This window comes from Apteryx rowi, unplaced genomic scaffold (assembly GCF_003343035.1).
Source record: "Apteryx rowi isolate R43461 unplaced genomic scaffold, aptRow1 scaffold_257, whole genome shotgun sequence".
Classification (NCBI taxonomy): Eukaryota; Metazoa; Chordata; class Aves; order Apterygiformes; family Apterygidae; genus Apteryx; species Apteryx rowi.
Window position 1 is genome coordinate 751818 of NW_020448941.1, and position 61126 is coordinate 812943.

The 61126-nt window shown below is 42.8% G+C and overlaps 2 protein-coding genes across 9 annotated transcripts in view; one reads left to right on the plus strand and one right to left on the minus strand.

Annotated features, from left to right (window-relative positions):
• Window positions 1–12824, plus strand: part of CASK (calcium/calmodulin dependent serine protein kinase) — a 237354-nt gene extending 224530 nt beyond the window's left edge. For all 6 annotated transcript variants that reach the window (XM_026067255.1, XM_026067256.1, XM_026067257.1 and 3 more), the window contains 5 exons: window positions 642–722; window positions 813–893; window positions 3187–3389; window positions 5823–5906; window positions 12053–12824. In XM_026067255.1, coding sequence (XP_025923040.1) covers window positions 642–722; window positions 813–893; window positions 3187–3389; window positions 5823–5906; window positions 12053–12229 — 626 coding nt within the window. In that variant the 3' untranslated portion in view covers window positions 12230–12824. The remainder of the gene's footprint in view (window positions 1–641; window positions 723–812; window positions 894–3186; window positions 3390–5822; window positions 5907–12052) is intronic.
• Window positions 12825–30283: 17459 nt separating this feature from the next.
• Window positions 30284–36581, minus strand: NYX (nyctalopin). Of its 3 annotated transcripts, none has more exons than XM_026067278.1 (2): window positions 36353–36581; window positions 30284–32857 (listed from the first exon to the last, which is right to left on the minus strand). In XM_026067278.1, the coding sequence occupies exons 1-2, from the start codon at window positions 36445–36447 to the stop codon at window positions 31459–31461; spliced, it is 1494 nt and encodes a 497-aa protein (XP_025923063.1). In that variant the 5' UTR covers window positions 36448–36581; the 3' UTR covers window positions 30284–31458. The 3 variants fall into 3 exon arrangements, 2 of the variants coding, with proteins under 2 accessions (XP_025923063.1, XP_025923065.1); XM_026067280.1 differs by having other exon boundaries at window positions 30284–32855; window positions 36326–36425; XR_003253748.1 differs by lacking the exon at window positions 30284–32857 and adding an exon at window positions 35788–35832 and having other exon boundaries at window positions 36326–36403.
• Window positions 36582–61126: the final 24545 nt, after the last annotated feature.

A 61126-nucleotide genomic window follows, 5' to 3' on the forward strand; every position in this document is an offset into this window, starting at 1 on the left:
TTATTTCTGAAATAATACTTATTTTTACAACAGTGGAGATTCTTTTATGTAATGTCAGCACTTTTCATTAAAACTTTTCATTCTGTCACAAGTTTTAAAAGCATGTGAATTTAACTAGCGCTTGTGTTTAAAGAGAACTCTAATTACAATTAATGTGGTAGTTGTTTTGAAGAAGAAATTTCGCAAAGAATTAGCCCTCTTCTTTATTCTTTCTCATAAATCTTATTCAAACACAGTTATGAAAGTATGCCCTACCTTTGTGTAAATAGATGTTCTCATATTGTATTCATGTTGGTCACTGTCTACAGATTTTTTTTTTTTTTTAGTATTGCTATCCCTTAGGAATGCAAACATGTGAATGGCATGCCTTTTTAGCTGATTTTTGTGGTCTGCTGAATACTGCATGAAAGGACATGCAAACTTTTCTGAGCATTTCAATTGCTTTGTTACTGCTTTTTAACAGTTTTTAAATGAACATTTTTGTTAAAATTGCTTAATAAAGTGGTTTCATTTTCCTTACTATATTACTTTGTATTGTAAATCTAACACTTGTGAATTTGTTAAATTTTAGCACAGTTAATTATCTCCCTTAATATGCCTTTTTCTCTTATCCCTGCGGGGGKTTTTTTTGTGTGTTTTAGTGTTCGATCAATTAGATCTCGTCACATATGAAGAAGTAGTAAAACTGCCAGCATTCAAAAGGAAAACACTAGTCTTACTAGGTAATTTTGARTTATTATTCTGAACATAACAGCTAGTTTTGAACCTCTTCTGGTGGCAAATTTATAATTCATTTTTGTGTTGTGGATTAGGTGCACATGGCGTTGGAAGAAGACACATAAAAAACACGCTCATCACAAAACACCCAGACAGATTTGCATACCCTATTCCTCGTAAGTAGCAATATTAAATGTAGTACAAAATTGTATGTAGCATCTTTGACAGCATACCCATTGTAGTATTACATATGGTCAGTTGTACTGAGATGAAGCTTATGTTAAGGAGGAGTGAAATGTGTTAGTGCTGGATATATTTCTTTTTTTCTTTTTTCAGAAGGAAGGGTAGTAAATAACACCACTTTTACGTTGAATATTTCGTAGTATTCACAAAGCTTCCTATTAAGCGTATTTCTCTCTTTTCCAAATGTCTGCTAATTTAGAATGAAGACTGAAACATTTTTTACGCATTTTCATCTTGCAAGTGCTAATTTTACTCTTACAGTTTAGTTAAAACAGGAACAGCTGTTAACTGAGGTTAAAAAGTGTGCATGGTTCCCATGAAAAGAAATATAAACTGAATTTAGAGGAAATCTTTATTAAGTGTACCATGCCTAAATGTTTTAAATCACTTTTCACAGCCCAGCCTTGAGGACTAGTAATATATTARAATAACTCCATGTTTCCAGACATGACAATAAGGAAAAAATGCAATTAACTTTGCTGCTTACAAGTGGGTTGTTAACAGGAGCACTGGAATGATTGCCCTTCGTGACGGTCTCTGCCAGTACCACTGTAGGAATTGCATATCCTAGTAAATGATCTGTTAGATGTGTACCCGTTTTCCTAAAACTAAGTATTCTGAAATGAGAGCATCTACCAGCTAAATCTGTCCACTCTATTTCAGGCTGTCTTCAGAAACACCATACATTGCTCAGAAATGACATTGATGGCCATTGCACATTAATTTAAATATTTTTATACCTTGTTAGTGCTTTACTTTAAAATTGCAGATGAGTGTTTTTTTCTAAGGATTTTGTGGCTGCTAAAAAGTATTGCTTTTAAGAATGTATCTGTAAACCTGTTTGGAGGAGGGAGAAGGGTTAGTCAGCTGCTGGTTTAAGCTCCCTGGACTCACTAAGGGGTCAGATGCCCCATGGCAAGCACAAGGAAAACAGAAAGAGCTAGTCCTTTTGGAAGCGGTAGCCATTAAATCACCTTAGCTGTAATGTGAAACTGCATTATATGCCACTCTACTGACTATATCTAGATACTAAAATCCTGAATTAGGCACTTAACAGTGTGGTGCCAAAAGTGTATGATGTACACTGCACCTATGTTATCCTGTATAGACAAGATTATATGGGGGTTAGGAACCCAGCTAATCTGTCCTCTATTACAAAGACCTAAAGGAAGAGTAATACATGTTTTACAATGTGTCTTTCACCCAAGCCTTCTCAGGTTGTGCTGCTGGAGGGGAAGCTATATGGGGTGAACCAGTTCTTTTGTCTTCAGACCCCTATTAAATGGACTCACCTATTCCTGCATTAGGTTCCTGCTCTGTGGAAGTACTTAAATTGCTTCTCCAATTACATAAGAAGACTAAAAAGACTTTACTGCAAATCCAGATGCAATTCAGGTGTTAAACATCAGTGTTAAATTTAGACACCTGTTTTAGACACCACCTGATCTCCAGTCCCACTCCAGAAGAGCGGTGGTCTCCTTTAAGTCCTGTGTCATATCTGCCAGACCTGTGTGGATGTATTAGGTATTTGAGGGCATTTAAAATAGCACTTTGAACTGATGTTTAGGGACCCAAAATACTCTCTTAGGTTAGATATCTAAAATAGATAATACAAATATCTTGCAGGTATTTTAAGTGTTAAGGGAATCTGACCTCTCTTTCACATGAGTCCAGGTAATTGAATTTATTCTCTCCAACTCTCAGGAATGGATTTTGACTGCATTTTCTGCATTCTTTCACAAGACCATGGAAGAAGAAGGCAGTGTTTGAGATAAGCTTTAGTTGAGTGTGGAATTTGGAGGCATGCTTAATGAAGAGAATATCTAGCTGCTGAAAACTTGTTCTTAAAGGTCATGTGCACACCTGACAGTAGTTAATTAAAAGGGTTAGTAGGCCATACAGCCTGTACCAGGTAGATCTGCAAAATAAATATATTCAGAAAGTAAATTATTGCTAAGTAACTTTCTAGTAAGTAATTTTTATACCTTGTTTGTGCTTTACTCTAAAATTGCAGGTGAGGTTTTATTTATGACACTTACAACGTTTTTACAACATATTTTTTACAACATTTGCATTCACAAGGGGAAAACCTCATAAGAATATAAATAAAGAAAACTAGACAAATGTTTTGACAAAAGAACAACATTTGAGGGAGATATAGCAGAAKGACCAACCAAAATGCCATATTTAAGCTTAATATTGCTTTTGTATTCTTTGAAATTTCAGACACAACCCGACCTCCAAAGAAAGATGAAGAGAATGGGAAAAATTACTACTTYGTATCACATGACCAAATGATGCAGGATATATCCAACAATGAATATTTGGAATATGGCAGCCATGAGGATGCAATGTATGGGACAAAACTGGAAACAATACGGAAGATCCATGAGCAGGGACTAATTGCAATACTTGATGTAGAACCTCAGGTAATTTATATAAAAATGGGACTCATCACAAATCCTTGAACCTTGTTTTATTGAGATACATCTAATTTTTTTCATAGATTGTATGCTATATAAGTCATGCATATAGCAATATGGGACAAAAGTCCCTGGAACACCGAGGTATCAATTTGTGAAGTAGACTTCTGCTAGTCATCGGGTTAGAAGAACATACAGCAGAAAAAGTTCATAGTTTAGCTTGGTAGAGGACTGCTATTACTTGAAAATCAACTTACTGTGTAAATTTTTAATGTATGAATCTTTTCTCCAGTGAAATGACTCAAAACAGCTGACTGTCAATGGCTGCCAACAGTAAGATTTTAGTATGTTGAAAATTTTCTCTTTTGATTCTGTATTATAGGGTAACCTCATTCTCTAACTGCCTCCTGGCTCCATATCAGAAAGTCTGTGGGGTCAATCACTGATGCTGATGCTGTTTGCAGAATGACCAGATCAGTCTGGTTACTTTATAGTCCTTAGTGTGTTACGGTATTATAGCTTTCTGAAAGAGGGAGGGAAGGGAAATCAGGAATTCAAGAAACATCAATAGTTTGTTCATTCATAATATAAAATCTTCAGTGGAATACTCTGATACATTTTCTTTGAAACACACATGTAGTCATGACTTTCAGTTCACAGGGATGTATTTATGTGTTTTCTAACTGAAATAAAAATATGAACAAATGCGATGCTTGTATTATTATAGCAGATTAAAGAAAATGGGAGGAAAGACAGACTGAAATAATTTGAAAGGTGATTGAGAGAAAAAGCAATTTAATTCATAAGAAAACTCTCTTTCCTGGAGTAACTGTTCTGTCTTGCCAACTACAAAGTAGGTCTGCAGGTTATCAAACACTGATCAAAATTAAAATTGTGACTAGTGTTGTCTCTTTAAATTTGCTCCTCTCTTTCTTCTGAGTGAGYGGATTCAAGAAATTAAAATTCTTTAGTAAGAATATCATAACAGAAATAAGATACCTGACTAAGTTATTCAGCACAATTCATATAGTATGCTGGTGTGGTACTGTTTTGAAAAAATAAAATCACACATTTAAGAGTTTTCAGGGAAAGGAACTTTTATGGTTTGTTCAAATGGAGCGGTTGTTAAAAGTGAACTGTTATGATAAACCTTTTTAACTTGCTTCTGTTACGCTCAGAAGCAGTGCAATTCTCAGGTGCCATTTTAATTCTTGACTGTAATATAATTTTTTACTTGTTATGGAAATGCAAGGTCACATGCAGTGATAAGCGCTAATTTTAGTCAAGCCAATTTACATTTGGTAACTGCTGCCTTTGCTACACTTCTCCAACACTTCTCTAGTAAACTTCTTTCTTAACCGTCTTCCTCCTGCATCAGTCTCAACTCTTTTAAGGCCATGGACCTATCCCTAGTTGTTTTACACCACTTGCCTGTTTTCAGTAAGGTATTTTTAGTTATGTGAGTTTCCTTGACTTTCACAGATGGAGTTCCTCTCTTTTGTTTAGAGGAGTTTGCATTGGTGATATCTATAGGTGGGTTTCAGGCAGCAGAGATGAAGACCTTTTCAGCTTGGGAACAAGATGGATGTAAAAAATAATAATAATAAAAAAGCCAAAAAAAGAAAATACTTTGGAGAGGGCAGGAAGTGGAAGGAGAAAAAGGAAGAAAAGGGGCTCTTAGCAGTCTTACTTTATATTATCCAGGCATTTGAGTTCAGCTGAGGTATGTTTACTTGCTGTTCTACACTTCAGTCTGACTTGGATCTGGAGCAAAGTTTCACTTACAGTAGCTCTTTGTGTCACTCATTAAATCATGACTGAGTCAGCTTACATTGAGAACTCTCATTCCTTTTGCAGAGATTTGGTTCAGAGGAGCTCTGTTCTGCATTTACTGCATTAGTGCTGTGCTTACTACCCTTTGTGCTTTTAAAAGCTTTGTACCTCTCATTTCACAATATTTTTGTTTGTTCCAGGAAAATAATAATAAAAACAGGTAGAATGAGTCAGACAAGAAAAAAATGAGATTCTAATCAACGTTTATTCTAAATAGTTCTTTTTTTTTTTCCCCACACCATTTTTGGCATTACTATGAATTTTTTTTTAACTAGCATTAACCATTCATTTTACATGTAAACAGAAGTCTGTACTCTGTCTATGGGAAGAACCTCTCTGAAAATGCTGAAGCCTCAACTGTCTTGAAAACTCTTAATAATCACTTTAATGACAAATGTACAGTTTGAACCCCCCGAAATCAGAATGATACTACAAGTGAAGTGTTTGCATTACTAGGTACTTGACTCCAGATCAATTAAAAACAAATACCAGCTTTTCTAAATCATGTTTTTTTATCTTTTGCCCTTGTGACTAAGCTTATTTCACATTGATTGGGGATTCTTCTAAAGTATCTGKTTTTTTTGTTTGTTTKTTTTTTTAACTTAGGCGCTGAAGGTCCTGAGAACTGCAGAGTTTGCTCCTTTTGTTGTTTTTATTGCTGCACCTACAATTACCCCAGGCATTAATGAGGTAAGACATGTTACAACCTAATGTCTTACCAGAGACAGAATTAAGGATGGGATTCCAATATGCAGATAAGAGTTTTCAATTGTTTCTTTGTCCGTAAATAGAGAGGCAGAAGGAAAGTTGCATAACAACATTATGAACTTGACTGAGATGTGTTTATCATTTAATGACTGATTTTTCTAATTCAAAATATGAGCTTCAAATTGGAGGATGTATGCTAAAAACACGTATTGTTTTATTTCGGTCTCTGCTCTAGCCAAAGGTTCCATTTTCAAATCCTTGACAAATAATTAACACAAATGACTCCATTGTGAGTCGTAGTGCTAACACCAGATTACAGCTGGCCTGAGCTTAAGAAATGAGTGTGCATGACTGTGCTGTCATTCCACTTTTATGCTGAAATATTTTTTCTGTACAGCATATATATTTCAGGAATAGACATTAATTTCAAAGACTGTTCTCTAAGAATTAGAAGTAAGCTTTGTCCAAAGGGATAGTTCCTTATGGAATAATGTTAAGTATTCATGCTGGTCCACAGCCTGAATTTCCACAGGCCCACATTTCCTACTTAGTTTTCATAGAGTATCCATTGATTTCAAGCAATTCAGGATTTAGGTCACATCAATGCAAATGATATTTATCCAAAAACTTCATCTGCTCAACTCTTTTTGAACCCTGCTACTAAGGTATTTAATTAATTGAATTTGACAGTGAACCTGTTCTAAATCTCCTTGATGTCTCATTGATCATGGGGGGGGAGTCATTGTGATCTTTGTCTCTAGAGCCTGTCTGTTTCTGTAGAAATTTAGGCACAACATGACAAATACGAAACCATGACATCACTGCAGAGGCTTGCAGGAAGATAAGGAATAGAATAGGCTTATATTTAAACACAGACACCCTAAATGATTCTGTTCTAATAATTCTGACTATTCTAATAGCTCACTGTTGCTGACAGGAGTGGTTCTCTCTAGCTTGCTTCTGGACCTGTACTGTCCACTTGTATGCACTGGCCATGGCACTTGCCAGATCCTTCGGGGAGCCACTTCAGCTCGAAAGTGGRTTTTTGTCAGTTTTCAAGCAGCTCGCAAAAGATCTGACAAGCACCAATGCCACAGCAGGCAGCGAAAGCGCATAGCCAGAAAGAGATGGGAGGGGGAAGAAGGATCTTTTCACTTCCATAGCAGTAAGTTATGTCATGTCACATCACTATGTCTTAGGAACCCACACCCCAGCTGTACTCTAATTCTAAAATTTTGTATTCTAGAACCCTATACTGAATTTGCCTTTGTGCAAGCAAATGGCTTAGCATCACTTAAAAAAAAAAAATCATTCTTAGATTGCATCAGACAACCAGTCTGCTTACAGCAGCACTAAGTAGGCCTAGGTTTTCTGTGGAATTATGTAATTGCTTGTGTGTGTTAATCCATACCTGTGTCTCAGCTCCCAAACAGTCTTATCCTTGGCCTCACTCATCTGCCAGTGGTACTTGCCTTTTAGTCTTCCAGCTGTAGAATAGAATAGAGAGAAATTTGGCACAGTCAATATAAGGGAGAAAATGTTCTCCACAGTACACTGAGAAGAGAAGTATACCTTTTTTTACTACTGGTGGGGAGATGTTTATTCATGGCAAAAAATATTAGCAAAATAAAGCGGTATTACATTCTAAATATTTAGGTTCATGCTTTAGAACTACGTCTTCTTTTTAAAAAGAAAAAAAGTTATAGTGATTAAAGTCTGTGTGCACACAGGGATTCACTCAGGCACATAGACTGCTGAACGTGGGCCACACTTATAAATCATCCTAGTTTATGAATCAGTTAAGCTGAAAGAAAGGATGGGGCAGAAACAGCAGTAGTAAGAGACCTTACCCCAATCCAGTGTCCTGTTTTCCAAGATTTACTGTACTGCATGAAGAGATAAGCAAATTATGTCTGTGTATTAGCAGCTTACGAGACAGCAAACATGATTCTAGAGTGCATGTTTATATTTCTCATTCATTCTTCCTTTCTGAAAGCTTCATATGCRTAATAAGTATCCCTTTCTGTTTATCCTCTTATCTTTGTTTATTTTACAAGCACCTTATGAAAACACTTCTGTAAATGACTGTCCTTTCCCTCCCATGTTTTTTCTTGAATTTCATCTTTGCTTTTTTTTTTCGTTTTCCTGCACTCGTACTAATTGTACATAGCTGCCAAAATGGTGCAGAAAATTGCCTGTAAGTACCAGCTAGGAGCTGATAAGGTAGTCCTAGTTATTTTAGTAGTTTTAGAATGTAGATATGCTTGTTCCTATTCAACATTACTTTCATTATTGAATAAAAATTTAATGTAATAAAAACCTTAGACATCTGTGCTAAAATATATGTAATAAGGATTATTTGCTAGTAAAAATGAACTAGAGAGTAAAATTTCTGCTCTTAGAACTGTACATTTGGGCTTCATGGTAACAGCAGTGCAAAGGCCTGATCTTAAAAAATATCTATCTTGAGACAATTTAGCCTGTCATAAAACACACAGAATATTCCAATATACACACAGTAGGATCACGTGGTAGGAGTTAGGAGACAAAATATTATGCTTTGTCGTTGAATATAGCATTGCACTATGAGCAGTTCTGCAGAGGACAAAACCAATTTAAGTCATGTRGGAAATCTCCCATAGCCTGCCCACCTGCCTCATTGCAAAGAAAACTTATATCAGTTTATCAGTGTGGTAAAGCAAAGAGAGGAGAGGGCACATTGGGAAACTCAGGAGTAATTCCTCTGTCCTCCAGATGTTTTTTTTCCCCCCACCTCACCTCCATTGGCCAGTCAGCAACGCAGAGGAACTGACAGGCTCCACTTCTGTGATCTAGATCTTCCCTGAGCCATGTGTAGCTTCTTCTCCCTTTTAGCTATGCTTCCTCCCTTCCTATAGCCATAGAGTAGAAAGGATTTTTCTTATGATGGTTGCAGTCCATCAGCTGTTTAAATCAAGGAGAATTTTTTGCTGTTGGAGCAAAATTGGCAAAGGCTTGATGGCATCTTAATACTTTGTTCACAATCTTAGAAGGGAGYATTAGTCCTTTGTGCCTTGGCTGTCGCAAATGGCAGCTATTGTCCAAGCTACTTTAAGGCAAACAAAAAAAAAAAAAGGAAAGAAGGGGGGGGGGGTTGGAAAGGACCTGTCAAAGATAGAAGAAACTGAAGATTTCACTGATGACCATTATGCATATAGGAGAGATTTCATGGATGAAAGTAATGTTTCGCTCCTTTCTATCCCAGCTATGGTGGAGAAGGAAAGAAGACTAGCAAAGTGAACRTAATTCTAGTGATAGGGAAGAAAGGTCTGTTCCAAATAATGGACACTCTGCAACTAAATCCACATATAAAATCTATTACATGAGAGCTGAGGGGAGAAGAAAAGACAGATACTCTGCTCCCAAATCTGAAATTAAAAATTGGCCATTCATTTGTCTGTCTTCAGTTATCTGAATATTTTGATAAATATCTTATTTCTTGACACTATTGAAAGCATGAATTCTGGAGAATATTCTTTAGGAGAATATTCTGTGTTCTTCACTATTCAAGATTTAATTAAGGAATTTTTAAAAATTAGAAGGAACTTACTACAGCATAAATTTTGAGGAAGTGTTAGCTTCACAGATGCATTTTGGCATTTAACTAATAGTCACACTTAAACTCTTAGCTAAGTCCAAAATTATTTTGAATGTACAAAAAGATATTCTATCACAGACACAGGTAAACTTTGACCCCAGAATAAAACAAAAAAACAAGAACTGTAATCTGCCTTCTTTCTAGAGAATTTGCAAAAGTTTGAGCTTGTTTGAGAGCTACTGCAATGGCCTATCCCAGATGTATTACTGCCCAAAGAGTATGGGACAGAAGTAATGTTTTATGTTTCCAACAGGCTTGGAAATTTAGATATTCTAAAATACAACCCACTTAGAATGCAGTAAAGTTGAATCTGGGAGCAACTAAGTCAGGAAAATATTAAAATCTAATGAATTTTTGAAACTCTTAGTTTTGTGACATCTAAGAGAGCAAGTTAAATATTAATATTTAAAGGGATTTTTCCTCTCATTCTTTTTTACCTACTCATTGTTTTTTTAAGCTGAGATAGCTGTAAGTTTTTCAGATTTCTATTCTGTCAATCACAGTAAGATAGATGCTTTAATGAGAAAAGTTCATACTCATACATGTTGTAGGTAAAGATGACACTGGAAAATCTGAATAGCGATTAGAGCTACATATGAGTGAAGAGTTCTAAGTCTTCATGGTTTCTTTCAGGCAATGCTAGTCTTGTGCCACAAGATTAAAACTCACTTAAAGGTACAATATGATTTTACTAGAACAGGCTTTAAAAATAAAATTAATCTTAATGAGATGTGTTTAAGGCACTAAAAGTATTCTGCTTGACAAGTGTGATTTTTTTTTTTTTTAAATAGGTTAATTTAAACAGAAAAGATTAGATCCTCAGCTGACATAAACTGTTGTCTATCTTTTGAAATCTCTGAAAAGTTGCCAGTTTACCTATCTAGGTTTTTGTCTCAGAGGCACTGTGCCATTTAAAATATTCCACAGAAATATTTAATATTAGTATTCATCCATATTGATCAATCTGAGAATAGCATAGAACAAATTTGAATGCACTCATATTTTGTACAGAAGCCCCAAGCATTGCTGCAGTTGCATATTGTTCCATAAAAGGAACATCCTGTATGCGTAAGTGCATGTGAAAAGCATTTGTGTGGCTTTGTTGAAATGGAATTTTTGGTTATTATCGAAAGAAGGTGACATTCCCTCCACATTTGGGGCTGCAGCTTCAGGAAACCAGCAGAACTGTGAACTGCTCCTCAGGAAGTGGTTGGTTTCATCGTATAGGGAAGGAGAACCGTCTCAGTGCAGGTTATTCCCTTCGGAGGACCTGAAAGCCACTGCTCCACATCTGCTTGTCAGTGTAATTACCAATACTTGGAAAGTTTAAYAGAAGGGTTTCTTATTAAGCAGATAAAATTCTGTTCCTAAAATAACTTCTTGTGAGAAGGGTTTCTGTGCTTCCTGCAGCCTAACGCTCTTCTTATAATCAAGAAGTGCATCCTTGTTGTTTGAACAAGTAAGGTAACCCTGTAAATACTACAGAGCAGCAATTCTGTTCATATGAATACTGTTCATATGTAGTTTTGCCCCAAACCAGGTGGGAAGGGAGAGAATTATTTATTCCTCTGGCTGTTTCAAAGTTCCTGAAAGCAGCAATCTGCAGAATATAGCAAATGATCTGTTGAGTTTCTAAGGGAATTTGCAAGAAGAGAATTCAAATTCATACTTCCTTATTGCTACAGAACCCTGGAAACAAGCTTTTGGCAATCTCTGTCTCTCTCAGAACCCCAGGCCCAGCCAGCAAAGCCCACTGCTGTAGCATTGCTGGCAATAAAGAATCAGGCAGAGCACCCACAAAATAGGATGCACGTGGTGCTGTAAGGAAATCCACACAAAACCATGAAAGTACGGAATTGATTGTCACTCTCCCTCTTGAGCTTGAATGGCACGGTTAGCGTTCAGAGTATCGCGCTATGAAACGTTAGGAAGGGCGTATTCTGAAATAGGAACTACGGTGTAGTGAGAGAGAGAGAGAGAGAGAGAAGTTCCTTAGCAGTAAATGATTTTAAAGGAAGTAAACCCTGAAGACTGATGTTGAACAGTAAAACATTACCAAAACTGGGAACAGCTGATATTTGCCAATATACCCCATCCTGTTTGTAGCATTCTTACCTGGACATAGGCCAAGCGGCTTGTATTTGTGCACTTTGTATGCTTTATTCTCTCTTGCTCTGTGTCTGTGCTGCTTTTCTAAGCTTCCATCCTGTGCCTTGCCTTTCTCATCCTAGACAAGTGTTTTGTCCCAAGTATTGTCAGTTAATGAATTGTGTTTGAATGTGAGTTTTGAGACAGAAATTGTGCTATTTCTTCCTRGTAATTTCCACAGAATTATGTAGGGGTTCTAACTCATCCACACGTACTTAAATCTTTTTTTTTCTTTCTTTTTGCCTGTTTTCTTCTCTGTAAGCAACAGCTAGAAAACTGTTGTGCGGGAACATGAAAGGATCCAACTTACCTCTCCCGTTTTCTTTTTCTGATTGTTGAATAGGACGAATCTCTTCAGCGCCTGCAAAAGGAGTCTGAAATCTTACAGAGAACATATGCACACTACTTTGATCTAACAATTATCAACAATGAAATTGATGAAACAATCAGGCACCTGGAGGAAGCCATTGAGCTTGTTTGTACAGCATCACAGTGGGTTCCCGTCTCCTGGGTCTATTAGGCTGGGCACCAGATATTTGGGGGGAAAAGGAAAAAAAAAAAAAAAAAAGAAAGAAAGAAAAAATCTTACCATTACTGGGAACCACCTCATACATGGAAAACCTCTTTGTTATTGACCTTGTGTCAACAGGTCTTGGCCCCTAGAGACTACCTAGATGTAGTGTGACCTAAATTTATAATTATTGTCATGTCCTAATAGATAGGAGGAGGGGAAAAAAAAATTAAACACTAATTTAAAGAGACAGTATCTTTTTTTTAATCATTTCTCCTAAACTTTAATAAAATGTATCTTTAAATATATGTATTATTCAGTCCTTTGGAATGTTATATTTTTGGAAATCATAGCTTTTTATTTCAAAGGCCCCTAAAAACTGCACAAAATAGATGCTGCTTTCTATAATCTATTTTAATAGTAATAATAATATGATTCTGTTACCTTAACTTGGGGGTGGAACACTACATTCTTTTTAGAGTCTGATTTTTATGGATTGGAATACTTTGCTCTCTTTTATTTATTTGAAATAATTAGTCTAGTGGTTACAAAACAAATTCATAAATTTTAAAGGCCTTTCTTTGCTTTTTTTTTTTTTTTTTTTTTTTTTTTTTTCCTATTTGCTTATTATCCTGTTATCTGGTCAGTCCTATAAACTCACATATTTTTGTGTAACATCCAGGTAATGTGATACTGTCTCTTTGAAGAACTCTGTAAAACTTTTGGAAATTTGAAATTGGGTCTTGACTCTTAATGCATGTGGACAGTCGCAAGCGTTCATGCCGTTGGTGTATCTGTGTTGAAAAAACTGTAATCTACAGCAAAGTACATTCCGTTCATGGGAAAACGTACCCAAGGGAATAAAGTAAAATATTATTCTGACTAAGTTGTAAACCTATGCACATCCCTTGCATTTTGGGCAACTTTATAAAAAAAATGATTTTTATTAATAATAATCATGTAGTGAAATGTGTTTGTAATTTTGTCTCAATTTAATTTGTTGTAAGGTGGGAGGGGGCAATTACTGGTTTCACCATTTCAGATCTGTGTTGTCTGAGAGTATTAACGTTTTAATTAAGTTTAAGCAAAGAAATGCTGATTTTTAATATGTATGTAATTGTTTTAAAATGCACACATTTTAAAAGAAAATAATGTGCAATGAAGAAACCAGTTCAGGCATTGCGATAAACTGACTATTCCAAAAGACTCATCTACAACAGCCCTGTAAATTCCTTTAAAAATGGTAATTAACTCTACAGTCTGACCAATTTTTTTTTTTTTTAAATATACTTCCTTTTATGTGTTCAAACAACAAGCTTTTGGGTCCTTCATTTCATCACAGATTTATTCAGGGAGTTTCAAGAACAAATCAGTGACTCTTACAGTGAGAAAATTTTTCTTAAAAATCTATTAACTGAAGGCCCTGGTAGGAATACAGTCTACAGCATATTCCAGGGGCTTTGCTTATGAGCACAGTTTGAACTAATTTGGAATTAGAGCAGAGCCAAGTAAGAAAATTTAACCATGTGCTAACCTTATGTTTTGTTTCCCTTCTTCATGCCCTCACTGGCCCAGATGGTTTATATTTCTTCTGAAAGTGGTTAACAGAAACAAGCGTTACCACTTCTTTTCAGGTGTCAGAAATACGATGCTCCTTAAAATGATTTATCTTAAAAGCTCAGTTGACTGCTCTATTGTATAGGATGAAGTTTAGCATTTGTACTATAATTATACAGTGCTCTTGAAGGGCTTATCCTCAAAGTTCAACTATCAGCTGTAATCGATCTACAGATTGTTTGTTGGTTGGGACCACTGCGTATATAGTCAGAAAATGTTCTCCCTGCTGAACCTTTGTCATACAGTGCATAGGTTGCTACTTCTCTCCTGCCTCCTTCTCCTGCAAATGAGGTGATCTAACCTCTATTCTTCTTGTCAAATCCGTAGGAAAACTCTAGGTCCAACTACACTTCCAAATCAGACAACTTGTTTATTCTGCAAAGCATTTGCAACACAACTCCCAGTYGGTAGTACAGAAGGGAGCTGAAGCCAAAGCTTTGCCCTAGGTACAGGACTCATTGATGCTACAAGGGGAATCACTGTGTGACTGAGTCCCAGAACAAGGATCTTACCCCAGCCCCTTGACTTCCTAGCCTGTGGAGTACTGACAACTAAAATAATGAGAAATTATCTTGTATAGACCAAGCATAAACAAGCCAGTGAATAAGGAGGAGCCTATCAGATTAATAGTAGCTGCTCATCTGTTCTGGATTTAGCCCCTTTAAAAGGGGATAGGTACAAACTGTGAACTATATAGTAACAGGTGTTTTTTCAAGTACTAGTGTTGTGTCTTTTTAGTTCTGGGTGAATCTTAGCAGGTGTTCTTGTAGATCAACTGTTGCAATGGTAGTATTAAACACTAGCTGAACTCATCGAAGTGACAGGTCAATTCACTTTCAAAACTACCTCTTTTCCCCGTAAAGCACAAAGATGAGAAGACCTACTGAAAATCAAGCAGTGGAGTGTTTCTGATGTTAGAAATACAAACTTCTTCTCCGGTAAGCGTTGGTATCTGATTTCAGTGACATGTTATGCATCTCAAATGTTTATGACATTAAACAGGTAAAGTAGTTTTGATAATTAGGGTATAGCCCACCATAAATGGTTTGACTACACACTTTTGACTCTGTTAATGTGAATTTCTTGAAGATTCTGTATATTCAGCCTGTAAGGAAAGAAAACTCATAGGCCCATGAGGGTGCTTCTGCCTTATGTAGATGAAAATAAGTAGTGATTTAATATAACTGATATGCTTTTCTTCTCTAAATTGAGTTATTCATTCTGTTAATATTACACAGTAAAAACTCTGACTTGGAGAGCTTTGGGTCTTATATTCTCACTGCATAACCCTTTATCAAAAGACAAAACCATAAAGCACATCAGTCAGTGTACTGTCCTGCCTCCTCTTTACCATAGACTGTTTTCCTTGTAAGAACCTTAGGTAGCAAAAAATTTACTTAGAATCCACCTAGGCTTTAAATACAACTAAACCATACAGCCCGGTTAACTCTGTGAACCAGTTGCAGCACAGTTCCGTAATCTGTGAAGCAAACCCAGAATTCCTTAGCCTGCCTGATCCATACCTCCCCTAACTCCTGCCCAAACACTTCTGATCTGTCTATATTACTTGTATGGTATATAGAAGGCAAAAAGCTGCTGTAAACTGAACTGGAAGTTTCCCTTGCRTGGGGAAGACTCATGCAGGTGCAGAGCTAACATTACGATTTTTTTAATAATTTCCAGTTGGAGAAGAGTCCTCCTAGTACTATAAATATCACTGCATAATTTAGAGCACCTCTTGGACTTCTCTAAATTTATGCTGAATGTGACCTCAGAARTGGCCCTGGGTTTGGGAAGAAACAAACATTTCTGTTTGCCCCTTTTATACTTTATTTTTGTACAGGGGCTCATAGATTTGTAAAGAAAACTTGATCTTATCAGTATGCTGCCTCTCAGTCTGACTGCCTGTGATTTCAAGGTGTTAAATTGGTCCAATAAATGTTCATTAACCTCTGCTTCCATTTACTTAATAAAAGTACACTAGGTTATTCAATGTCTCAGAGTGATAAGATTATTGTTTTGAAATGGTCACCTAGTTTAGACAATCCTGGCCACTGTCACGCAACTCATTTAAAAAGTATGCACTTATTCAAAGTCAGAAGGACRTTTGTGATCTCATCTCCAAAATTGAATTTGTCCATACATTTTAGCATTGKTTTTTTGGGTTTTTTTTTTTTGGTTTGGGTCAAGAAGGATGCTGTACCACCATCCTCTAAGCAAAAAGATCACTACTTACTTTAGAAACTGAGTTACCAAGGTTACTCAATTGATTTTGAAAGGACAGTTTAGGAGATGAGACATAACAGCCTGAGCAGCATTGAACTGGAGTGTATATTTTAAGAACTGGGTGCCAGAGCCATTAGGAAAAGTTAATCCATAGACTAACTTCCGTATTTGTTCCATTTTTATTCTATTCTATTTTATTTTATTCTTTTTTTATTTAAATCTTATTATTTCAGAATATTACTATTATTTGTATGAATACTTGGAAATATCGCTAAAGCTAACATTGCTTTTTGCAAGTCCAGATAGAAATATTTGATGCCAGCAGTTCTGGTCCTGTTCTGTTCCACTGACTGGTTCTTGATATCTTTAACAAAGGCAACTGGAACTTGATTTCARGTCTTAAAATACTCGGTAGAAGAGATTTTCTAAAAACCACAAGAAAATTACATTTCCAGATTGACTCAAGTGACAGTCATCTAATTATATAAGTTAAAGGGACAGAGTCTTAGCTAAAGGAGAGATCACAAAAAATCATCTTTATTTAAGGCATATTCATTTTCTTAATAAGCCACTCTAACTCATTTCTGTACTACTGTTAACAAGGTAAGAGACGATCCATAACTCTTACCAAAGAGACTGCTTCAAATTACGTCAAATACATATTAACTAAAATATCTTTGCACAACAGTAGCTCATCATAGTCAAGTGACGCCAAAGTAACTTCTTCCAAATGATTTACGTCTTATGTGCATACCATGAGGATGAGTGCACAAGCTTTTAAGTTAAAGCAGGGTGTATTTTTTCTAACAGTATAAAAATAAATACTAAGCAAGTTCCAACATTTAAATATTTACCATGCTTTTTTTCACCTATTGATAAGTACTGTTAGCACACCTAATAGTAAATTTTTACTTTCTTCCACATAAGTGATTCTTAGAGTCAGATGCAGTCTTCCGCTCCAATCCTGTGAAAGCTGTACTGAAACAAGTAAAGAAGCTTTTGACTTCTTATGATTTAGCCTGGGARTTAAAGGCTTTTAAAGCCTCTTTCCCAAACCTGTACATTACATAAATATTCTTATCTTGGAAATATGTCTCCCTTAACTGTAAACTCAGTTAAGATTTTAGAGAGTTAGTAAATTAATCTCAAACAACTTTTATGTAGTCTTAACCTTCTCTTTCTAAGAAAGAAAATAAAGGGTGTGTGTGTGTGTGTGTGTGTGTGCCCATGTATTCTGCTGTATCTCTTGGTAGCAACTGGCATGGGAAGATTAGTAACAAGCAAATTAAATTTGGGAACATCTCTATCATATGTCCTTATGACTAATATCTACCTTGAACTTGTTTTTGTTTCATATACATATTTCATACTGTATCCTCAAAACAGTTCATGTTGAGTATTAGCAAAGTAAAGCAATTGCAGATTTTCCCTGATCAGTAGCCACAGCTAATTTTTCCATCTGCATAAAGGAAATACCCATGGGGAAAGGAGGAATTTGCTTGTGTTTTTGACTGTAACTCATCTTGAAGCTGAAACATGAGTTGTTTTCTCTGTTGCCAGCCAGATGGAGTCTTTACTATCACCGTTTTTCACAAAATGGTCATGGTCGTATGGCAAGTCTTGTAAATAGGGGGGATAACATTAACTGTGCTGAATGCCATAGTTGYGAATGAGGGAATATATCACAAGCATGACTAGACTTTTAAAAGACACAGCAGAGCGGGGGGAACTCCATGGCCTTAACCCATGCCCAGATCTGCTATTGGACTAATTTGTTGAATGTATGAGAAGAAATTCCAATTGATGTGAAATAGCAAAATTGTCTTATACTGGGGTCCATGTTTGTGCAACTGTGGGGTGGGGGACAGCATCACACTTGGAAACTTGATTTTTAGGTATGTTTTCCTAACAGTTTGCAAACATGTCTTTCCCCTCTCTATTACTTTGTGTGCCTGTTACAAAAGGTCTTTGAATGATTTTCTCCATATTAACCAGGGGGAGATGAGAAAGAGCAAGTTATTGATAAACAGTTTTGTAGAATATTTTAATCAACTGTAAATACTATAAGTTGCAACAATTTTGCAGCACATAATATTAAGTACAAAAGAGTTCATCCTAGGCTTACACAGAAATTAATATTTTTTTAAGTCTTTTTCACACTCAGTCCTTTTTCACTAAATTCATCAATTTAGATGTTTAAGCATGTCCTTACTCTGTCCTATACCCATTTCTGTTTACCAAGGCGAATATAACAAAAGCGACAGCACTGTATCAAAAGCATAAATCAGTAAAGATTGATTTAATAAGTTGGTAAAAACTTCTAAAGTTATCCAGCAGGCAAAAGAGAATAAATTCCACAGTATTATTTTATATTAATTATGAAAACTTTCAAAACAGGCTTTTTTTCATTTAAAGGTAGGAAAAAATACATACACTGAACTCTGTAAAGCATAAAAAGCAAGATTTGTCTCAAAAACTCACAAGTAATCTGATCATGATGACTCTCCTGAAGTAAAATATTTTGTTTTTCACTGTTGCCTATCAAAATAAGCATTTCAGTCCAGCCTTCAGAGTATTTCTGAAGTTTCATGAGAGAAACTGGATAGAGACCTTGCTTCCATATCTCTGCTGCTTCCGGGAAAATACCTTGTTTCTTTTAGCAGCTTGAACAACTTCCCCTGCCTGGGTCTGCATCTGAAGGGGTTTAGTGCTGGCAGAGTGTAATTCAGTCTGGCAGGCTGAGGGTTCCACTTCAGCTGCATTATGTTGTCATGATGTGTGATTTTAAATTAGCAGGGCTTCAGGCACAGCACAAAAACCTTCAGCTTTCTTGTATGTTTCTTGATTCAGTGTTTTCCTACTGCCTGTTGTTTGGAGTACTCCTTCAGTGTGAGATTAATCCATTCAAGGCAATGAAAAGACTCCCAATAATTTCAAGCAGCTTTGATTTTGGTTCTAGCCTTGTGTTTTCACTGTTGTGTTTTCAACATACTTATCTGGTTTTGATCCTTAAAACAATTAATTTGAAAGTTGGAGATCAGTGGTGGTGTTGCTCTTCACTTTCTCATTCCTGCCCTCTGTCACATTTTTGCAACAGATGGGTTGCTTTGAAAGCTCTGGTGCTGTGTTGAGTGCTGTCCAATGCTTAGTCTTATGCTAAAAAGGATCTTTTAAGACCTAACCACAGGGACTGGATCCTCTCTACCTGAGTCTCACAAACTGTATTCTTGATTGCGGGGAGAAATCAGACATGAGGGAAGGGTATCACAGCTGCTATATAATGTTATATAGGAAGAAATCCTACAGACTCTCGGGGTCAGGGTTCAGTGATGGCTGTCTGCTGCCTCCTGAAAGAGAGTCTGACCTTGTCCATGGCAGACAAATCTTAACAGCTTCTGTACAGGGAAGTTTGCATTCCCTGGGGATATCTTTGGGGAAACCRGCATGGCTGAGAGCAGAGCCCCCTTAACACTGGTCACAAGACTATTGGAGCAGAGAAGAGCTTTGAGAATTTTGRCCTCAATCTCCAGCAACGGTCAGTGGTAAGTTGTTAGAGGCAGCATTGTATTCCAACAAAAGCGTGAAACTTCAACTGCTACGGACAATGCTCTGCTAAAATAAAATTAGGCATCTGTTTGGATACCAGAGATTAGAAACAAGGTGATTGTAAATTGCGGGTTCAATCTACAGAGCAAGGCAGAGTTTAAACTGAAACTAATTCTCAGGTTTTTTGTCTTTTATCATTTGACAGTCCCTGAATCTTAATTAAATAATCTACATGCTCTCTTGAAGAGTTCATACCCAACCAGACAGCTTCATATTGTATCTGTTGATATAAATTATACAGCAGGATTAAACCAACAAAGAGAAAGGTAGGCTGCCTGCAGAGAAGATAAAATACAGTGGTTCAATGGAGCAGCAGACTGGGAATCGTGAGAGCTGGCATCTGTGTTTGACTCCCATATTCATCTGCTGGGCAACACGGGGTAAGTCACTTCACCTCTCTCTCCCTACATTTCCTCTCCTGCCTTGTCACTTGTTATCTATTTAGATTGTAAGCTATGTGCATAAGGAACTGACACTCACTATGTTTGTAGAGTATCAAGCATAGGAGAGGCTGCTAGGCAGCACCGGGATACCAGTAATAATAATTCTTCTGGTACTTAAAACTGACCATTAGGCTGAACATTTGTGATGAGAGACATTTGCAGGCATGCCCCAAATAAAGTGACTTGGGGTTTGGTAGGAATTTTTACCCCATCGCAGTAACATTCACTGTTCCATCCAATCTGGATTTAAGTAGGTGCTGTAAAGACAGGCGTAGGCCCACAGTCTGCCCAGAAGACAGGCACAATTCCGCAGTGAGATGTATGAAGGATGTAAGTATTCAAATCCTCACAAACTCCTGACTCTATTCAAGGTGCTTCACAGACTAGGTTTTTTTAATATACAACTGCCCTGGCAGTATACTGTTTAAGGTCATCCATTGACTGAAGACAGAAAACTGAGAAATTCCCTGAGCTAGTGAAGGGGAGCAGGATTCCCTTGGCCAGGGTAGGGTGCTCACTAGGGGAGATTTCCTTTTGCCAAGACAGCGGCTCATATAGCTGAAAATTCTGGGCAGTCTGTGGGATGTAGGTAACTTTATAGCTGTTTGCTTGCAGCAATTCATGTTTTACTTTATTTCAACTTTATTTCAAGAGCAGACATTTCATATAGTGGTAACTGACTGAAAATAGTTGGTGGTCTCTTTTACTCATTTACTTTTTCAGAGAGGATTTGAACAATATTAGTCAATTAGATTAGATCTAAATAAATTAATAGGCAAATACTGCAGTCCTGATAGACAGGGAGATGACACAGATCCTTAGGAGTGGGATGCAAAATTGCTCTCTCTGCTCCACTGACCTTGGGGCCAGRTGTGTCCTTGGGTGTCGCAGTGTCCAAAATTGTGAGTCACTTAAAATGGTTGTCCTCAGTGCCTGGAGGACCCACCAACAGACAAGGCTTAAGCAGAGAACAGGGAAACTCRGCTTGGCTGTTTAAAGTGACAACTACAAGGAAGAAAGTGCAAGAGCCCTCTGAACCAAAGTAGACTTCCATGTCCCCTCTGATGAACAGTCGTGCTGCCCTGTGGCACAGAGCAGAGCTGTTTTGGTCTCTAAAACAAAGCTTAAATTCGGTTAGTATTTGTGGCCAGTTGTATCCCACACTGTCTGTGGTCTGTGCAGCATTAGTTAATTGGCTTGYTAACAGCCACTTTCAAATGAGACAAAGTTTTGCAGCTCTGACAAGATTTACCATCTTCTAGGTCTCTCCTTCTAAACTAAGCCAGTCTTCTCAGCCTTGGCTAATGAGAAATCTTAGTCCTGTAACTAATCTCATTTACTTCTGTCACAAAACTTTTTCTGCTGTGYCTTTTCCTAGGTGCCAAGACCTAAGCTGAACATATTCCAGATGAGGATGTACTACTAAAAGGCGTGATAGTTTATTGCATTATAATTTGGTATTTCTCCTATCCCAGTCTTTATCACTTAGTGTTTGGTTTGGTTTATGACAGTTGTTCTACCTGCTTGTTACAGCAGTTTTCCGGTCTGTCTTTCCTCCAAAGCCCAGCTATGCCTGTGAACGGTTTGTGTTGTGTCTTCCAAGATGTATTACCTTACATTTGTCAACACCTATTTTATTTGCCATAATGCCCCAAATTACCTGGCTTTCAGGTAATTTGGAATTCATCCAGGCTTACTAGGGCTTGCCGTCCTAAAGAAAGATATTTCACCTGCAAATTTCACTGCTACTATCATCTCATTGCAAGTTTATCATGTATTTCTACTTTGTTTTCTGTCTCTTTGCCAGGCCCCACATCAAGAAAGTGCCTGTTCACATAGTTACTCATATATATCCTCTTGTCATGGCACACTGAGACCCAGTCATTCAATGTGGTGAGGAATTACTACTCTCAACTTCATCCCAGTTTATAGGCACGCAGCTAGTTGTCCTTTGTTAGTGATTTATCACACTTGTCCATTTGTTTACTCCTGGCCCTGTGCACTCAGCTTTATTTTCATGATCAGAAATCCAGAAGTAAAACCCTACTGAGCTACATGCATGCGCAACAGTTTGCTGCAAGTTCAGCAGCCCCTCACCCCACTTGGCACTCAGTGTTTCCTTGCTTGCAGCATCCCTCTGTCGAATACAACAGAGACTTGGCACTGTGGCAGCTACTGTAAAGATGGCATTTTCTTGTGTATCAACAGGCATCGTCATTATTTTCCTCTTTCCAGAAGCACATCTCACCTGCTGAGTCTGTTGAGTCACCATGCCGCTGCTGAACCTGGAGTGTCAACAGGAAAATGAAAGTCTCTTGAAATACCTTTCATGTTCTTGCCAGCTTGAAAGCCCATCACACTGGAGTAAACAACACATGAAACCAGGGTAAGTATAGTTCTAGCTTGCTCCTCTCCTGAGTGTAAGAGTATATCATAAAACATGCAGGGCCAAGAGTCCTTCATGAATTATAAGCCCATTTTTCTCATAGTAACAAAAATCAGTGTCTGTGCAGGACTACGGTATACATGTCCTTTCTGTAGCTAATAAGTTACATTTCATAGGAAGACACCTTATATAAAGTTTCATATGACTGAGGCAAATACAAGTTCCTTGTAATCTCCCCAGCGGGACTGTGTGCCTCCCCAGCCTGCCCTGGCTGGGTGGCAAAGCTAAAGCCCTGTGTCTGCAGATAGAGAGCAGCCTTGCCTGTGAGTCAGCCTGCAGTCTAAGCAAAACAGAAATAAAAAAATAAAACTGTTACTTGAAAATTAATGCCTGCAATCCATGTCCTCTCAGCTACAGGCATGTCACAGCAGAATCCCACTTTGCTTGTCCAGAGCTAGAGCAAGCGCCTGCCAGATGCAGACTGCACCGCCTGTACTTCACTGCCTGTCTTCTGCTGTCCCTTCTGCCACCAGCTCATGCCCTGGGCAGCCACGAGGGCTGTGAGCATCCAGGAGGGCGGTGAGGCGCAAGGCGAAGGGGACGCAAGCAGCGGTGCCTATAAATGGCCTAGGAGCAGGGTGTCGAGAGCCAAGGGGAGCGAGCAATGAGAGCAGCTCTATTTGGTGGAGGGAGGCTGCGGGGAGGCAAAGCCAGCTCTCGGCAGCACAGGAGCCAGCCCGTGGAGCCATGCCCAAGGGAGCCCTCGCTGCCACACTCTGCCTGGGCCCTGACACAGCCTGTTGTGCAAATACCAGTGCCCAGGAGCCAGGGAGAACAGGACCCACTCCCCATGACCTCCATCTCCTACAGCACAGCTCAGGGCTGTGCTGGATTAAGAGGCCACGCAGCCACAGCTTGCATACAAGCTCTGTGTCCTTGCTCAAAATTGCCTTCCTCATTTCTCATGAGACTTGGGCAAAACTTAATAATTTGACCCTGCTCTGSCTGAAGCCAGATAACTCTGCCAGTACTCACATAGCATGCAGCCAGATCTAATCAGTTTTTGGATTTTTTACTCATTGCTCATCATTTTAATTAAAACCAACTTGGAGACTGCAGATGTATTGTTTCAAGGAAGCTGCAGGAAGAGGTAGAAGAGCTACAAAGATGTAATTTCAAAAAAAAAAAAAAAAGAGAAAAAAGGTGTTTGCAATAAGGAGAGCTAATGAGAAAAGTCCTATAACAGCAGCATTTTTATATTGTGGCTTATGCTATGAAATAGGGCTTATTCTACTGCTGTGTTTCTTAAATTCAATTGTTAATATTCAGATTCTGAAAAAAAGAGAACATCTGTGCTGCACCTTGGCACCAGACCATGCTAGCTTGAGTAAATCATACAGTGCAAACCAGTAACTGAGTGCAATCTTTCCAATTTAGATTGTCCCACCATCAAATTTAACAATTACATTTTCCTTTTTTCATCCCCAGTTTAAACCACTTATGTCCTACCTAACTCATGAAAATTTAGGAAAGTAGTTGGGCTTCTAACTGTCAAAAAGGAGGCAGTTGGTTTTTTTAGCTGGGACATTTTAATGGGCCAGTTTGCATTACAGGCCTGCTGTAGCAGCACAATGAAGGCAGCAGCAAGCTTTAGCTTGGAACAGGAACAAGCAGTTGCAATGGGGGAAAGAGATGTTTTGAGGGGAGGAGGCTAGAAGAAAGACAGCTTAAACTAGCTTCACTGCAGACCTATAGCCACATCAAGAGGCTCCAGTCACGAGTCAAACCCTCCTTGTTTTAGATGCTGAACAAGCACAAAGTGAAATTAGCTCTTAAGCCGAAAAGTAAATAGGATGAGCGTACGAAGTAAACCATGGCATGGGTGAGTATAGCAAAGCTATTGGCCAGTTGTAGGCCTTTTTAAAATGCCTCAGGATTCTTTGTAGGGAATGTAAGATTTATGTTTATGTATAAGTTAAGACTTTACTGTAAATCAATCTTTAAAAAAAGAGAGGTGAAGAGGGAAGTAAAAAAAAATCAAAGGATGTGGTGAAGGTCAAAGACAAGAAAAACTGCAGAACTAATGAACATTTCACATTCAAGGCTAAAACTAACCACAGAGTACAAGATCAGACTGGTTTGACTAACCACATAAAAGAGTCACAAAATCAGGCTTTGGGTAAGATCTAGTCTGCCCAGAAGTAGCTATTTGACATATTTGTACTGGGTTTTTATACTAGAGATTAGAGTCTAAAAGAATGGCTTTGCCCCAGGACAAAGATCACCTCACACCAGTCATGGTCATTTAGGTTCTGACCTATAGGTGCTTCTTTGCAATGTAAAATCTAAAGCTTACACAAGACTTCGTCCAACAGCTGGACACTTGTTAGTGTCTCTTGACATAGTTTCGTCTTAGACCTTATGTATTTTTGGTATAAAGATTATTTCGTTATGCTTAAATAATTAATTACATGCATTTTTCTTTAAAGTAATATTTGTGCTGCTTCTTTTTTTTAAATTCATGGCCTTCATTTTATGGTTAATATTTTCCATAAAGCTCTTTTCAAACCAGTCTTTTGGAGGTTTTGGAGTTTAAGTTCACCACAAGTCTTTGAACTCTGTAGGTCCCTAACAGATGGTGGGGGCAGGGAGGGAGAGGGAATAAATACTATTAATGTTTGTGGAGCAAACCCCTTAGTGTAACCTTATCTTGACTYTCCAAAAGTGGGCATTTGGAAAGGTATGCTCGATGTAACCGGAATGCATTTTTCATTTTCCAAACTGACGCTGTCTTACGAAGTCCACACTGGGGCAACAGTGACCTTTACAGGCTATTTTCTCACAAGGGTTTGTATATTCCAAAAGAGGAATAGCAATTTTCTCGAATAAGAAATTTTTGCTTAATTGATTTGGTTCATCTTGAATTTGTGATCACAAAAAAATATCAAGGAAAAACTCATCAGTTTCAATATTTAATTTTTTTAAGGGATAACAGCAAGACATAGTAAAGACAAGAATTAGCTACATACATAACAACCCATTTAAAAAATGACAGTAAGTTCCAGAGTCCCAGCTGACTAGCATTTTCTGCCATCATTGCAAAAGTTATCTTCATTTACAGTGATTTTTCCTGCACTGAACTTGACTTTTTTTCCCAAGTAGAAAGATCCTGTAAGACTCCACAAGATAAGTGAAATAGCTAATAGCTGTATTTCACAGGAAGTTACTGGCAGTAGCTATAAATTTAAAGAAACAATACAAAGGACATAAAGCCAATGTTAATGTTAAACCCCCTAGTATGATCTCTAGGAATACAACATATAAACAGACACTATAGAATTCTGGGACCAAGGATGATGTACCAAATCAAGTCATTTCTTCTTTCTATTTACTTTGACCCCTTCTCCCTACTAATGTAACAGCATCTATTAGTGAGTATAAAAAAACTTGCACCAGTGAAGAGTATTGTATTAATAGGTATCGTATATTAAAACAAATTGCCTTCTCCCAGGATTTCAGACACCTCAGTCTGGGAACACAGCTCTCTGAATGGCCTTCAGGCCAGAGGTACATCCTAACACCAGGCTACTCAGATGAACATCCCACCCCACTCCCTAAAGTAAATGCCCAGCATCTGCCTCTGAGGGCAGAACTGGAGAGGAAAGTTCACTGTGGGTTCAGGCTAGCAACCCCATCAACCCTCCCAGCTGGGGCTTTACTGAAGTTCAGGGTTAATCCAGACAGACACCAGTTTGGCAGATGTTAAAGTGATGTTCCGTCCCTTGCGGATTACAGGCAGTAAATGCAACCAAAATGAATGAATCAATCAGTCAAAAAAAATTCTTTAAAGGTTTCCTTCCAGCTCCTTCCCCATCTTCTGTCCAGAAGAAGTATTTCCATACTGCCCTGGGACAGGGATTCACATTCAGTGCAAGGCAGTGATTTTGCCAACTGGGACACTACTGAAAGCATATCATGGGTGAGAACTAGGACAATGTCCTCCCCCATACACACAGAATCACATCACTTCAACTGAAAGACATCCAAATAAATACCAATGAAATGCTCACCCCAGGACTGTCAGGATATTAGGGGTTTACCCACACCCGTGTATGGAGCACAGGGCACCAGAGGATCTGAATGCAGCCATGTCTTGTCACTTTTATGCCCCTGTGCTCCTGTGGGAGTAGCATCAGGATGCATGGCACACGTTCTGTCCCTGAGTAAGGATGAAGTGCTCCATGTACTTCTGATGTCTCCCTTCTGCTGTTGCATGTGGATATGGACAACACTGGGGCAGGCAGACTGCAGTGCAACAGCCCTGCTAGATCTGCTCATCTTTCAGCAGTGTCTTCACATGGTGCCAAAGAATGAGCTGGCTGAGGCTTAAAGGACCTGAAGTCCTCTTTAGGCCTGGCTCATTCTTCTCAGTGCCTAGTCCCTCAAGCCTCTCCACCAGTCTTCCTCAGAGCAGCTCTTCCAGCCATGCAGCCCTCAGGCCTGAAGGGCAGCGTTGGCTCCTGCAGCACCACACCCTCCTCGAGCAGAACCTGCTTCAGAGCTCTACCTCAGCCCATGCTCCAATAACATGGACACCCTAAAGCCAGCAGAAATTGGTACTGGCATCAAAAGAGGCAGGTGCACCCACTGTCCCCTTCCCTGGCCATGGGAGCATGACTCACCACCACCTAGGCTGAACCCTCTCTTGAACGAGTTTAAATTGATTATGCAGCTAGGCTCTGAGCAGAGGCAAGTGTGTGTTGCAGCCCCCTGCTCTAGAGGGACACAGCACTGCTGAGCTCCAGAGGGCTACCCGGCTTCTGCAGAGGGGATGGCTGATGATACAGAGTAAGTAAGTGGCAAGCAGGAAATCACAATAGAAATGGTCACCTGGGCTCAGGGAAGGCCCCAAGGGTTCCCTTGCGGGAGGGAGATTGCTCTCAGTAAAGCTGGACTTGATCTACAGTTCTGTGATGTCTTCGAAGGTGGCTGCAGGCCAGAGACAGACTTTGCAAATAAATAGTGTTGATTTGTGAAGTGACTCTGAGCCATGGACTCACAACTAACAACAGCAGATTTACCAGCTGAAGCAGTTTTGCAGCAGCACTACAGCCCCGAAAATAAAAAAGTCAAAGCATTCATGCAAAAGGCAGATTTCTAATTTAATTTGTTCTCTAATCAAGAGGCTCAAAACAAAGAAAAAAGTTGCAGTTATGTGTTGGCATCTACCCACATAATTAAGCGCTGCAGTGAAACAAGCCCTTTGCTAAGAAGACCCAGGAAACAAGAATCGTGAAGAGTGAACTGGGCATTTCTAATCTAGCCCAAGCTTTCCCAGCACTAAAAGTCATTTCAGGCCTTTTGAAGTGACAATATTTTGCTGTCCTTTCCACAAGGCTGCTGATCCAGGTAAGCACACGCAAAAGACAGTGCTCATTATATCAGGCTGAGCGAGAGAGCTACAGGGAAGGCACGACATGGAGGAGAGGGGAGAAAAGCAAGGGTAACGCACAGACTCACAGGCTTTTTCTGATCAAATTGGAGCACTCACATGCCAGAAGCCCTGTGCCGCTAGAAACGCGTGTTGCTGATCTCTCAGCTCAGAGGCAAGAGCAGAGGTTTTCAGAGCAGGAGCAAATGAGGTCTGTCCCCATTACTGCAGGGAAGCGGGAAGCCCATTATTTGCAGCACGGTGCCAGCCACGCAGTTTCTAGGCAGCCACAGCTGCCTGTGCACAGGGAAAAGCTTTCTGGGACAAGCATGGAGTGTATTTGACTACAGGAGACATTTAAATTATCAATGCCCAAGGTCACTGGCCCAGAATTATACAGTTCTAGACCTGGTTGTCACATAGTAAAGTATTAGGTACAGTCCCCTTGTCCTTTACCTCACAGCGCGATCTCTGCTAACATCTGTATTTTGAAACATTTTACATTCAGATCTAATCTGCTATTCTTGCAAATTAAAAAAAAAAAACATATATTTGAAGCAATTATTAACTTGAAAGTCATGCTAACAATTACACAGTAAGAAAATCTTCAGCTTTAATGTATTTCAGAGCAGAAAATGAAAGTGCAGGTTATAAAAACAATTCACTCACTAGGCATCCATACCTGTAGGAAGTGAAAAATAACCATTTGTGCCCAATATCCTACCATCTGTGTCAAACTTCTGTTGCTAAACCTTYCCTGACAGGATGAAATACTGCTTCTGTAAAGGTATCCTTAACATAATGCGCTTCTACAGCATTTGGCTGGACCACGTTTGAAAAACAGTCTTTTATAATACACAGACGTATTTAGCATTTAAGAAGATTAATGGATTCATAAATAGCCTGGAAATCCAAACTCATTGAATTTAGTGCATGGAACAGGTCAAATAAATAAGCATTTATCAAACCATCTGGCATCTTTCTTCACTTGGGAAAAAATTGTTGTCTCGCTACAGAGAGTTGAGGAGCCATCACCACAAGAATTGTGTGAGTTTCCTGTATTTAGCTTTCCTCTAAAAATTGCTGGGTGCTAATTCTAGAGCAATAGACCTCCTTGGACAGAGCACTGCAAACCAAACCAGGTGGCCCAAAGGAATGTGTTGTGAAGCCACTGGAGATGCTGCTTCATGCTGGTAAAAGCAGCAGGCACAGCCTGGTGGAAGAAAAAAGGCTTCAGCTTTTCACAAGCTTCAGTTCTGGAAGTTGAGGAGTGCATGGTCATTTTGTGTGAGCTTATGTTAGCTTTCACAGCAGCTATTTACTGTGAGGGCTATGGGACCATTTGTGGTGGTGTTCACCTGCCACGCTTGGGCAGCCAGCACTGTCTGAGGCTGAGTGTAATAACTCCTGTTCCCAACAGCTCTGGCCTGGTGGGTGTTACTAGACATGACCCAAGGCATCTTGGCTGAATTGCTGAGCCCTTTTTWAAAAAGTTTATTTATTTCCCTGATTCTCTCAGTCAATCACAGATTTAAGCACACAGAGAAGCTAAGAAAAGGTCTTTGCGCATTGCACTGGTGTATTACCTGTTTTTCAGTCATTCAGTGCCCAAAGCCTGTCTTCAAATGTCCTGTCCTTGGTACGTGTCTGTGGGTACTCACCAGTATGTCAAGGGGGGGCAGGGGCAGAGGCAAGGACAGCTGCTCAGTCGGTTGTTTTTAGCCCACATGTTGTCCCTACCGAAGCAGCACCATGGTAAAGCGTGAACCGGGGAAGCTCACGTCTGCCATTGCAGCTCTAAGGCCACATATCCATGGCTGGGGTACATGTTGCTCTTGCCACGCTGCCAGGGACCTGCCTGCAGAGGGAATAATGCTGCGGGTTTCAATTGCATGGCGTTCGCAGGCCGGCCGGCCCGTCACATGGCAGCGCCAGCCTTTGTGGTCGTCTTCTGCTGTGCATTAGAAACAGCTGACGCCTGGGATTGCCAGACCATGGAAATTTCAACATTTCTGGAGCTCATGTGCTGAATTGCTTGTAAAAAAAGAGCAAGAATGGGGGGAAAAAAGGGTTTAGGGAAACGTTTGAATGTTTCTTCTTAAATTGTTTCCTTTTTTACTTTTATTTCATGACATTTTAGCAGTAATAGAGGACTGCATATGTCATATGAACATGTATACCACATTATGTTAAGAAGCCATGTATTTTGATTTAATGTAGCTGAAATATCACAAAAGTATATTTGTACATAAACACTTTTAGTTTTTAAAGCAGTTGCTGCTTAGTACAGATGTAAGCACTGTCTTGGGCTCTAAGTCAAAGTTTCTATTCTTTATGCTGTAATGAGCCAGCTTGCCATTTGCTCTAGAATATAAAACAAGCCTTCATGTGTACCCACTTGAGTAGTCTACAAAAGGAGTTCCAGAGTAATTCAAGGATCTTAAAATAAATGTTTTGTTTACCAGTGCGCTAAGCAATTAATTTATTTTCAAGAGGAAAGCATCAAATATTGTTTTGTTAATGATGTGCTCTGTTACAGAACACGTGACATTTTTTCTGGCCATGGTAGCAGTGTTCATTAAAAATTTTAGCTATAAAGCATATAAGATGCCGTTAAAGAAAATGATGGCATAGTTGGTTAGTATGGCACAATATGACATAACATGTGGCATACATTGATAGCAGAAACACAAAATGACTTGGCATGTTTAGTAAGACCTGGCTGCATTTGTCATCATCCTATTCTGCTACTGCTGTCATGCCATGAAATAATCTACAAATAACAACAATATATTCCTTGAAAACTATATTGCTTGAAAAATAAAAACGTATTTGAAACAGACTCTAATAAATAAACTGTTAGGTTTAAATAGCTTTTCCTTAAAGAAGACTGTTTGACAAAAATGAATCTGTCTGTCTGGTTTTATCGCACCTGTGCCAGAACAGCAGAGGAAGGATAAAAAAATCCTGTCTGCAGTCACAGCCAAAACACTGTGCTCGTCCCAGAGTCTCTGACAATAACCTGCAGCCTCAGGCAGCCGACCTCCCCCGTTATTATTTTCCTTTTCGCTGTGGCTGGTGCGGCAGCTGTACGTGTTGCCAGGAATAGGCCTGCTCCCCCTCACACGCTGGTGGAGATCAGGAATAATTCATCAGCACCCAGCTGCATTACACCACCGCCACGCAGCAGAGCAGCCCCAGTGTGGGTGCCAGGATATAAAGAGAGGTCCAATTTTGCTGCTTTGTCTTGCTCTCATAAAGTCAATGGGATTGTGGTCATGAATCTGCAGGAAATTGGAAATGACCCAATGGAACAAATGGTGCCACGTTGCCTTCAGTACAGGTGCCTTTTCAAGTCACTTCGGGGAGGGAAAAATCACATGTCTCTAAGGTAATTCAACCTTATTGCTATTCTTTCATTGCTGATTTTCCACAAAGCTCTGCTTGTGCCCGTGAGACCCTGAGAACGACTACCAGTACAGAGACTATAAATGCTTAAGCAGGAGCCATGCTCCAGGCAACCCTTGGACTATTTACTCTGCAAAATAACCACTGTAAAAAGTGCTGGGAGGTAAAAAGAGGAGACAGCTTGGATACTGTGTTCCCACGCCCCAGAAGAAACCCCATCAGTTCGTCCATCTGGTAGAGTGGTGTTACTGAACACTTCAGTGGTGTTTGCCACATCTTCGGAAAGGTCCATCTGGAGCAGGAGTTTYGAGATAAGGCTGCTGAACTTGCTCTCCGTGGTAGAGAAAGGTTCTCTACTTGGGGTCGGGCTGTAGAAAGTGACGTTTAGCTCCACTGGGTCAAGACAGTAACCTTCTGGCGATCTGTTGTAGAGCACATCCATCAGATCAATCCCAGCTACTGAGGACGGGGAGGCACAGGGAATATCCCTGACCAGCCTATAACTCTCCATCCACTCCTTCAGCCACTCGATGCGGCAGTCGCACTCCCAGGGGTTGCGGAAGAGGTACAGCCGCCCCAGAAAGTAGACAGGATGGAAGACAGAAAAGGGCAGGGTCGTCAGGTTGTTGCTGTTCAAGTGCAAAATGACCAAGCTGGTGAGGTTTTCGAAAGCTCCTTCCTCAATGTAGCTGATCCTGTTTCGATCCAGGTAGAGGACCTCCAGCTCCACGAGGTCCCGGAACCAGGTGTTGGAAATGTTCCTGAGGAAATTGCCCCCAAGGTTGAGCATTTTCAGGCACCTCAGGCCATCGAAGGAGTTTTCTGGAAGCTCGCTGATCAAGTTGTCATTCAGGTACAGATACTCCGTCTTCTGGCAGCCCTGAAAAGCTCGTTCATGAATGACGTTTATCCTGTTGTCCTGCAGATTCAGGTATTTCAGCTTGGTCAGGCCCTGCAGAGAATTATAGGCGACTGCTTCGATCCTGTTTCTCTCCAGGTAAACGTGGGTCAAGTTCTCCATGCCCCTAATTGCACCTGGGATCCTTCGGAAATTGTTCTGGAAAAAGAAAAGCTCCTGCAGAGCAGGGAGCTCAATGAAAATCCTGTCCGGGATATTGAAAAGATTGCAGCCAGCCAGGTCCAGCCTGACGAGCCGTCTGAGGGCAGTGAAAGTCCTCAGGTGGAGATAGCGAATGTACTCGTTGTGGGCCATCTTCAGCTCGATCAAGCTGGGCAGCCCCTTGAAAGCCCCCGGGGTGATGAAGGAGATATTATTGTGGTTGAGCGACAGGGATTTGAGGGAAGGCAAAGTACCAAAGGCCCTCTCGGAGAGGAATTTAATGTTGTTTTTATCCAAGTTGATAGAGGAGGCTTCGCAAGGGAATTCACTAGGGACATGCCCCAGACTGGCTCGATCACAGAGGACAGAGCAGCTCCGCTCCTGGGTACACACACAGTTGGCCGGGCAGGATCTCACACAGGCCCACACCGCCTGGACATGGGGGACACAAAGGATAACTGCCAGAGAGGAAAGTGCYGACCCCATGGTGAAAAGGTGGGAGGAGAAAAACAGTATGTTAGTAAATGTAGTAATCATGACAGAAAAAGAAAGATTATGCTATCTTTACCTCTCTTCTATCCAGACTAATTGTCACCCTGTATTCATACACATATGCTGACAGAGGAGCTCTTGTGAAAGATTCCTAGAAATCTTCCAGTGGGATTTTTAAGCCCTCCGAGAAGGTGTCAGATCCCTTTAACTTCATCTCTTTTGAATTTTTCTCCCTAAGGGCAGGAACCATCCACACTGGAGTATTTCCCAGTGTCTCCATGATGGATGCATGCTGACAGGGACCAAGTTTGGCCAGGAGAGTAGGCAGAGATGCTCTGAAGGCCAGTAGCTGTGGATGGGTTGCAYGATTTTTGGGTGGGGAAAAGGGAAGGGCAGGGTATGACAGTCTGGGAGCCGGCAGGGGAGAATAGTTAGTTGCCTGGGAACAATTAATATCCATGCTTCTTGCCTTTTTTTTTTTTCATTGTTCATTCAGACTAACACCAGAGCCAAGAGCTGGTGCAGTACCGTTACAGGAACTACCAGCTGCTAAAGATGCAGTACAGTATTTAAAAACACATTCTCACTGTGTTTTGGGTGGAAATGCATGAGGAAAGGCAAATTCAGGAACATTTTGGCGATGTTTTCTTCATGATCTCATCACGGACGAGATACTCTGCACCTCCAGCAACATTTTGCTAATTCTCAAGAGAGTCACCATGGTATCTCATACTAGATGGGAGCAACTGCTTTGTGCTTTTATCAGCCTGAAGTCCTGAAAGTGTGTGGCTGCTGTGGTTTCCTGACAAGTTAGCCCCAAGCAGGTGGATGTACAATGAGGAAGGGAAGAAGCTCTTGGAGACAAATCAAAGAACAAAAAAACCCAGCAGATATCAGCCTCCACAGAGAGACATTTTTGTGAAAAAGAAAAAAAAAAAAAAAAAGGTCTAGGCAACCAGACATCTGAGAAATAAACTTGTTAGAGAGCAAGAACTGAAAACAGATTTCATTTGATAATTGCTCTCAAAGATACCTCCTACCTGTCACTCACTGAAAAGGAAAGCCACACGAGCAAGTTCTCCATGTAGTCATTAGAAGGAAATGGTGGTATKGCTGCGTGATTTTTCTACTGCAGTTTATTGGTTCTCACAGAAGGCACAATTCTGTTTTATATTTTTATATTTCTGTTTTATATTTCAATGAGATATCATCTTTACCAACAGCCGCATGTATTTCAGCATTGCTGGGATCGTGTGATTTCTGCAGCGTGCTTGGCTAGCCCCAAGGGCCRGAAGGGCAAGGAGCAACCTCTGCCCAGCAGTCCTGCTTACTGTCTGCAAAGGGAAGCTCCCAGCAGCTGCACTGGCTCTCCCGGGCATTTGCAGTACAGCAATTGCCCACGACAGCTCTATTCTTGAGCCGCGCTTTTAAAGACACTGCAGCACTTTTTTTTTTTTTTGCAGCATGAGGTGATTTGCTAGGAAGCATCAGCTTCAGCAAGTGTCAATCTTTTATTTTTGTAGCTCCTAAGACTTTAATATACAGACCAAACTACAGTTTGAACCACAGTTGCTCTGCCCATTCCCATCTTTTTTAAAGGTGACCTGCATGGTACTGTATTTATGACTTTGCACTGGCTGTGGCTTCTGCATGCACTTGACTTGCAAAACCAGCTGCTGAGCAGGCCCCCATTGACATCATGTGAACCCAGGAGCCTCTCAGCATGGTTCATTTTGAACCATAGTCATTACCAGGTGTTGAAAAARGATTTAGATATGGGTGGAGGGAGGATCCCTGAAGGACTTCTGGTTGTGGCCTCTATCAAAATTCAGGTCCGACTCTGTCCTGTCTGAATAATTAGCAAAACAGTGACGCTTCAAGAATAAACAATAGTGAAGGACTCTGAGGGGGCAGAGGGATTTTATTAAGGTTGTCATTTTGTTTGTTTGCATGATCTTCTCTTTTTTTTTTTCCTGAACCCCTGTTTAACAAACAGCCACGGCTAAAGAAAAGCTCCCTATGTTCAGGGCCCTGGGTAGGCAGAAGGTGAGGATCCCGAGGACAAAAYGGGGGACAACGCTCTGGCCTCAGGACATCTTTCTTCCCGCAGGCTGCTCAGCGGGCTGCCTCATTTGCTCCCTTTCACACCATTCCTCTTTGTTGCATGCAAACTGGGGCATACGTTTTTCATGTTTTGCAGTTGCATAAACTGAGGTCAGACAGATTAAGGATTTGCCTGGTCTGAGATCCAGAGGTCTGACTGCAGATGTCTGTCTAGAAACAACTGATGGAAATATTGCTGCTGGAACAAGAACCTGTGCATGGGCTCAGGGTGACATCCAGAGGGGCTTATGTGCATAGGCCACAGTGAGAACGTCCCAAGCCAGCTCAAAGTTTAGATACATCTACCCCAACCTCAGTTACATCTCTGGCTTGTAGAGCAGGCTCCTTCTGGGTGCTCTTGGGCAGCACGTTAGTGAGCAAGCTGCTAACAGATCCCCTCCCTGTTCGCTCTCTAATCACTCAATAAAGGAAACATCTGAACCCAAGCCATTTTCCAGCCTATTCTCCTTAAACCTTAAGCTAACATTTTTTWAAATGATTTTTAGTACTAAGGCTGGGTCTATGGCTAGTGGCATTTCACAGCACACATCCAGCTTTTCTATTTACAGGGCTATCTCTTCACATTGCRCTCTATATGGCAAGCAAACACTCAAGGACCGTCCAACTACAAGACATCCTCCAGGCAGTAGGAGCTCAGTGGAGCCCCTCAGCCCTGGAGGCTTTGTGGCAGTCTCCATCTTTCTCTTGCAGAGGAAGTCTACCAAACTCCTCCATCTGGACACCACCAAACCCTTGTGAGCGCTGCTGCTCAGAGCACAGGAAAGAAAAATGCCTCTCAACTTGGCGGTGTTCAGCAGAAGGATGTCGGTCAGATCCTCTCTGTAAAACAAATTGGGAGAAGGAGTGCAGAAGTTATCAATGATGTATCATCAGGTGAAAATAGCAGGAAGCATTCCCATCTGTCCTTCCTTATTCCTTCCCCTTCCCAGAAAAGGATGTTCTTTTTGCTTTTAACACTGCGGCAGACAGGACAGCAGCTGGAACATGCCTCCAACTCACTGACACAAAGGGTTTGTGCTCAAATTAAGTATGTGTTTAAAAAAAAAAAAGGATGAAAACTCAGCAGTAAGATCAAGAATGTTAGCGAGATTAGGAAATGAACAAAATTCCACCAGGCATGGTTTTCTTTGCTCTTTTAAATAACACAGTAATTCAGTATTTGAAAGGAAAAGTGAGAGAACAAAAAAAACTGTTTACAGAGTTTTCAGAAGAATAAAGAAACAACGCTCGCAATAAYTGAGTATTCAACCTACACCTTTCAGAACAATGTCTAATCCACTACTGGATAAAATAGAGTAAGAGTACTACTCACCATTTAAAATGATCGCAAACATTATCTTGATTATTCACTAGTGGCATTTCAGGACTGGCAGGAAAACTTGAGGGATCTAAAAGCAGACAGGGAGAGCAGAGACAGGTTTCACCCTCTGTCATTTGCCTGCATCATCTTCCCATAATAGGCTCTGTGTTTAGAAAGGAAGAGCAACAAAAAAGGCGCTCTCCCATATGGTTTCAAACTGATCAAGTCCCCAGCCCTCCACACCTTCCCGTTAAATATCTTTCTTCCACCACTGGCCTTTTCAGCAAATCCTGCAGCTTTGTGCTATTCTTTTTCACCAGCTCACCCACACCCTTCCCACCAGCTGTGCCGCAGGCATGTTCCTACCTGAGCTGTGGGAGGATCACCAGCAGTCAGAGACTGGCCATTTCCCCAAGCAGCAGGTGCTGGTACAGCACTGAACAACCAAAACTAAAATTGCCAACAGAAATCATTTAGCTACATTGCCTACCTCACCTGGCAGTGGCTGTGTCCTCCCTCCTGCTCAGGAGTCTGCCATTAGCCATATGAGTCTGTCTCGGAAGCATTGGCATTTTTTTTCTCACAAGCTATCATTTAATGGCAGGAAAATCCTCTGTATCAGAGGCAGATTAGCAGAAATGGAAGAATGTGCCTGTCCTTTAAAGCTCCAAAAGCAAAACACAGATTGCAGGCAAACCAAGCTGACTCTTTCTCCCCTCTGCCAATCTACTCTCCCCCCACCATAAAAAAAAAAAAAAAAAAAGTCATGAATTGGACACCTGCCATTCAAAGAGCATTACTGAAAGTCATTGCGCCAGTACCTCTTATATAATGGCAGAAGAGGGTGCAGCCTAAATGTGATTATATCTGGGGGCAAGCACAGGCTTATGGTTTCAGTTAATTGAGCTCTCCAGACTGACACAGCTTAGGATGCTCGTCCCACATGTGTGCTTTCCCAGCCACGCTGAGGCCCAGCATGGATCACGCAGTGCTCACAGGAAACCGGTGTGATTTGCTTTGCCGGGAGCTGCTCCTAAATGACACTGGTGGGTGCTCGGGCCATGCAAGTGGCAGAGCCCAGCCACACTGGGAGGAGGCCTGGTGAACGCGGGGCGGTTGCGTGGTACATGTGGTCCTGCTAACAACAGGCTCTGCCCTGCCTGCAGGCGTTTTGCTTGTGATGCTCTAGCTGGTGCATGGAAATCATCAGGCCAGTTTCTGTGCGTAATGCTATTTTAGCATTCAGGATGTGAATTGTTATTTAAAGCCTTTTCTGATACAATGACGATGGTTTCTTTGGAGAGTGGAGCTGAATAAGTGAGTTATCTCAGCCTCCCATGCCTTAGATAATTGCGTTCACCATGTCAGAGGGGAAAAATAGCTCTGCTCTTTGTTTCTAAATGAATTAAGCTGCTTTTTTCGTGAAATGAAATACCTGATTAATTTATGCTTGAGACAGCAGGACAGATTTCACTGGGATCCAGCCTCCTGCTGCTTGGCTCTTCCGGCAAATTAAAGCACCCAGCTACCGCAGTTGTATTTTGTGTTGGCTTTCCCCCAGGCTTCAGGCACCTGGCTGGCACCTCAGGAAACGTGTGCGTGTCTAATGTGGCTGGTGCTTGGGGCAGGCTGGAGGGAAYGGTTTGACCCACATAGCACTGCGCGAGCCGCCAGTTCCCAGAGTCATGGGAATACCAGGGAAACCCAATTATTCTGTTTTCAAACAGAAAACCACTAGCCATTCAGATTGTGAGGAAAAAAACTGGGGGAGGGGAGGCACTGTTCCCTTCTTTTTCCCCAGCATCTACCGTACCACTAACAGTGGCAACAGCAATCTTATCTTTCGCCCGGGTGCAGACACGAGGTAGCCAAGGTGCTGAGGCAGTGGCTCAGTGAGAAGGGTACGTGGGGCTCRGGGACAATTTGGCGTGCGATCAGTCAGTAGCTCCCCAGGGACTAGACCTACTGCTTAATTTGCAAAGGTATATATATGTGTATGTATATAAAATCTGCTCATCAAAAACAAGGCAGGGCTGTTTTGCACCAAGGCACCAGATTTCTGCCCAGGCTCTCCTATGCCTCACTGCTCTTCTTTCATGGGGAACAGGCCATGAAGGACCAGAAAATCATCTACAGCGTGGCCTCCCCCAGAGAGGCAGCTCGTGGCAAAACGCTGCTCCTAAACTTTGCTCTGCAGGAGGCAGCAGCTTGTTTCTGGGCTGCCTCTCACATCCCTAAGCCAACTGGTGATACRCTGGGTCTGGCACAGAGATCCCAGAGAAAAGGAGGGCGCTGGGGCCCTCCACTACCTACAGCAGAAGGGTTTGCAGGGGTTGTTAGCCCGAGGGGGGAGAGCCCACCGTGGACGTATGTACCTCAGCAGTTGCACTGGCGGGGGAGGACCAGCAGCAGTAGGTGCCTACTGCGAAGCAAGCAGCATTGAAGTTAATAACGTCACTGAAACAGGCTTCAGCACGAGCCCACGGTTCAGCTGGAGGAAGGCTGGTAGCACATCTCCGCGAGCAGCTGCTGCGGGCAGCCACGCTGCAGACRAGTGCAGACGTTATTAGCTTCTGCGGGAGTGTTACAGCAGGTGCTTCTGGCAGCGGTGCTGGCCTCAGCGTCCCACACGCATGGCTTGCGCATGGCTATAGCTGGCCTGGAGGGGCAAGTCTGGCCTTGTGCCTTTTCTACCGGGGCTGGAGGAAACAGGGAGCGTTTTCTGCCTGGTCGGAGGCACTGCTACCCACAGCCTCCGGAGTCACCCTGGGGTGGGGAGCAGCTCTCAAGCCATGCTGGCAAGTCAGGAGCTCCTAAGCGGCCACCAGCAGCTCCCAGGCTTGCAGCATCATATTTGTGTCCCCTCCTGGCATGAACCTACGTGCACATCCAGAGCACAGCGCTGAAAAGCTGCAATTATCCCCTCACCTTCACGGCGGCGAAGCGGCTGGGTCTGAGGTCACAGCCTTTGGGAAACTCCTCTGCCGCTGCTGGCAGCCGGCCCACAGCGAGCGTTGCTACATGGGCGGCAGGGGCAGGGCACTGCGGTAGCACCCAGCTGGCCACCCTGRCTATTTTCCTGATAGCCCCTGGGCCCTGAAATGGCATGGCAATGTGAGAAAGAGGCCTCCTAAGAAGTTTCTAGTCTTCTTAGGTTAAAAAACAAACAAACAAACAAAAAAAAAACCTTAAATTTAAATACCAGAAGGTAAATAAGAGAGGCTTCAATTTATTTTTAAAAGAAACAACGTTAGGCTTTAAACCACACCGCAGCATTTTTCAGAGCCTGACTCATAACCAGTTAATGCTTAGGTTGAAAACACTGCCAGCAGTAAGTGCTGGGAAGGCCACTGTGGCTGCTGGGCAAAAAGCAGATGCCGAAGTTACATACTTTGCTCCTGCAACTGTGCACTGTGAAATTTTTTTTTTTTCCCCACCAGCTCTTCATGACGAATTGCCCCGGCCTTTTTAACCCCTGGGAAACTCAGAGGAGCCAGAGGTCAGCGTAGCAGTGGACCTAGTAGCGAGGCTGCACTGCCGTTACCAAAAAAAAAAAAAAAGTGTGTTTATACCTCACCGTCCACAGAAAGAATCTAGAGCATTTGGCCAYGGCCTGGGAGCAGCCGCTTCACTGCTGCGGTGTGCGCTGGTGACGTGCGCTGGTGACACGCGCCTCCGTCCAGCTTCAACAGCTGGCTGGCGGCGGACAGAAGCGATCCTCCCCAGGTAAAAGCCCGCACATACTCCGTGCAAGGCCACTCCTCATTTTCTTCGTGTCAGGCAGCATCTCGTTTGACAGCATGCCCTAGGTTGGTTAAGGAGCCAAATGGGGCTCCTATCTCCAGAAAAAAGCACTGACGCCATTTAAAATGCACACTGGCCACCACTTCTTGCACTGGTTCAGCTGCCCGCTAAAATATCTCCTTTACTTTCGAAGGTCAGCTGTAAAAACAGCTGGTGGGAATCTTCTCAGCTAACTGAAGGTGAGAGACCTTCTTTCTGATCTGCTTTAGCCACCTACCTGCGGGCACCCGAATGGGCCTCAGAAGTGCCCATTTTTGTCCATTGAGGCTAAAGAGAGTTCAGCATGTGGGACTCAGAGGAGGCGTCCACACTGGAGATGCCAGCACTGGGTCAGCTGGATGCCAAGTGGCCACTTCCAGCCAAATGCTGTGCCTCCTTAAGGCAGTGAAGAGGCAGAGCTGCTTGCATGACTGCAGTGGTTTAACATCTTTGCTCCAGTGGTTTTTATTTTATTTTTTTTACAGAGTGCTCACATTTGTGGGACTAGCGCGTGGCTGTGAGGTTCCTGCACTACAGACGTTTTCATCCTCTCCACCCGCCCCCGACTAGCCACAGTCCTTGGTTTCCTGAGCTTCTGTAATAGCAGCTACAGCTGCTACAGCTTGGTGCATACTTCCCTCTTCTCACAGCAGCAGCTGTATAGCACATCGGACCCTTTCCTGTGCACATAATCACTGTGGTGACCTTCAAAGAAAACAAAATATTTGCCTCGGTATTTCTTGCTTGGGTTCCCAATGTTGGTTTTGTCCCCTGGGCCCTGAGTTATGTGTAAAGTTACCTAACTTGTGCACATAGMTGCAGACAGCAAATGCTTGGGTCTGGAATAAAGACACATATAATTCTGTGTGGTGAGGGCTGCTGTGCTTTAAATGGACAGAAGAGATCAGTACAGTAGGTTTGGATTTTGCAAAACTAGTAGGATTTTTTTTTTTTATTTTTAGAAAGCCATCAGTGCAGCTTGTCACTGGGCACACTGGGGAATCAGGCAGGTCCTGGCCCAGAAGGTCAAGCCTGGGGCTGGAGGGGGGGATTTCAGGGCCAAGGGTATCCCATAACTGCTTTGCTAGAAGCTGCTTGCTGGATACTTCAACTGCAACTACCTTGGCATCATGCAGTTGTCATGTCCTCAGTCACTTAGGCCATTACAGGGTCCTAACCAATGTCCTAAACAACCTGAGACACAGCTCTGTGTATGAGGCAGCTGCCCTCATCTGCAGCTTCCAAGGACATGTAAGATGTGATTGCAGCACGGCCTAGATAACCTCCAAAAATAAAATAGTGCTGATGCACGCTCAATAGGTGCTGCTTACAGGACATGCAGAAATAGCTGAAGAATCAACCAAGCCTTCAATTGAGCAACAAGGAATTAAGACCCTTTCCCTCGCTYAGGAGAGTGGGTGTCTTTTCTTCTGCAGGCTGGGCTTCATTTTTAGCTGGACTGAGTCTCAGGCCCCCAATCTCTGTTCAGGCATTGAGCTCCAGAGGACATTAGTTGCATGCTGCAGTCACTGGCTTGGATTTGTGTCCGGGCCCCAGCGGCCCCGGCAGCCCTTGCCTGAGTCATCGCTTCCCACGATGAGCCCCGTCAACAGCCCCAGCTCTGCCCGCCATAGTCAGAGCCCGTGGGACTTGCTAACCAGCCAGGGCCATCCCTGACTGCCACACTTTCTTAAAAGCCCTGCTTATTTGCAGAAATGCACTTACTCCTTCAGAGAGACCCAGGAGTGCACTGGGCGAGCAACACTTGGGGCTGCTGAGTGCTGCCCCAGCACTTTGCAAGGCAACGCGGCTTGCAGCAGCTGTGGCTGCAGCCCGGGAAAGAGCTGAATTCATAAAGAAAAGGTTGGGTGCCTGCATTTGAATTCTTCAAAAACAAATTCCTCTCACCCTGCAGACCAGCTTGGCTTTTCTGGCACCTAGTTCCCATTAGCAGCCGCTGCTAAGCGTCTGTATTTGTGCGGCTGGACATATGCAAAGCTAAGTCTTGGTCAGATGCCTGGCAAGATGTGGCAGCCTGGAGAAGAGCCCGCTACATGGTGCTGTGAACGCGGTGCAGGCCCAGGTTTCGGTACTGTCTGCTGCAGCCTCACAGCCCCTTCAAACCACACCAGCAGCAGCCACCACTTTCCCTTTCGCCACCAGTGATGTCCCCAGGTCCTCTCACCCCRTGGTGGCGCAAGCACTCACGCAACCCAGCCGCAAGCTGTGACTGTGAACTGATGGATCTAGGTGAAAAATCATTATTTTTTTCTGCTGCTCTGCTGCTGGGTTGATTTTCCTGCGCCAGTATGACTTCCCCGGCTGGGTTGGTTGCAGAGGGATGGGGTGGCAGCCGGCGCAGGAGCTGCGGGGTGGCTGGGACGACAGCCGAGTCCCTCCTTGCTGACTGGGCTTGGCGATGGGAAGGGATTGCTGGGGTGATCCCCATCTCAGGAGCCCAGCTCCTTCCCTCATCCCAGGTTTGGGGGAGAGGAGAGAGCGAGGGAGCAGAGACGGAGAGATCTAAGAGGCAGAAAGCAACCAAACTGGAGGACCCCCCCAGCTACCTGAGTCAGGTAAAGCCCCTGCATTTGAAACCCCTGTCCAAGGGCCCCATGGTGGTCTCCTCTCCCTCCTTTGATGTTAAGTGAACTCAGCAGGACCTGGGGCCCTCCTTGTGCCAGCAAGTCCCAGAAAAACCTGGTAAGTGCCAGGGAACAAGGTTTTCTTATTTCCCTGCCCGCCTGGACTCCAGCAGCGGCAGAGCCACCCAACAGGCGACTACTGGTGTAATGAGAGCGCGGGCCATGCTCAGCACGCTGCGATGGCCAAACCCAGCCTGAGCGTGGAGGAGCCCGGTGGCCGCCTCGCTGCAGAGCTGGGCTGGCAGCAGACCACCTGAAGGGGTAACGCCGGGGGACCATCTTCATCCTCCTCTTTCTCTTGTTTCATTAGCTTCCCTTCCTTAACCTCCCCTGGGCCTGCCTCCCTTTGCACGACGGCTGTCCTGTGCCATGTTCTTTGCTGCAAGTGGCTTTTTGGTGGCTACTCCTTGCCCAGCACTGCTGCTGGCCTCCTCGTCTCACCCCTGCCTCGGGGCCAGGCTGTGAAAAAAGGTCTTTTGCCTCAGCTGCAAAGTTGCAATGGTAATTTCCCCACCTGACTAATGCTTCTGAAACCCAAGCAACAATAAGCACTCCATAATGCACAGCAGCCGTACTTGCCTGTTAATAGTATAATGTATAATGTAAAAATATAATTCTGTTGCCTGTCAAAGATGCCCACAGATACAAAAGAAACCAATCGTCAAACCACAAATAAATTTGAGTAACATAACGATCAGTGTGCTAACCAGAAGGTTTGAGCAGTATATACTTACAGGTGATCTGGAAAAGTTATTAAATGAATTTATCATGCCTTCCTGAGCACATATTCAACATGGAAACGCATTCACTAAATGCACAAACCCAGATCAGTTAAAAGACTTGGCTGTAAACACAAGTAAGAGAATTTACTGCACAAAACTGTTCATTATGGCTGAGCCCCCCCTTCCAGGTAACATGTGCTACAGTACAAATTACCCTGTCCTAATTTCACTGGTTCCCCTTCTAGCAAAGGAAACAGGCACAAGAAAGTCTCCAGGGCTCCTTCCCACAGCTGTGCTAGTGAAAGCTTTCTGCAATGGCACAGCCCACGGAAACTGAGTGGGACGAACCACTGAGAAAGGATGTGTCATGGCTAAGGGACCCAGAAACTCAGGGAGACCCAAGGTGAAGAGCATGAGCCTCCCCTGGAGCCCCTGGCACTGCTCCAGGGCRTACAGGAGGGGAAATGGTGCGGCCCCCCCCGGGAGCCGCTTGCACAGCTGGCAGCGGCGGTCGGCCGTGGTGCTTTTCCCAGGATGCGGCAGGGTTTGTCTGCAACAGGTTTAGATACTCCAGCTCAAGTCAAGCATTACTTAATGCTCAGACAACCACAATCTCATGCATGCACAGTTTTCTCATTGGTCTAAAATAGAAGATTACAGCTCTCAGTGTTTGGGGGAGGGAGAGTCTCTACACCTGTATAAGCCCTGGCATGGCCACAGTGGTAGAGGTGTGACATAGCTCATGTTGTTATTACCTTTCATATAAGACTAAGGTGCGCCCATTAATATAAGCTCTTACACCGACATACGCTGTTTGCCACTCTTTCCCTGCCTGTGATTTTTATGAGCAGCTGATAGCTCCCCGCAGCAGATCCCCCAACACAAGGGGTGGTATCTGTGCATCACAGAAGGACAGCACTTCTGCCCACACAAAACACTGTTTCCTGCTGGCTGTAGGAGACTAAGGCACCTGAGGGAGAAGAGGTGCAACAGCTTTTTTCTAAGACTTGGGTCAACAGCAACCAGAGGAAATAACTCCTAGGCAGCAAGGCAAATACTGCACTCCTGGATAAGGGCTGAGCCGATTCCCAAGCCTAGCAACAGGCAACTCGAAGGCAAAGCTCTCCTCCCACCAGCTCAATAGCAGCCAGGCTGCAGCCTGCAAATCTCTTAACCATTTCTACGCTGCACTGCAGCCCACCCCGTGATGCTGTGCAGGCTGCACTGGCTTAGCGGGAGCCTGCAGAAGAAGGGTGAGGAACACCCTCCGTTGCATTTGTCGGGGGAGCTGGGTTAGCAACAGCTGTACTCTAGCAAGAAGCGTGTTTGTGCTTGTTTGAGTCACCGGGCCTGCTTTGAGTTATAACAGAGAGCAGGGAACATCTGTGCATGGTGGGAAAGGAAAAACAAACCAAGAGCTAGACACCGTGGATACCAGGCAGAGGGACGGGAAGACGCTGCAGAAATGTATTGATCGAGCTGAGCTGTAGGAAATGCAAAGCCACACAACATTAAAAATAAATCACACCAGAGCTCTGCACGACACCTCAGTCCTTAAAAAAAAAAAAAAGAAAGAAAGAAATTTGTTCTACCCAGGATTTCTCACTTATGGTTACTATTTCCTTTTGATTTAGGCAGAGCTTTCAAGCCTCTCCTTGGCAACTCGTGGCGTGGTGCTGGGGACACACATTTAACACGTGGCAGGGAGGCGGGGAAGGGTCCCTGCAACTACAGGATCAGACCAGCGGCCGCCGTCCCCTTCCCTCCCCGGATCAGGCTGTACCCCTCGCCCCATGCATGGCTCTGCCTCTGGGCCACCTGCTCCTGCTGCCCCCTGCTCCGCACCTACCTGGAGAGCCGCATCCTCTGCCCCACCTGCTCCAGCGGTGCTGCAAGACCCCCAAAACGCATCCGTCCACTCCCTCCTGGGCACGTGGCCCTCAGGCTCCTTCGGCAGCAGCCCGTCCGCATGTGCTCCCATCTGAGYGCCAAGGGCTCACAGATATGCAGAAGCGCTTGCCCTGCCCTTCAAGTGGACAGGAAAACTTTGCTGCTTGGGGCTGCTGCTGTGATTTTTAGCAGCGCAACTCCGAAACTGCAGAACAAGGGGTAGCTCATGGGAGTGATGACTTTAGGCACCAAACTAAGACACCCTCAGTCCATTAGCGTAGTTTGAGGCTCGGTAGGTAACTTCGACAGAGCATCTCGTGGGATCTGAGGAGCTCCTCCAGGGCGACCAGCTGGCCCTTGTGGGCCGCAGGCTGCCTGTTGGCCTCTAGCTGAAGGGCTGAGGCATCAGGCCTTGCAGCACACTTTGCTCTTTCCGGGCTTGACAGGCAGCAGCATTCGCAGAGGAACAGGACAGGCAGCGACATGGTAGAGCAAGGCCAGTTCACGCTTGCCCAGCAAAGCCCCGTGCTGGGCACACCTTCCCTCCCGGGGAACCCTTTGGGGCTGTGCCGGGCAGCCCAAACCTGTGTGTGGGTGGCTCTGTTCACACCTGAGCCACCTAAAGGAGTAGGCATTAGCCAGGAGATGTCAGCAGCCCTTAAATGAAGGGCCCTTAGGTGGTGAAATACGTGCGAGGCTCTGGATGTTTGAGCCACCAAGGCACAAAAGCATGTGGGGAGTCTGGAGGCTGAGGGAGGTCTAAGCATTACATTTATTTAAGCATCTAAAGCGCCTGCATTTCCATTTAAAAAAAAAAAAGGCTCCTAGGCATTTCTCTTTCCTCCGTCACGCCTGTGCATGACCGACCAGCCCAGACCGAACATACTCAGAGTTAGCTGCCATTCAGGCATTACTCACAGACCCAGTGTGCCTCCACCTATTTCTCCTGCAGAGCCCAACCCAGCGGCCGCGCTCAAGGAGAGCAGCCTCTGGGGCAAGCAGCCCTGACCTCCATCCTAGATGAGCTCTGCTTCTGCCTGCGTCTGAAACAGCCCTGGTCCGAGCAGCATCGTCCTTTGCTGCTGCAGATGTCTGATTCAGGCACCCACGTGTCCCAGAGCATCTCTGCAGGGTCAGGCTCCGTGTCAAAACTTGTGCTCGCTTTCCTGTAAACAGCAGTAGGTGCTGGCATTACCCAACGTTTACATATACAATCAGCAGGTTTTTTGAGCCTGACTAAGAAGTCAGTCTGCTTTGCACTGTCTGAGGAGAGGCAAACCCACACCATCCTCCCCCCTAAAGAAGYGCCCCAACAACATAAGCTACAGGCCAGCAGGGATGAAAAGGGGACTATCCCCCCCTCCTGTTGAAACGATGACACTGTGCAGCAAAATTAATAAATAACGTCAGGAGGCTTCTGTGTGGCAGAAGCAGACACTGAAGGAGGAGACAGGGTTTTGCAAACACATCCGGTGGGGGGAGGCATTGCCTTCTGTTTCCTGGACAGCTTCTGCATTTTGCAGTCAACTGTTCTGTGGATAAAAATGCAGAAGCAGAGTCCAGACCCCAAGAAAAGTCCCCCATCCCCCATCCCCATCCACTTTCACGCCTTTGCAGCCAGCCCTCAGTGCATGCAGCCCCTCTCAAGGTCAGTACACTCGTGGCCGTGTGCCTGACAAAAACTGAAGTAGATTAAAAAATATCTATCTATCAAGGCCCACAGACCTTGGGCACCAGGGGAGCAGAAGCTGCAAAAGTCAAAGTGCTCGAGTAGAAGTAAGTTCTGGTTTTGGTACTCACATCCGTTTCGTCTCCGCCAGGTCCATGGGAAGTGCGTAGCAGAGATGGGGAAGGAACCGAGAGCTCCCAAAGGTCCCTCTGACACCCTCCGCTTGTGGCCTTCACTGTAAGAGCACCTTTCTTCCCACACACGAAAGAAGAAGTTCAGCACAAACCCAAATCCAGAGCTATACGTGTCTTTGCTTTTGAACAAATCTGACATAAGGCAAGAAAGCTTAAGTGGAGCCTAGAAGAGCACTCATTACCAAACAGAAAATTAACAGGTAATTAGTCTCTAATGTGAGCTAATCATTTCTAGGAGAGGAATAAATTAAACGGGGGAATTAAATCACCAAGAATTTGCAAAGTGACCAGTTCTGCTGGGATTCAGTTAATTACCTATCTGCTAATCATGGCAGCTTCATTTTCTTCTCCTTTGGACACAAAAGGAAAGGCAGCGAGCAGCAGCTTAGCAGTGTGCTTTCCCCTCCCAGAAACTGCAGTCGGAGACGCCTGCACCTTACCCTCATTCTTAACCTTTTTCCTTGGCAAATCCTGACCAGATGAAAAACAAAAGCCACAAGTAAAGCACTGATGAAAAGCAGCTGTTAAAAAAAAAAAAAAAAAAAAAAGGTAAGCAAGCAAGAAGGAAGTTTCCTTTACATAAATGGTTCCTAGGGTGATGACTCACCTTCCTGCCCTAGTTCAACACCAAACAGGAATAAATGATATAATGGACTAGAGTCAAAGTCCAGTGCCAATACCAGCGCTCTTCAGCAAAGCGCTCTTACAGCGAGTCAAGGTGGCATAAAAGTGTCCCTCATTTCCACAAACACATATATTTTTGGAAAAAAAAGATCTCATCTCACTGGGATGTTGGTTAGGTTCACGCTGTTCCTCAAGCCCGAGCTGTGAAAGAGTGGGTGAGCCAGTGCCACAGCCCTTAATAAACCCAGGTCTGTACAGCACCCTGTCGCCCAGCAGCACAAATGTATTCCCGGCTGGATGCGGGCATGCAACCTCCTTTCTGTCAAATTAGCCAGGGCAGTGTTTATGGCAGCGTCATGCTTTTATGACAGCTCAGTGCCAGCTGCCGGAAGAGAGATGATACCCAATCTCCTGGAAACGCAGCGCCACGTGGACAGCAAACACCTGACCTGCCATAAAGCCTGCCAGCACAAAAATAACTTCTCAGAAACACTTGAACACGCCTGAACAAGCCGGGGGAGCCAGCACTGGGTCAGTACTTGGCACCGCAGGGCTGCAGCGTTCTGGCTCCAGCCCTGCATCCGAGGCCCTAAATTTGGATGTGCTGCATCTTCAAACCGCCGCCMGAGTTCAGCTTTCAGCGGTGATGTTGCCTTACACAATCACACGCCCAGCGCAGCGGCAGCCCTCCTGGGTGGAAAAACAACCCCAAGCACAGGCGCCGGGGGCACTTCAGGGCAGTGACTCACTGCCGGCACCCATGGCGGGTGGTGCTCCGAAAGCGAAATACCAGGGCCGGGGCTGGGTGCACCTGAACAGGGCAGTTAAATTGCCTCCCCGGTGATGCACAGGCTGTGTTTTCCCACGGTTGGACAGAGGTGAAAGCAGGGAAACTGGAAGCTTGTGGTTCTCTCAGGAAACGAAACTCACTATTGCTGGTTCRGAAAACAGTTCTCTGAGCTTTCGGATTGTCCCTGATACTGCATGTACTTGCTGTGGTAACACAGCCTGACGGCTCTGAGAAATTTCATGGTTTATGCTTAAATAATCATAATAACAATAACAAGGCAGAGCATGAAAGATGTCAGTCTGTGTTAGCGAGCTCACGTTACAGAACAAAATATCCTCTCCTGGAACATGCTGGGCCTTATGCAGATTCAACTTCTAGGGCTGACGCAAATGCTGTAAAAACAACTGTGAGTCATAGAATAAAATCACATAATTCCCTAAAGCCAAATAAGGACAAAACTCAGCCCACGCAGCTCTGACTTCCCACTTTCTTAGTAATAATAATTCTGTTTATCTTCCCCTCTAAAAGATACCATTCCCCTCGTTCTCATGGCAAATCCTCTGTCTCCTATCACTCAAACTTAGAGTCTGTGCATCATCTTTGTAAACACCAAGGTCCCGTCCTAGCATCTGCAAGGTCTGATGCCTGTGATAAATGCCTTGGGAGTCTCTTTGCTAATTGGTACAAAGTTCTCCAGAGGAATCGGGATGACATTCTCCCAGGCTGTCTGTATTTCTATTTTGATGTTGTTTTTTCACCAAGATTTCATTTACAACCAGTCAGAGACAGGCTTGAGAATTTTATAAATGTAGCCCCCATGCAAAGAGCACGTAATGCCTTAAGTCTTTAGAATGCTTTCTAATTTCATAATACAATCTAAATACATTGCTTCAGCACCAGATTTCCCATGCCCCAGACTGGGAAAAGGCCTTGCGCAAAGTCTTATGGTATGTAAATAAACCCTTCGGCCTTTATCTATAACTGCTGTAAATCATGATCACTCTTTGGCAGTCGTTTTGCATCAGCAACTGCAGAGTTTTCTGCTTTGAAACCTAAAAAATATTGATTAATACAGTGGGAGAGGGAAGAAGAGTTGTATGTAAAAAACCAGATGCATCTACAGTGTGCGTGAACGTATCATTTTACTTATTTTCAGCTTTCTCATTTTTCCTTCTCCTTGACTGGCAGCATCTGAGGAAGTTAGAGACACATGAGAGCTGAGTGACTATGGTGGAAGTACAGATTGTCATATTTGCATGGTAATGAAGCATAAGCTTGATTTAACTGTAAAGCAAATGAGAGCTATTTGTGTCCTTGCTAGTTAGCAACAACTACGTCTCTTTAGGGTCTAGTCCAGAAGATCCCGCAACATACCCCTGCCTTCACATTTTGCAAAGCCAAGCCTCTCCAAGCAGGTGATGATGCCCAGAAGTAGCTGTTTGGGTATTGCCACTGCCCGATGATTGAACATTGTTATATACATGTGCCCAAGTTAGAGCCGCACGCACTCCTGGGGACTGAAGCCATTCAAATAGCGAAGGAAAGATGCACCTTAAGGGCGGTATTCAGGAATCGGAAAGCACGAACTGTGCTGTGGCCTACCAGCCCTTTAACTCGTACCTGCACCGCTCGCCGCATGCGGCAGCTTCAGCCTTTGGCCTGCTGTGTGGCCATCCCTCCTCCTCCTCGCCCTACCCGGTGTCTCCCAAGCTACCACTAGTAGCTGAATATGTTTAATGAATATAATTGAGGTCTCCAAGAAAAGAAGTGACCTCATGCACATTTTACATTTTTATGTTTGACGGTGACATTTRTGCGTATGAGGCATATTTTCCACTTCTGTTTTATAAACACAGTAAATTCAGTCCAGTTTTAATGCTGTTTCTCCTGAAAAAAAAAATCTACCAGATCTCTGACCAGGGAGATATCAGCTGTGTGTTACTGGATTAAGAGCAAAAAAGTCATGTATCCAGCCCCTTTAAAACTCCTTTATCATTAAGCTTTATGTAGTGCAAATGTTTGAGAAATGCTGAGAAGAAAATATGTCTTTGTTACAGCTCCAAGGCTCTTGTCTTTTTGATTAAGGAAAAGCAATTTTATACCTCCCATCTGAGACCTCCCACTCCGTGCTCTTAAGAGAGATGAAAAAGGCAGAAAATAGTCTATCTGACGTTCCTCGCTTGGGGAGAAAAAGAAGTTTGTCAGTGTTTCCTTATATATCATAAGCTAGCTAAAAAGAAATGACCGGGTTTTCTACTTCCTTGACATTTTAATCCTTTGATGAGCCTGGACAACTCAGTGCTTCCACCTGGGGTACAAGTGTCCATGCAAAAGAATAAGTGAAAGTTGCACGTAAACATCTCTAAACAACAGAAGAGGCATCATAAGTACCAAACTATCCTAGAATAATAATCTATAGTGCTGCATCAGTTTAAACTGGGGGCACAGCAGTGACTCCAGCTTGGACAAATTTATATATATATTTTTATATATATATATATATATATGTGCATGTGTGAATATCTACAGTAACCAGCAAGAACTTTTAGAAAATTCCTTCAAATACTTTTATTCATCTCTCTAACATGTACAGTCATAAACGTGCTACCATGGAGCTTGTTGTAAGTGCTGGCTGTCCTCCTGGCCTTTCTTTTTCATTAAGAGGAAAATTTTATATTGAGATGTTCATGAATGGGTTTCATGGCAAATTGCTAGCATGTCTTTGCAGCCTAAATATTGGGTTCTTTACCTGTAAATAGACAACACAATCAAATCTGAAATTTACAGCCTAGAAAGGTCACTGGGGCACTTTGTCCCTATAAATCTACACCCAGAAGTGCTCTATATTTTAGCCTCGCACATAAAGGCTGCAATGCAAACACCAATGCATTCCCAGGCTGCCAATGTATTTTATGACCCCTGCTTTTTGTCTCCCATCTCCCGCTACTCTAACTAACGGCAAAAGCTGCACTTCCATTTCTCAGGTACAAAGGAGAGAGGGGAAGTGTTCACAGGCCAGCAAGGTTGCCTCTGCTGCTGACTGTGTCGCTCTGCCGAGGCCACTTGTTACTCCTCTACTCAGTCACCTGACCACCGTGTGCACAGTTTCACAGCTGTCACGGTAAATATTTTAAATGACTGGGTTTTTTTGCCAAGTCAAAACACATTCACAAACTGAGAGATCATTACAGAACAAACCCTGTTTCTATTTTGGCRCTGTAGCTTGGAGCAAGAGGGTGCAGATCCCAGGATTGTCACAGCTGGATCCTGTTTATGGAAGAGGTTTAAAATGCAGATTTAGCAAATCTCCGAATTTTCTAAAGCAAAACATGCTACAACACTTGTTTATTTCCCCCACACAGGAACTTCACCAGACGAGGTCTGGAGCATCTCAGACTACAGTTTGCCTACCACACTCTCAAAGCCCACAGGTGATACTTTGGGGAAATCAGAGGAAAAGCAGACCTAGCAGAGTGCTACGAGATGGCCTCCCTAAGAGGCTCTCCTGTTAGTAACGACCTGTTTGAATTCTGGAGTTAATCCTACGTACTGTCATGAGTAATCCTGTGTATTTGTATGGCAATTCAGATAAGACACTTCTCCGCTAGATGCCATATAAACATGGAACAAAAAGTTATAGGACATCAGCATTTTCCTATATGCCATGCAGAATTCATGTTATCTCATGATTTCATTGCTACACATGGTTGACATGTGGAAAGAGACACCATGACACCAACGGCAGAGACAGTCCCAACTGGGTTAAGGAAATAAATGACGGAAAGGAGGCATACCCCACAGCCAGCAAGGTGGGACAAAAGATGGTCCAGAAAGAGTTTAGGCAGGGGTCCTGTGGGTGTTCAGTGGAGGTACCTGAGAACAAGATAGAAGAGAGATGGTGAAGCAGATGGAAGATGTCTGGAGCTTGGGAGGGTGGTGCAGTTCTCTGCCTTACAGCCTTGCACACTGGGGCTGCAGGCTTCCTTGAACTTGCTTCACTAAAAATATAGATATATAGTATTTATATAATAAAAAATATAATATTAAAATATATGTGAACACATGAGTAGCCATAATGCACATGTGTATTCAAATATATAACACATGAATATACACAAGCAGCAAAAGCTGGAACAGAAGAGCACAAGGTTATACTTGAACGTGCAAAGCCCTTGCCCAGGGTAAACCAAGTATCACCAATAAAAGAAGTGCCCTGTTCCAAAACTAACAGCACGTGCGCTGCATGGAGCTGATTTTGCAGGCCCTCTCCCATCTGCAAGTCATGGAAGATTGAAAACAGTGAGCTACCAGACTGACGGGCTGAGCAGAAATACCTCAGGGCTGTTTGCAGCCCCGGCCACAGCGGTGGGACTTTCACGTGACCAGGAGCAAGTGCTGCCCCAGGGACTGCACACGAGAGCCAAGTGCCTGAAAGGGAGGCCAGGTAAATGCTTCCAAACCCTCCTGCACACGTGCACCTGCCTTTACAAAGAAGACTGGCTATTTACAGCAAACATCTATACTAGCAGGCATGTTCATACAAATAAGTGCAGGTCTGTATCTAGGACTGTTACGCTGGGCAGTATGTGAGGGGAAGGGATACAGCTGTTGAAGAACAGCATCTTTGATCAAAACAGCACAGCCGGGAGATACTGAGCTTTCTGAGCTGGATGAAGAGGTATTGACCTTATTAAAGATTAATGTTAGAACTTGAAGCATAAATTAATCTCACTATCGGCTATTTTGGGTTAGAAACTGAATTAATTTTTCCATCATGCAAAAGACACTTGAGCGCTAGCCCTGGGATTTCTAATGTTTCACAATAGAGGACAAAAGATTTCACTATTTAATTCAGCCAGGATATGCCTGGATCTTCTCTAGGCTGGTTTACTGGTGCTTAACAATGCACATGTGCATCCTACAACACTTGAGCTATGGAGGTTGGAAACAACATATGTTGGAAATGTTCTCACCAACACTGATGTACTTTAGCTCCGCTCTTATATGTTTTTTTGCCAATTAGCAGTCTAAGTCTGATGGCCTTTGCTGCACTGAGATCGCTATTTACTTATTTCCTCTCTGCTTCTTTTCCAGTTCCATCTGGAAAAAACTAGATATTTTTCCTTTCTGCTTGCTCCTTTTTAATACCATAATGCTGTCACACAGACAAACCACCCAAGACACTTGAACATGTGCTCTGAAAGTCACTGGTGACACAACATACAACAAGAACAAGAATGAAAACCCATCAACACCTCCTTTATAGATCCTGCTTTGTTTACTTTTCTGTGCCCAGCACTAGTCCAGATCAGCACTTCAAGCACCTCTCTCCATGTTGCCAGCGGCAGCAGGTTAAATTAAGCTGGGTGCGAGGTGTTGCCCCCCAGCCACAAGCCCTCTCTCACCTTCTGACACGAGGAACTACAAATCTGACATTCTGCAGGCACAATAGGAATGAAGGGTAATGCCAGGCACCCACAAGTTAAATAGACAAATAACTCCCATGTCGGGAAAGAACCAATGCAATTTCTGCAATTTCTGATGTTGCTTGTGGGCAGGGGGGACTTTGGGAAGCTCTGCATAAAACGCCCGGGAGAGACTCACATCACATGTGTGTATAGAGTGTGTAGTGTATATGTGTGTATAGTAGTAGAATACTACCACTAAAATGTGTAGTATTTTTCTCACTTCAGCTCTTGCCAGCACTAGCTAATCCAGGACATTCTCTCCCCAGAAAGCTGATCGAGCACATCCTCCTGCCAGCCTGCAAGTGTCAGCAGCCAGCTTGCGCCAGTGCCAACGTACCCAGCTGCCATCGCTGCGACCTCCCCCGCAGACGAGCGTCTCCGCTGCTCCCAGCCTCACTCACAACAATGCAGCCACACAGATCTGGATGCCGAATTGTGATCTTTGCACGCGTCCCATATCTTTAAAAGAGGAAAATCTACACTTAGCCTGAGCTTTGACCCTATTCCCAAGTTGCTGTTGACATCAGAGGACAAAGTTTCTGCCACAGCTCACTGCGGCAGGAGGGAGCTGCCATGTTTTTAGTCAACAGAACATGGTACCCCCCCCTGCTGGTGGCAGATCCAGTAAAAACCTAACTTCCACTAGCAAGTAAAAATACTACTACTAACCACCTACTGCCTTCATGGCATAAAAAAGACACAGACTTTAACTAAGCCCCACAAGCAAAAGAAGGACAGTTCTCTGCTGTCCAACAGGAAAAAACAAATTAGAAAAGGCGAGGGGCCTTCAGAAAGGCCCAATGCTGAACTAGTTTTCTTCATGTTTAATGTCAGTAGGAAACATTCCTTCCAAGAAAACAGTAGTAAGGATATGGCAAGAGCTAGAATACTTTGGAAATCACAGAATGGTTGAGGCTAGAAAGGACGTCTGGAGATCATGCAGTCCAACCCCACTGCTCAAGCAGGGTTACCTAGAGCACTGCCTTGGCCGTCTCCTCCATGCTTGGAAAAGTATTTTGTAAGAGCATTAACCAAGATGTTGAAATTGTAGTGCAGGCCTCAACAAAATCAGCTCCATACGGTACACAAAAGAAGACAAATGAGTCTGTAGTTTAAAGACCCACTTTTTTCTCCTCCAAATCCAATAGAAAATTTCATTATAACATTTCTGAGAGCAGGACGGGGCAATAAACTAGACAGGTGCTATAATCCATATACTGAACACAGGCTGCTGATGGTGTACTTTCATAAATTGGTGCCAACTTTGTAACATGAATACACAAAAATAATACAGCAAATAAGGCAGAACTGCAGGTGGCAGATTCACCTGCTGCTTGCTTGAGTAAAACAACCCACCCCCACTTCTCTGTTGTTAGATGTCACCCATGCGTGAGCTCAGAGCACCCAAATCTGAACTGGTAACAGAGGGTACAAAAATTGTGTGTTACAGCATGGCAAAGAAAATGGTGTTGTGCAATTATAGGAAATAATAAAGAAAACCCTTCTCAACATATAGCCAGTATCTTCTCCTGAACTGATGAGAATTCAGGTACTGAGTAGTTCTTTATGCAATTTTTTGAGAACTATATGCAAATTTGACTGTCATACCAGTTACAGTTCTGCCAGCTAATGCTCTTGGTTAAGAGAAAAGAGTTCAATGATCTGGAGGGGATGTGTTTAAATAACCTAAACTAAGTAGTAATTCTTCTGCTGAGAAAAATCTTAAACAGCCATATAGCCGGGGGCCACATAAGGGCTACCTTAAGAGGTCCTGCTTGAGTGGGCCTGCAAACTCTTCATCCATAGGCAAGGATTTGCCACCCTAAAGGGACTGTGGGCTGCAATAGCACCTCTCCCCATCCCTAAAAGATCTTCACCCTATGGAATAGTCCACTTGAGGCAATATATTGTATTGTAGAAACTGGCCTCTGGGAGCAGGAACTTCAGGAAAAACAACAGTAGGAGGTTTCCGAGTTGTGAGGATGGAGGTAGATCTTCTGGTTTTCAAAGGGTATTCAAACCAAGATGTTGCAGGGTTAAAAAGCTTGGGAGAAAAGGAAAGCTTTCCTGGTTCAGAAAAACAAGGGCAGGTCTTTGGCAATCAAGGGAGGGCATAGGTTCTGGGCTTAGCAGGATGAGTCAGGGAAGACAGAAGGAAGATAAAACAGGCTTTAAGCCAGTGGGACAAGTGGATGCAATAGCACAAATATCTGGCAATAAATGGCCGCTGGTCCCTGATTTCATGGCTGGCAAGATAATACTCCATCTAAACACTTATGGAGGCAAAAACCTAGCACAGAAGTAATCCCTAGTCACAGAGCATCTCGTGATTGCAGAAGAAAAGCCACTCAACAGCCAGGGTAACTAGAAAATGGTGTGCCAATCGGACAAACCTGGACCTCCAAGTGCATCATCTATATGGAAAATCATCTCTTATCCCCAGGCAGGATCTATGTTATCTGTGTCATTCCTCAGAGGTCTTCACCTAACCTGCTCTTAGAGGTTTCCATTTATGCAAGTTCCACCTCTGATCCATTAGCTGAAAACCTGAACCTGAGGTAGGGATGAACCTGCACGTAAACTGTCTACAGCCTGGCAATGCGGGTTTGAATTGAGAAACGCGATCAGATTTCTAAACCAAAGCTGTGCCCTTAATATCAGAAGCTGCTAAATTAGTCAAAATATTATCATCCTTGCTTTACATGGGGGTAAGATTCTGCTATAGGTACTGAAAAGTATAGAGTTATTTGGTCTCCAGTGCATTCCAGAGGAAGAATCTTGCCTCCACTGAATTAGTAAAAGCCCCCAAAAAGCTACTGATGGCATGCTTATTGGAGAGACACTCTTTGGGCACACACATTGTTCAGGCAGACACCAACAAGGACACAGACAGAAGCTCCTTGTCTTTCCATTTCACTAAGACATTCTTAAGCCTATGGCTAAGCCCATACCAGAAAATTCGGCAGGGTGCTGCTCTGTATTTGCTACTAGACATAGGAAATCCGCTGTGTACTGCACTGTGAAACCTGCCTCCATTTCATGAGTGGCTCCTGCCACATTTTTTTTTTTTGTGGGTATCTCAAAGTCATGATTAACTCCTTTAGGAATCCCTCAGCATTTTACAGCAAAAAACCTGTCATTTCAAGCAAGGATATATCCACCTCAAGTTAATCCTTAGTATCACTTTGGGTGCTAGACTGAGGAACAGACCAGCAGTAGCAGAAAATGCCTCCAAAAACCCTTGATGATCACCATAAAACTTGGTGAATTTTGGCTCCTGAGGAGCTACTATTAAAGGAGTAACCACACTTGTAAGGAGAATGGGAATGGTTGCAGTCTGAATGTTAGCTCTCATGCTAAGATAGAGCACACCACACACTGCTCCCAGCTACTCAGGTTATTCTGAAAGGCTGATGTTCACACAGGAGCAACATGGTGTTATTCTCTTAGGGGAGAGCATGCACTGACACTTCAGGCTCCTGGATGCTATTTCTAGCTTGGCCACTGGCCTCTTGCTTGACTGCTTGTGCCTCAGTTTTCCTATCTGTAAAACAAAGCTGTCAATGCTGACCTTTTAAAGCATGCCAGGACTTACTCATGAGTACTGCATAAGCACTAGTGGCTGCAGTAGAGGTATCATTTAAATTTATCCATATAAAACAGGCACATACTTGAACATCTTTGGCAATTACTCCATTTTGTCCCTAGAGCATATTGTGATTCCATAGTGGTCTAATTATTAGATATCTCAGCTGTTGAAGGAGTAGGAGGAGAGGACATATCCTTCATTAGACCAGCCTATACAGTCAGAAGACTCAGGCAAGCTTTCAGGTACATGATCCCATTATATTCTCTTAGACCCATGCAACTAAAATAATCTGATTAAGTACATAATGACTTAATCACCCAGASAGCCCACAGCATCTCTTCTCCATGCATAGAGTTGGAAGAGATCAATAATGAGGWACTGTATTTCCATGAACCAGTCTTCAGCTTTGAAGTGTTTTTACATTTTTTCAGAGAACATTTCCCATAACCTAAATCTAAGCTCTGACTAAGCTTAGCATGCAAGCAGTATTTAAACAAACAGCTTCAGTTATGACTCCTGGCCCACTTTAGTTTCTGGCCCTTCCTCCTTTGCAAATATCCCTTCCTAAGTGCCCTTTTCCCTGGCTTCATATGAAATGCTTTCAAACACATGAATGTCTGAGATCTTAAGCACCATGAGGAGTGTTCGTTAGAAGGAAGACAATGCTGTTTATATTTAGAGCATAAGAAGAAACAAGTATTTGCAAAAAAGATAGAAAACAGAGTAAACAATAGATTGAATACTTTTTTGTTATTTCCAACAAATGTTAGCAGAAATCTCATTTACCTGTCTTGTCATGCTAGAATAATCAAGGAATATAAGGAGTCACAAGCTGTATTGTGCAGGTTTTTTTTTTAAGCTGAAACTACCTGCAGATTGTTGTTTGCAAATACAAAGTAGAAGTCCCTGCTAAGATGATGTGCATGCTGCAGTCCTTGCTTGAAGTTTTACACTGACAGAATGAATGAGAGACAGTAAGAGTGGTTGCAGTATGATGATGTGACCGACCCAAGGTAACCCCAATCAGCAGTACAGCTGGGAATAGATCCCAGGTGCCTTGAGTCTTTGCCTAGTCCTTAAATTCATACTATTGCCTCTTCAGGTTTATCACTGCTTTTTCTTTCCCACTGAGTCACTTACCGAAGGCAAATAGATCAACTCTTTGGCTACTGAAAAACTCTGGTACTCCTAGAAGAAACACTATTGCATTTTCTGCACTGAATTTCTTAAACTACATAATGTCAACAGATTTCTATCACTTTATTCCAGATTATATTTAAGCCTATATTTAAGCCTTCCATGCAAAGTCTGCATTCCTTGGCCTATGAGAACATTCCCCTTGAAGAAATGATAAACATTTCATCTGAGAAATCTATACTTCACTGTTACAAATCACGGTGAGAACCAAGCTTTCATCATACCAAATATGTAGGAAGTTGACACTGTCAGTGTACTGAGACCTGTATAAGCCACTAATCAGATTCAGCACTTTGTGCTCTGTGCATATAGTTTGAACAATACATTCCTTTCACAGCAGTATTTTTCTGCTAAACAAATCCAGATGATATGCACAGTAAGCCTCCCCTGAAATGACAGGACTAAGAGGGGACTGATTCTTGATAAAATGCAAATACTTCAGAGGTTTTTAATTGTTTGCAAAACCTCTCTGCAGAAATACAGTGCCCCTAACAATTGAATATACAGCAGAATTTCCTTCCATCTTAAATGTATAGCCAAGAGGAGCCAGACTTAAGACATCCATAGTGCTGACACCCTTGCATTCCAGGCCTTCCCTACGGAAGGCCAGAAAAAATAAAGAACTGAGAGCATAAGAAGACAACAGTATTTTGGTAGACAAATGAGCAGATACAGACTCTGCCACCACTTATGCTTTTCTCGTTTTGGCTCTGATCCAGGCCTGCTTTGTTAATCATCAGCAAGTTACTTCAGCATGATGAGTAATATTTCTGTGAACTGGAGATAATTATGCTCATTACTTTCTGAGGACTATTTATGCAAGTGCTACTTATGAGCAGGGCTACATACAAGGCAGGTAACAATTCAATGAACAAAGCAAGAAACTGGGAGGCTGGTAGAACCACAAATATCTGTACTAGTGTGTTTTATGAAATATGTTAGCTAAGTTTCAAGCAACACTGTCATTTGTATAGCCTTAGCAATCTTTTTCTCAAGTACAATTATGACTGCCTGTAAGGTTGGCTTGCGTGCCACTAACAGACCTAACCAGGTTCACTGAAGTGGATGAATTCACTGCAGAATTAGAGTAGAACTACAGACTTCTCCTTTGCTCCCCTCCTCCCACCCCCCCAAGAATGAGAGCTGGTGTTTAATCACTATGGTCTACGACCAATTACAAGTCTTAGTCACAGGTTATTTTCACAAATATACTAATCAATATGAGCAACAATGAACACTGCACTTGATGGGAGGAGGATTCACAAACTCTGAAGGCAACAGGCACACAATTTTGATGAAGTATACAGTGCAACTCTGAGATTTTAGATCACCACTGTGGGAGCCTCAGCTGTATCCTGCTTGCCCAGATCTGTTCTGTACACCATCATTGCCTAGACCTCACACTTGCATCTAACAAAACGCTGACCAAATTCCTCTAACCCCAGTGCTCTCCAAGTCTGCACGAAAATCCACAATAGGATATTACTCTAAATTGCTCCCATCCCTGTCACCATAGTCAAACAACGATGTTTGAAGATCACTGCTCATCTGCACTAATCAGAGTAATCTCACTGGGAGAAAGAATAAGGTTTTACTATAGCCTTTTACCATAGCCTCTATCACTACATGTATTTGAAGCCATTTTCTGGACAGCAAGAACTGACTGCCTTACATTTTTAGAAGACCTGCTACAGCACAGCTTCACAAAGTAAATGAATGGTCATTTTTCATCATTTAATTTCAATCTGCTCCCTTCAGCTTAGTTTTTTTTCTTCCACCCATCCTAAATGCCTTCCTATTTGTCATGAGAAATCCTGAGAATTACACAGCCAGGTGCACTGAAAGCAATTAAAGTACAATACTTCTGAGGTCTGAGCTTACCAGGGCACATTTTAAGTGCCATACACTTCTCCCTGCCATTTCTCCAATGGCCTGTTTTCAACCTCACATTAGAGAGGTGAATTCCTTCCTCCAGTCCCACCCAATAGAAGCATTTCATTGTATTCATCTTCCCAAGCATTTCTGCAACACATAGCACTAAAATGCTTCCTCCTCCAGTCCCGTTCTCCCTGTTTTAGGGATCATTCCACTAACCTTTGTTTTCCCTGTTCCAGAGAGCACCAAAGGTCTTAGAATTGCTTCACTGTGCTCCTGCAATTTCAGCTGCCTGATGACTTCTGCCATGTCTGCACCATCCACGTAGGCAATGCCAGGACCAGACTTGGCACTCAAAGCAATGAAT